The sequence below is a fragment of the Sinohyriopsis cumingii genome, unplaced genomic scaffold, assembly GCF_028554795.1.
Source record: "Sinohyriopsis cumingii isolate HCF-2022 unplaced genomic scaffold, ASM2855479v2 utg000379l, whole genome shotgun sequence".
In the NCBI taxonomy this organism is placed as follows: domain Eukaryota; kingdom Metazoa; phylum Mollusca; class Bivalvia; order Unionida; family Unionidae; genus Sinohyriopsis; species Sinohyriopsis cumingii.
In genome coordinates this window covers 104,825-176,913 of record NW_028315894.1, presented here as the reverse complement: position 1 = coordinate 176,913, position 72,089 = coordinate 104,825, and the positions used below count along the sequence as shown (strand labels likewise).

At 35.9% G+C, this 72,089-nt stretch overlaps 1 protein-coding gene across 3 annotated transcripts; it reads left to right on the top strand.

Annotated features, from left to right (window-relative positions):
- The first annotated feature begins 14,898 nt into the window (after positions 1-14,898).
- LOC149774194 (uncharacterized) lies at positions 14,899-68,395 on the top strand. Of its 3 annotated transcripts, XM_089945682.1 has the most exons (9): positions 14,899-14,955; positions 30,270-30,395; positions 39,811-39,884; positions 42,270-42,593; positions 43,010-43,083; positions 44,096-44,210; positions 51,766-51,927; positions 58,209-58,319; positions 62,541-68,395. In XM_089945682.1, exons 3-8 carry the CDS (start codon positions 39,812-39,814, stop codon positions 58,295-58,297), a joined length of 837 nt encoding a protein of 278 aa, XP_089801808.1. In that variant the 5' UTR covers positions 14,899-14,955; positions 30,270-30,395; position 39,811; the 3' UTR covers positions 58,298-58,319; positions 62,541-68,395. The 3 variants fall into 3 exon arrangements, with proteins under 3 accessions (XP_089801808.1, XP_089801809.1, XP_089801807.1); XM_089945683.1 differs by lacking the exon at positions 14,899-14,955 and having other exon boundaries at positions 30,222-30,395; XM_089945681.1 differs by lacking the exons at positions 14,899-14,955; positions 30,270-30,395 and adding an exon at positions 38,899-38,990.
- Positions 68,396-72,089: the final 3,694 nt, after the last annotated feature.

Below are 72,089 nucleotides of genomic sequence, written 5' to 3'. Positions count from 1 at the left end.
GAGAAGCTTTGGACAGGACAGATAACATGTCTCATGTTTGTCTAAACGTGGTGGTAGTCCTTTTCTTTTCTTTCCTTGGGGTTTTCTGGAGGATGACATCTTTGCTTGTGGGTTCCGGGACATTCACCAAACAGACACTAACGTCGATGACTTAACACACACCCTTTTATCTTTTTTTTTTTGGGACTATCGCTTTGTCATAAAGGTGACAATGTTTTTCCCAAAATCGCCAAGGAATCCTCCCCTTTGTTGACGCCTCTTTTTCTTGGAACGACTGTGTCTTTTCTTAGGGTAACGTCGATGCTTGGCTAAGCGCTTTGTCGGATGACGCGTCTGCCTTTGTCTCTTTCTTTTGTGGCTTCTTGGAGGTGACATCTTTTACAAGTTTACTGATACCCTGACTTGGTCACAGGTCTTTTTATACTGGAACGCGTCGCCACTGATTGTCTTTACGTCGTATCAGTTTGAGGACAGGCATGACACGTCGTGCAGGGGTACGCAACGGACTAAATCGAGCCAGTTCTTGCTTGGACAAATCCAGTAAACTTTGTAACATACCCGATCTTTCATGGACTTTGATTTTGGGAGAAGGTACTTTGTGAGCAGCAGCCACTGCCGCTAAATTGGAGGGTCCTGCCACTGGGGAAGTTCTTTTGGGGGTCATCAACGGAGAAGTTCTTGGTGTGATCAACGTCTCCAAGTACTCTTCAGTTCCTGGTGACATCAACGGAGAAGTGGACAAACGTGAGGCTGCCGGAGACGCAGTCACCGCTGTGGCAGGTCGTGGTTTGCGAGTGTAAGGTTGCGTCCTGGCTGAAGTGCCTCTCTTGCGACTAGTTTTCTTCTGTGGACTTTTCTTTTTCTGAGGACTTTTTCTCTGTTTCGTTTTCTGGGGGTTCTTTTTCTTTTTCCGGGGTGGTGTCTGGTAAGAGGAGGGTCCTGCCACTGGAGAAGTTATTCTTCTTGGGGACCTGGTCTTTTTCTTTTTCTTCTTGGGGCTTCGTTGAACTTTTGTCTTGGGGATAACTTTGGGGGCATTAGGATCCCATCTTAAGAGTGAGCGAATGATGACCCCTCCTAGAGTACCGCTCCCTCCAGGTTTCAAAATGATTTGTTTTTTGGTTTGAGTGTCGATGCGGGGATCGGCCAGTTGGACCAAAGCAACTTTGTTTCGATCGAAAAAGCGTTGGGTTTGATGAGGAATCTGAATGATTCCTTGGAGTATTTGACGTGCTGTCACCGTGAACCATCGTAAGACTTCTTTGAGACTAGCTTCTAAGACACGAGTTCGTGTTTGTGGATTTTTTTCTCGACTGATGCCATACAAGGCACGAATCAATTTGACGGGAAGATGCGACTGAAGGGACGTCATGTTCACACTGTGTGAGACAGACGAAAAAGGGTCTGAGGTTTTTATAGATTTTTTTATGGGGAGTGAAATGAAGTCGAGGACGGAGACGTGTACAGGACAGGCCCTCCGTCTTGGCACCAGTGGTGAAACAAGTGGGTACGAAATCGCAAATCCTCGGGGGTCGTAGGTTTCAAATCGACGAGTAAATAGGCGTGTGGCGTTTGAGTGGCATCGTCGTACGCCTGAGTCAGCCAAGGCGTTCCTAACTGTTTGGCTAAGACTTGCACTTGCGATTTATCTCGAGGGCTTTTAAACAAGACCACGTAATGCGCATTGAGATTGATGGTGCGATGGGCTTTACTTTGTTGAAACAAATTTTGGGTGATGTAAACGACACTGGCATTACGGTGATGCCCTTTGCGCGTAAACCACAATTTAATTTCTTCTTCGTCTTCTCCTAACATGTCGTCGAAAATGACCAAATGGGTTTGACGGGAGTCAGAGACGATGCAGTCGTCTTCTTTAGGAATGCCTTCCACAAACACGATGGAATCGCCTTGACTTTCTCGCAAGAGGCTGTACGCCGATTGCCACTCTTTGTAACACCACACGATCCGTTGAGGGGGTCGATCGATCAAATGATGTTTATGTTCGATCAAACGTTTGACGAATTCGGTTTTGCCAGAACCGTTAGGTCCAGCAATGAGCATGTTAAAGGGATGGCGAAGATACAAAGCCTCCCAACTGGCACGATCTAAGTGTTCGTCGATGACTTTGACAGTAGAGGAAGAGGGAGCAGAGACAGCAGAGGTAGCCATGGTGTGAGAAATGTCACTTGTGACACGAAAACAAACAAGACAAGAGTTTATATACTTTTTCAGAACACGTTTATTGAATGTTTTTTTTTTCAAACATGAATACGAAAGACAAAAATACATAAAAGCCAAAGGCTTAAGTACAAGGATAAAAGGCACATGATAACGATGAACGTGGAATAAACACAAGTGTCTGTACAACATGTTTTGGGTAATGTTCTAACCAGTTCTATAGTAGGGGGTAAGGTCACACAAGTGTCCTCCCGAAAGGGTCTTTCAGGTCTGTCCACGACAGTCCTGTCCTGGGTGACGGGTTCTTCTGGCACCGTCACTAACACGGGTTGAAAAGTAACTTTTTTCCTTGAACAACTCTCGTGCATACTGGGCCACTTCTTGGGTCCAAGCCTCAAAACCCCATTCTTTCCAGGCACGGACATCTGTCCAATGGGGATGTAAGTCACAAGCTACACACACATCGTCATACACGTCTTGGGTAGCTAAAAGTTGACGAATCTTTTTTTCCTGTTGAGGTCGAGAAGTATCCAGATGAAAACGCAAGGCTTTGAGCAAAAGGAGTTTTTCGTGACCATTTAAGGCCATTGAGGTGGTAAGTACTGATCGTAAAGAGTCCACAAAGAATCGGCTGGTAAACGAAATCCCAAAAAACAAGTCACTAAGACACACACCACTTGTCGTCCCAAATTGAATGGATACAGTTCTTGTAATAATTGATGGTAATGATCCACGGTTTGAATATGGTCATTGAGTTCCTTCCACGGAATCTGTTGGATGACATGTGACATAAACCGTGGCATGGCAGCCTGTTTTTATATTCTCTTTTTTTTTTTGATGCAATACACGTACTTTCTAGCCAGAGATCTTCGTTCTCCAGTAGGGAATCTAAATCTTGCATACTGTAACCGAAACGTCAGAGTTCGTTTAGAAGTTTCCTCTTCCGCTAAGTAGATTCCACGTAACAAATGTTGGTAATCCTTTACCTTGTCTTCCTCAATGTATTGCTGTAGGTGAATCTCGAAGTAACCATAATTATGAACATGTCGATCATTAGCGACCTCAAAGTGTTGAACAATGTCTGACCATTGAAAGAATTTCTGACGAATCAGTTCTCTTATACCATTCAGGTACCAGTGGTTAAAGATCTGGTGACGTAACGGATGCAATTGTTCTTTACGTTTCACTTGTATTTTCACCAGCTCTCGGTAAATCCTTTCTCTCAACTCCACAGGCAAGCCCAAAATGTTCTCTTGTAAAGTATCCATAAGTATATACACTGTTTTTGGAATCGTTGGGTGGTGACCAATAGCCTCGTTTAACTTTGTGCCTAATGTAATATCCACTCATAATCAGTCTTCTTGTACTTTGGAACAGAGCATAATTTAAAACCGGACGAATCACTTTGAGTTTGCGTTTCACTTGTATTTTGATCAGTTCTCGGTAAATGCGTTCTCTCAACTCCACAGGCAAAGCACGAATGTTCTCTAGCAAAGTATCCATGAATAGGTCATACTAAATCCTCTTTGGTCTGACACAAGAAATGTACTGTTTGCACAAACATGGTTTTACTTCAGTGTCGAATTTAAATCGTTGAGTCACTAATCTACACATTACAATTCGTTCAGAAGTTTCCTCTTACACCAAGTTGACATTGTGTTCAAGATGTTGGTAATTCGTTAACTCTTCATCTGGAATTCGATGCAGTACGTTTACAATGATGTAGGTAGAATCGTCCATACCAAACCAATCCTTTTTAAAACTAGACGATCGTTCATCAATGTCTGTCCGATGGAACACTTTCAATTGAATCAATCCTTGTAGAGCCTTCAGGTACCAGTGGTTCAAACACCGGTGACGTAACGGATGCAATTGTTCTTTACGTTGCACTTGTATTTTGACCAGCTCTCGATAAATGCGTTCTCTCAACTCCACAGGCAAAGCACGAATGTTCTCTTGTAAAGTATCCATGAACAGATTATTATGGTAAGAAGTTACTTCAATGTCTCGGTCCCACTAAAGGTAAGTAATGACAATTCGGTGACCATCGAGCATGTTCAACGTAGGCCGAATCTTGCGGTTCCCAGTGGTGAAGTGACACACCGCAACTGAAGCACTTGACTTTATCTCCTTCGCCCAAGTAGAAAAATCCGGCTCTGGCTAATTCTTCAGGGGTCGGTCCTCCCAGATACTTTGGCCATTTTCCTTTGAACGATTGAAGACGATTTTCAAAGTCGCAGTATTCCGACAAACGCACAGGGAACGAATATTCGTCTTTCACAGGTTCGTTACGATGAGGGTTGAGTGACATGGGCAGGAGTTTGCTCAGGGCTGGATGACATCCGTAGGGGGGTAGACGTGAAGGTGAACATTCCCCTTTAAAACGAAACCCAGTAAAATGTCCAAGAGGACGAGCGGCATCACTTTCGCATCCCACAGGTTTGACACGCACAGCATCACTTTCCATGATAGGGGTAGGGACACTAAAGTTCCCATGATGCTTTACGGCATCGCTCAGGTCACAAGGTACAGCATCGTATACATCGCAAGGCTCACAATCGCACTCGTCTGCAAACTCCGTTACGCAATTACAATGGTAACCACATGGACAATCGCAGTTTCCTTCCGGACATTTTCCGTCGCAATGTCTGGGTCTTATCCATTCAGTATTAGTCACACTAGAGGAGGATACAACTTTTTTACAATCCCCAAACTGGAACGATGTCTCTTTCACAGTATTCATCTTGTTCGCTCGGTCTTGGTAGTCACAATGAACTATCGATCTTGCCTAGGGTTCCTTTTTTATATACAGACCAATACCGACGTGACCGTACGGTAAGGTGAAATGATTGGGAAGTCGAACTCGCTTCTGGTACACGATTTGATAGACTTTTTCCAAGGGTCGACTGACGATGTGGTGAGTGGGTAAACGTACAATTTTGTTCGGTTGATAGGTGGTCACTTTAAAGTTTCCATCCTCTCCCGATTGCAAGGCTTCTTTCAATACCCCAAAGTTGACCACTCGACTGGTACGATAATTCAGAGTCAGTCCTTTCACTTTGCACGTCGTGTGCACTTCTCCTTGTTTGTCACGGTATTCGTAGCCGTAATTTTTGGGACCGCCACTGACGAAACTTAGAATCTTGTCGTCGGGATGCTCGTCTGTCCAGGCTCCTAAACGGTCTCCTTCGATGTCAGGGTGATGTTGAATCGGGTGATGGATGTAAATGCAACTGTCCGTGTCAAAGTACAGGACGCGTTCCCCTAACAGTTCTAAAGCTTCGTACAATTTTAAGCGAGCATGAGCTGTCACGTAAGCCGCAATGATGACATTTCCAAAAGGGTCGTCTTGTACAAAGTCCAGATCTTCTTCGTAATTGACCAAGATTAAATTCTCTCGAACGACGTCCACGTGTTTCATGTATTTGGTTTTGTCGTGAATCATCTGGAAGTAGCGGGAAGGTTCTGTCAAATATTCCGTCTTGGGTAAACACGGTCGTTGTGCCATTTTACCCCACAAGCAATTTAACATCACTTTGGCAAACGATCGCCTGCCTTCGTTTTTCTCGATGTGGTCTAAAGTGATGCCTTCTTGTTCGTAGTATTTCTCTTTGAATTTTATTTGGTCTTCGGGAGTGTGACACCAGGAAGGATAGCCGCTGACTTCTTGCTTCAGTTTCAAAAAGGCATCCACGTAGTCGGCGAAAATGCCTTTCTGACTGGGATCACCCTTGTGGTACTGTTGTGTCTTGGGAAAGTGACAAATTTCGTACACTTCTAACAGTTGGTATCCCATGTCCAAAGCTTTGAACAATTCTACGCTGACCCAGGTTCCCGTCAAGGCCCGTTCTTCCTGGCTGTGATGACAAGGCTGGTCTTGGTTGCACGTTTCGGCACAAGTACGGCACAAGGGAAACATCAGTTTGCCTTGACAATGGTGAGGTAAGACGGGATGGTAGAGGTTCGTGGGAGGCAAAACTTTACACTTGATCAAGCCTTCGTATTGTCGAATGTTTTTCAGGTCGATGTGTTCCGTTAACAATTGTGGGTGCCCTACAGGAAAGCGACAATATTTGCACACGTAGGGATACAGCGAACACACGTCCAAGTATTTGATTTCTTCTCCTTTCTCTTCGTCGGCTTGGTACAGCAAACAGGTGGCATTGGTCCTTCCTCCGTACAAACTATCCCTCGGGTTCAGCGGGTCCATGAACTGGTAACTTTCCACGAGGCGTTTAAACTCGGGATCGGTTTTCATACGGTGATCGTACTCGTGTTCCCACATTTCCACCACTTGGTATCCTTGCTGTTCTAACTTTAGGCGTCGCTGACAAGTGTCCTGGTACAAGTCTTCCATGGTTCGTTGCAAAAACTGATTTTTAGTGCCACGGTCAGGGTAACAAACAGGACATCCGTGAAATAAGCAACCGTTAAACTCGTACACGATCTTGGGGTTTTCTAAGTCCCAGCCATCGACCGAATACATTCCGATGGTCTTTTCGCCCCCTCCGTTGCGGGCATGCTGAATCCACTTGTCTTCCTTGTCGCACAAGTAATGTAACCAACGTAGGGCTTTGACCGAGTATTGACGTTTGACATAGTGGGTCGTTTGAGGACTGATGACAGCCACGGTGTTTTCAGGCATGAATCGTTGTCGATACACTAGGGAACACGCTTTGGCAATGGTGCAAGCTTCTTTCAAAGGATCCACCCCTCCGTGTTCCATGAACAGTTCTCGAAATTTTCCACAGCAACGCCGTAAAATGTCCACGTCGGAACGACAATACTTTAGCATTTCTTCCTGAAAGTCGAAAGGGTCCGAGGCGTGAATCTGGTACCAAGCGTAGAAAGCTTCTCGTTGTTCGGTACGCATGTTGTCGGGGTCGTAATAGTGAGCCTCAGGCAAATGGGGTAGAACGGCGTGTTGATTGGCTTCGGTATTGAAAAAGTGTGGAAAGTACCCTTTAGCCATTTCTGTCATTCCAAACGTTTTAGGCATTCGACTCAAAGGCATGGCCAAGTAACTCATCGAATCTTTAAACTGCACTTGTCCCACTTGCATGAAAATGATTTTGGCTCCGTTCAAAGTCACTTTAGGACGCTCGGTGCCTTGTTCCGTATAGTATCTGAGAAGAAACTGTAAATCGTATCCGGAAAAATTGTGAGCCATCACTGTGGCATGACGATGACAATCTCCGTAACGTTCGATGTCCTCTTGGCTCCACGTCTTGTCGACGGGGTCTAAGGCCCATTGGGCAAAATCGGCTAACGTGTTTGGTCCCCGAAAGATTTTTTCACGTCCTCCAGGAATCTTGCTGCAGTGAGGGCAATGACTGAAAGATAGGTTCTTGAATGCACTTCTCGCACGCTCGATGAGCCACACAGACATTAGGGATGTGAATGCCAGTCTCTTGCATGCATTCGAAATCGAAAAAGATGAAATTGCCTTTCTTCTTGTGACCGTCCTCTTTCCCTGGTGGGGGTTGGTATTTTTGCACGTAACATTCGTGTTCCAAGTCCACGATGTGGTGACAAATGTGACATTTTTTCTTTCCTGAACATACGTGTGCCTTGGTATTGTTGGTACGTATGACTTGTTCACACGTAGAGCACAATCTCAGGAGTTGACAAGCGCATTTCTTCTGTGAACCTTGCGTCTTCAGATGTTGTTGGTAACAGGTAGGGCTGACAAACGTGCGCAGACAAGTTGAACAAGGCACTGGTTCTTCGCTCAGACAGGGTGAAGAGGCCAAACATCCTGGGCATTTCGATCCACAATGCTTGTGTTGCTCTCGATTGTTATAACCATAATCACATTTCTCACAATAATAACCGTATCCTAGGAATCCAGTGATACTGGTAATGGTATCGAAATGGCCATCGTGATAATAGACATGAATGTATTTTCCGTCCTTAAATTCTTGGCCTCGAAACAACAGAGGCCCGCGCATTTCTTGAGGGTGCACTTTCAAGGTGTAGCGTGGAGCTAGGGCATCTTGCAATTTTTGCATCTCAGGAATGCCACAGGGTGTGTCTTTGGACAGACCAGCTTGTTGTAACAGGAGTTCTGCTTCGTTTCGTTGTTTGGCTCGGTCGGATTGTTGAATAGTTTTCCAGGTTCTTTTCCATTCTACCGTGTCGTTCTTGTTGGCATAGGTTCGTCCCACCACGATGGCACGGGCTAAACACATCTGGTCATGAGGGTTGTTAATTCGGACGAGACTTGTTCTGGTGTTGCGAAGGTCGTCCACCAATAACATCTTTTTGCGTCCTGTCCCTTGAGGAGGAGAGACGTGGGTCATGTCCAGTGTGGCTTTTCCATCGGTGATGTCAAACTTGTCATTAGATTGTTGTACGTGTTGAATCTTGTCCATGACTTTGGAAGCGGTCAATTCTGCAAGGGTGCTAAACTCGATCCAAACAGGGGATTTCAAACCGTCGTGTTGCATGGAAAGTCTCAAGCGATCGTCTTCTTTGGGTTGACATTGTTGCTTGAGTGCAGTGAGCAAAGAATCCCACACCTCAGTGATGAACACTTCTGCTTTCTCTAACGGCACTTCAGCCTTGAAATCTTTAAACTTCACTGTGTATTTGTAAGCCGTGGTTCTAAATTTTCTAGAGGAGCGCTTTTCCGTCTCTCGAATGGAATAGTACTTTTCAGGGTTGACTAAGGGTGGTGAACTTGATTTAGAGGGTTCAGATTCTGGTTCACTCATGTCCTTTTCAAAATCACTGGCATGAATTTGTGCCAAGATTTCAGCCCTTGTACGAGGCGATAGATCACGTTTCTGCCTCTTACTTTCTTCTTCTTCTTCTTTCTTCTCGAATGAATTAGATCGTTTCATCTTGAAAGCAAAAAGTCAAATGACTCAAGTTCAAACACCATGAGCTACTTTATAGTCATAGCAGACCAGCGTATATAAAAGGGTGTGTGTCTTGTCCTTTCACTATTCATTTCACTCTCAAGCCGAGCACAACGATGGAAGAGACTAACCAGATGGAACGTTTCGTCAGAGCTTTGCGAGGGGTCATTAGAAAATTCTCTTCAGACCAGCCTACGGACTGCTCTCCTTCCTTTAGAGATAAAAGTCAAGATACTTGCTATATCTGTCAGAAGAAAGGGCATTGGTCTTCAGAGTGTCCAGACCGTCAAAAAAGAACAAAAACAGGGACTAAAAAAGACAAAAGTCAAGATACCTGTTATTATTGTAAAGAAAAAGGACATTGGTCTCCAGATTGCCCAAAAAAGAAACAAGAGGAGTCAGAAGAAAAGAGGGATTCTTCAGAAGAAGAGAGGGATTCTTCGGAAGAAGAGAGGGATTCTTCAGAGGAAGAAGAGGAAGAAAAAAGACAATTCTATTTACAAGAGGCAAAGAAACAGGAGAAGAAGAAAAGAAGAAGGGAAGAAAATGAGGAAAAGACGGTGAAGAAATTCTAAAAACAGAGAGACTAAACAAGGAGAAAGAAGAAGTCAATGAACTTTTTATTAAAGTGTTGTGTTGTGAATTGTGAATTGGATTGTAAAACAAAATGGATAAAAGAATAAATTAATGATATAAGGTAAGAGTCTTTGAGTTTTGATTTTAAAATAAGAACATACACTCACGCAATCATACACAGACACGTACTATAAGGGTAAAATGGGTGGGTTTTTTTTTTTTTATTTATTGGCAAATTGAAATTGTATTTCTTTTCGAGAAATGTGGGTGGCCCTGAAAAGGGCCTTTTTCTCTTTATGGTGTAGGGGTGAGTTTAAGCAATCAACTTTAACTGCCTTATGCCTTTGCCACGGCCAAGACCTACTTCTGAACTGCGTAATGTTGATGATGATTGGGTTGAAATCACTAAGGGTGGTACGGTAGGCTTAGTCACAGGGTTGACGTGTTTAGCTCGGGAAGGTCGTATTCTCTTCGGTCGTGATAAAGAAGTCTGATACATTTGTTTCAGACTTCTTAACTCCGCTAAAATGTCCAACAGTACCGTGACCGTTTGATTTTCACCCTCTTGTTTCTTTGCTGCTACTTCTTCTTGCTGTTGTTGCTGTTGGTTTTTTCTTACCTCTTCTTATTCTTGCTGCTGTAGGAGAAAAGCTTGTTCCGCTTCCTTTTGTCGTTGTATAAATTTCTCCAATTCTTCTTTCTGTCTCTGTCTAAAATTCTCCACTTGCGGTAATGAAGAAGGTAACGAAGGTTCCGGAACAAATTCTTGCGAGGAGAGAAAATCCACAAAATCCCAATTCACCTCTTCTGAAAGTAAGTCCGGGTTCCCTTGGGCGGTCTCCCCTGTTGGTGCACCCCATTGGATCGTTTTCTGAGTTTCCGTCATGTTGAATCACTGTCGCATAGATTGACTACACACAAGCGCTAGCGAATCTATATAGACCACGTGACGTCACAGACTGCTCTCTTCGGATTGGATGTGGGCTGACTGAATTTTGTAACGCGTGTTTGGATTGGTGAATGAACTCAATCCGTTTCAATCCTACCTCTGCCTATAAATAAGCGCAGTTCAGTGCATTGATTCACCTGTTCTCGTCGCTTCAAGATGTGGACCGATGTGCAATCTTCTACGCTTGTGTCTTCCATGATGTTCAGGACGGACATGCTCATGTATGTCCGATCCAAGTGGACCGTTGTCCACAGGACAAACACCAGCCTGTGGATACGTAGGATCTACGTTGAAAGACAAGGATGCCTGAAAAGAGTGCTAATTTACGGGCCAACAGTGAGACGCAGCCTAAGGACAAGAAGAAGACCAATGCGGTGCCCTTTATGTTAATGAATACATTAACATAAACCCAAAGGCCCTTTTCAGGGCCCCCATATTTCTCGAAAAGAGATAGCCTTTCCATTGCCTACCCCTTTTTTTAAATTTAAATTTAAATTTTTAAATTTAAAAAAATTTTTAAAAAAAAAAAAAAAATCCCATATTCCATTCCCCTTGACGCTAGATTGTCCCACGATTTATTCCCATGTTAAATTCCCCTTGACGCTAGATTGTCCCACGATTTTTCTCCATGTTAATTTTCCATTGACGCTAGATTGTCCCAAGGGGGTCTGTAATGCTAATTTCCATTGACGCTAGGGTATCCTCTTTCACTACTTTTAAAGGTGCAAGCAGAAGTTACCTCCCTTGTACCATGAATCTCCAACAGAGCTGAGATTTTGGGAATAATGAGACAAATTTAGGTACTATACTGAGTTTAATGTATAATAATTAATTGCATATGCAAAAGAACAACACAGTAATAACAAATGTGATTCGCTGCAAAATACACTACCCCCAATTTTTGTTCGAGTGTGCAAGGGACAGTTATATGCACAAATTAAATGTCGCATGCATTTGCCTAATATAAAGACTGGTTATTAAAAAAATGTGAGGTCAGAAAGTTCCATAATTTCGATAGGTAAAATAAAGTGAAATATACAAATATCATTAACTTGACTTGACAAGACATATGAAGTTCATAGAATAAAATGTTTATGAACCCCAACCCCAAATTTATACATGAATTCTACATGTCTTAAGGCCAATTCTGACAGCAGGTGGTGCGCATAGTACGAATCCAGGCCATTTCCCCGGCTGATAATTCTGAAAAACACTGTGTACATACTGTCATAATGCAGTTCAAATTCGTGGTCATCCAAGCAGTCTTTGAGATATTTTACTTGCCTTGAACCCACACGTCTACTGCTGAGTTACTAGCGCTACTTCCTAGGTAACTGTTGTTATTTCAGTGCCTACATACTGTGCATTGACTGGGATGTAGACATGTCTCACATCAATTTCAAGAACAACATAGGCTTGAAACAGCTAATTTACAAATATATGCAAATTGTTAAGTATTACACAACAGAAGCTCAAAAACTCACATCGTAGTCTATATAAACTTGCCACGGGCCAATTTACAAAACTGTCCCATTCCACCTAATGTTGAGAATGCATGCCAGCTTTCAAGGTGTTTCATCAGAAGCACAGAAACTAGTGCCCACACAAGAACTATATATATATATTATGTTGATGTTGACATATGAAATGGTTAAGAGTGATTTTTAGGTGCTGTGTAAACCTTATGTTTTATGTGGATGAGCATCACATTTATGTTAATGGCCTTAAAACATCTGAGACGTTGGCTACTGTAAATAAAATTGTTCTAATCTCCTGAACAATGTCTGAGCTGTCTAGTGCTAAGGTATGGAATGTAGACATTTCTGGGGATTAGGACATGAGAGTAGGTCCAATGATATGACTGATGCCAGACTTCAGGGGTCACGCTACCAGGCGAAGTGGGCGACTAAGTCGCCAAAAAAATGTAAGCTTCGCCTTCTTCTGTTAGGAAAGAGAAAACGACTTCGCTCTGTGATTCTTTTAGAGGTATATTGACTGACCAAACGTTTTAAGATGACCCCTAGCCTTAGCCAGGTTAGTTCCAGTGTTGTGTTGTAGCAAAATGTGCATATATATATATATATATGCCTAGTTTTTCTATCAGTTACGCTGTCAAAAAAGCCTTACACATTCACAGGCATGTGTTTTGATAGCTGACTGATCATGAACCCTTTCCGGAGTAAGTTAGCTACTATCACTCTCCGATTTCCGCATGTTATCCTTTGACGATAAAAGCATACAAACTTGCAATCATATCAATGGACTATTAAAATGAAGCTATATAATGTGAGTGATTACATTGCGAAAACCCCTCCTTTTAAAATGTATGCACTCACGTCTGTGTTGATTCTGCTGGATAGAAGGATTTGGTTCATATACCGACTATAAAGAAGCCGTGTCTGCAATTTTATGCATTTTAGTGTGCTATGTAAGAACAGTTACGGTAATGTTTTATCCGCAACAAAGAAATGAGGATGAACAGTATGATCTGAAGACACGTGTGCATTTACTCACAAGTACACGGAACAGAGGTTGTTTCAGACATGTTTAGAAACCTTTGAAAGTACCAGTATTGTGAACGTGTAGAAAATATTATTAAAAAAATAAATAAAGGAATTTAAAAAATAGATTAAGGGTAGCTGATTTTTTACTAACTTGCCATTACAATAATGTAATCTGGTCAGTCAGTTAAAATTTGTTATGATGGAGTTTCTATTATTCCATTTTAGAGTTTTAAGGCCAGAATAATTCAGAAAATATTCAACTTGAAAATAAAGAATGGAATGAATCCGATTTTAAACCAGATATGAATATTGGGCAACAGAGGGCATATATAAAATAATAAAATAAGAGAACACACATTATCTCTCTGTCTCTCTCTCTCTCTCTCTCTCTGTCTCTGTCTGTCTGTCTGTCTGTCTCTCTCTCTCTCTCTCTCTATATATATATATAACTTAATTGTTTGTCTATGTTTTAACACAATTGTATGCCATTGCATCATATTGTAATGTAACCTTGTTTGCTGGATTTGACATTGTCCAGAATTTTAGTTCAGTTCTTTTTGATGTGATTATTTTTGTTTATATGTCTTTTTTATTTATTTTATATCTTAACAACTAATAGAAACACTGTATCTAGTTGCTGACCTGTTCCAAAATAAGTGCTAGTTTTGGTAAACAACTTTCAATTTTTCTATATCTTTTTCAGAGTGAGAATCATTGAGTCAAGGTCATACCTGGACTACGTGATATAAAGCACATGTCAGTTGGTAACACTCTTTTATTTTTTCCAGAAGGATGAACTTTTGACCCTCATCCGGGAATCTGTTTTGCGTCTTAAGTAGCCGCATAACTGATGTTGTGATTAAGACTTTCACTTGAATTCATAAGAAGTTCAAAACTGGAATAATATATTCTGTATCTCAACAAGAGACTGCTGACACATCAGTACAACGCTGACTATAACAGACGTCATCGCCTTCCATCTTGAATTCCATCGAGATTTGAACTGAGATTCACTTAGAACTTTGCATTGATAACACTTGTGTTTTTTTTTTTTTTAATTCTTGGATTACTTTTGAATTTAATTCGTCAAACCGTAAGTTCTTTTCTCTCATGTTTCACTTTGTATTCTAGGGAAATAAATTATTTGTTAAATTTTACAAAGATTTTTGTCTTCACTCTTTTCTGTTACTTATTTTAGAGCATATATTCAGAACAATATATATATATATATATATATATATATATATATATATATATATATATATATATATATGTTACTGCAGTTGTATGGGAAAATATGTATGAGTTTATTTGAATGATTTGTCGCTGAGAATGGACAACCAACTAGACCAACAAGTCTCCGTCAGAAAAAAAAAGAAGAAAAAAATGCGGAGACCTACTTGTTTGTCTAGACACCCAACATGACCATGCAAGTATATTTCGGCTATAAAAAAAAAAAAGTAATAAAAAAAATCGAACAAAGAAAAGTTCCGTTTCTCAAAATATTTATACCAGGTAACGTTTTACGTTTGATATGTGGCAGCTTTGCAGCAAACCAAACTTGAACATTGCACTGAGAGAGAGAGAGAGAGAGAGAGAGAGAGAGAGAGAGAGAGAGACTGTATCACACGCTTCTGTTTATCTTTTTTCTAGCGGGTAAGCAACGACATTGTTTGTTAATTTCCTGTTTAACTATCCGATTCCTAGTACTAATATTAGTACCCTTACTCGTACCTCAACCACAACAAATCAAGTTGAGGCTACGACATCGTAGCTATCCAATTCCGTGCTTGTATCGATATTAATACCTCAATTTTGATTGGCTCCACAAATTAGGCGGTGAATTTAAGTATGGAGATACCCGCTTCATGATGCAGCAATCTTAGTAAGTGTTAAACGTAAGAAAATCTTAAGTGATTTACAAAGATATCAGTAGGAACATTTCTTACGTCTAAGAAAAATGTTTAAGTAATCTGCTGTTTGGGTATGGGGCGTATATAATAGACACAGGTGCTTGACGCGGGCTTTGATGTAGAGAAGAAGAAAAAACCACAACAGTAATCTAAAAGAAAAAATCATACAGAGTGACAAAAATATCTTAGATTACCCCCATGACTATTTCTGACATAGGACCCTTTCTATCTCAACATCAAGCTCGCGTTGAGCACCCGTGTTTTTTTGTACGTAAGTTGTCGGTTATCTAAATCTTGTAAAATATGCTTGCTGCTAAGGAGACACTCGCGTCTTTCCGTAAACAATCGAGTCAATATCGGCATTTTCATAATACTGTATAATGTATATGCATATTTTTAGAGAAAGGGAGGTCACTAACATAAGGAAAACAAACAGTTTACTCGGATGCTACTCACTAGCTATTTTCGAAGAAATTTGTCATCACTTGGAAACTGTATGTACTGGTTACTTAATCCTAAGGATGGCTCCCTCAGCAATCAATCTTACTATATGCGCACCCAAACTAGCCGAACTTACACACTGGTGGGTTGATCAAGAAAACATTATGTAGCGACCATTTCCCAAGCATAACATCCCTCCAAATGTCAGTTCAGCACAACTCCCATGAAACTCCACCCAAGTGGAGATATGATAAAGCTGATTGGGATAACTTTAGAAACATACTAACCGCTATTAATACCAAAGAGCTTGAAGACCCAGATATAACAATATTCCATGTAATTAATGCTGTACTTAATGCAGCTACCCTAAATATTCTCCAAAAAACAAAGACGCAAACTAAGCAATCAGTACCATGGTGGGATGATCAATGTCAAAAAGCACATAGAGAAGAAAAAAACACTTGACAAATACAAGTGAACAAGAGATTCAATAGATTTCATCCAATATAAAGACAAAGAAAAACACCTTAAAGGGATCGTAAAACAAGCCAGAGAAAAAACGTGGCAACAATTCTGCTCCAAATTGAACCTCAAATCTAACTCTAAACAAGTATAGGACAAAATAAAATCTATCCGAGGGAAAGCTATTAATTTAACACCTAAGCTGACAAATGCTACAATCAACCATGACGAAGCGGACCTACTTGCTAACCATTTCTCGGCCATGAGCAGTAATACCAACCACACTAGGAACTTCCAAGAACACAGACAGAAAGCTGAAACCACACTTCCTAACCTCTTTAAACACCTAGGGTTCAAAAACTCAGATTTAAATTTTGAAATCACCTTATATGAATGGAAAATAGTGCTATAGTCTAAAAAAGAAACCTCACCTGTCAGGGAAAGATCAAATTGGATATATCGTAGACAAAAATCTTGCAAACAACATTACAACAACCATTATAAAACTGTTCAACCAAATTTGACAAAGTGGGAAAGTACCACTCAGCTGGAAACAAGCAATAGTCATCACAATCCCTAAACCAGGTAAAGACCCTAATAATATTAACTTGTATCGTCCCATCTCCCTCACTAATAACATATGTAAAATGATGGAAACAATCTTAGCCAACAGAATAAAACACCACGCTGAAAGTAATAAACTTCTTTCAGAAAACCAAGGTGGTTTCTGTAACAGGCGCTCCACCACAGATCAACTTTTAAGACTAGAAGCGGATATCAAACAAGCTTTCAACTCCAAAAGAAAATCAGACAGACAATCATAGCAGTCTTTCTTGACCTTGAAAAAGCGTTTGATCTTGTCCGGACTAAAGAATTGATTGCAAAACTCAACCACTTCGGAATTAATGCACGCATGTTTAACCCTATACCTCATGCAAGCGTCTTTGGATGCCTCTACACCATTTGCATGGAAGCCCTTTTGATGTCGGCTGTAAACATCAGCCATTTTAAGCCGGTTTTCGTATATCCACCTTTGGGGAAAAAACCCTATTAGATACTACATTAATTTCTGCGAATGACAATTACTCAGATCACGTAGTCACTGTTTATGCACTGGTCGATATCTGCTATTTTAAGTAACTGGGTTGTAATCTCCACTCTCTAAAATGGCGGTCGCTAATTTCATTCAGTACTTAACGAAGTTTTCATGATTAGAATCACAACTATGAAAGATTCAATAACCTAGGTAAAGTCTCTAATATTGATGTGGGCAGCAATTAGTTTTTATAAGTTATCAAATTCAGATGACTTAGTGATGTAGACACAGACGAAAAATTTGTAAATTTCGAGTATGAGAAATGGCAGCTACGGGTGTTCACGCGGCCTCACTGACATGATGGTGAACGAGTTCTCAAGATTTTAAAGCACTTAAAAAATTCTTCCGTGATAAATAATTACACAGCTATAACAATCAGACTTTACTCTTAAATTTGTCCACATATAATAGATGTGTACCAAAAATGTAAAATGGTTAAAATTTCTGTTAAACGTAACATACACTACATTGCTTAACAGTTCACAGGCAACCATATGTGTATGGAGTCAAATAGGTAACAGGTGTTCTATTTATAGCACGGGTGTTCTATTTATAGTGCGCTGCACTTTGTAACTAATGCTCTATGAGGTAAAGGGTTAACTGTTTCGAAACTTCCCAACAGGTTGCGTAATCATCACTAGAGTAGGAAACAACACCTCAGAAGAATACCCCTTTGAAAACGGTATCCCACAAGCGAGTGTACTCAGTCCTACGCTATTCAGCATCATGATTAATGACCTTGACCTCAACCTAGCAATAAAATGGGTTAACATTTCCCAATTTACTGATGACAGCAGCATCTGGAAGGCAGAATACCCTGCTAGTAATCAAATATTCAAAGAAATTCAGAAAAGCCTAGATAACATAGGGAGATGGGCAGATAAATGAGGTTTTATGATCTCACATGGAAAAACAGTAGCAGTAATCATCTCCCCTAAACGCAATAATGAGATAATTTACCCCAACTTCTATTTTCAAAACCAGTTAATCAAATATGCTAAGGTAGTAAAATTCCTAGGCATGTTCTTCGATAATCATCTAACTTGGAAACACCAGATTGAACAACTAATTCAAAATTGCAATGAAGATATTAATCTCTTATGAAATCTTAAAGGGACCACCTGGGGATCCAATCAAGAAACCTTATTAACCATCTAAAGATCACTTATACGGTCGAAGCTAGATTATGGATGCCAAGTTTACAACTCAGCGAAACAAACATTACTGAACAAACTGGATACCATCCAAAGGAAAGCATTATCTGTTTGTACTGGCACTCTAACATCGACATCATTCAAAAAACTTCTAGTTCTCACCGGTGAACTGCCATTAAATATTAGAAGACAGGAAATGCTCCTACGATACTCCAATCGATTACCAAATCACCCTGACTCACATCCTACAAAAGTAACCAGTAACAAATGCAACAAATTGTTTAGCCGCAAGCTAGTTTCTAACACACCAGGTGGCAAACAAATCCAAGAACTCAGGGGGGTGGGGGGGAAGCTGCCAACACTTGCTCTACAAGAAGAGTACACTCACTTCCCTGACCCCACCCCTTGGACAAACCCTAATTCTAGGATCAACACTAGAGTCACCAATTATGGAAACAAATTGGAACAAGAATCTAAACTCAAAACCATCGTAGCAATGGAAATACATGGCACCTACTCTGGCTTCGTAAAATTGTTCACTGACGGGTCCAAAACAACCAAACCTGCCCTCTCCCCCCACAGCAGCTGCAGTGGTTATTCCCGAATTCAACATACAAATGAGATCCAGATTGCCAGACCACTGCTCTACTTTCACCAGAGTTCTGGGCAATAATAGATTAAAATGGATTAAAGACCAAAATGTTCCAAAACCAGTTATCATCAGCGACTCACTTAGTGTAATAGAATCCATCAAATCTCACAGCACCAAATCAAGAGAGCAATTCTTGGCTAGAGCTTTCTATATGCTTAAAGAATTATCCACAGCGGATCAGATAGTTGAATTCGTGTGGATACCCTCGCATATAGGAATCCTTGGTAATGAGCTAGCCAACAAAGTCGCAAAAAAAACATGTCAGGGAACCCTACTCTGATATAGCATAACAGAAGCCCAAAGCATAATAAGAAACTATATTAACCAGAAATGGCAGGAGCACTGGAACTTCAATACTAAAGGCATGATACCAACTCCATTATAAAAGAAACCAAAAGGTCCATCAAACCACCCAAAGTAAACAGCCTGGACCAAAAAATTATCAATCGCATCGTAACCAGAAAAACTAAATTAGCAGAAAGTTTTGGCAAACATCTAGGACCCAAGCCTGCTAATATCAATTGCTATCACTGCAAAACCATTGAAGACCTGCCACATATATTCAATAGCTGCTCAAAATATCAGGTAGCTAGTATGGAATTTCAAAAAGCCCCCCCAACAAAAAAATTGGAACCATTACCACTTGCCCAGATTTCCTTAAAAATAACAACCCCAACATAAATCTGATCTACCAAAAAATGTAAAACACCCTACAAATATAAAATAAACAAACCAACCTTGTAAAAAAAATTTCCACTAGCAGATGGCTCAAAATAGCAACATGTAAAACAGACATAACCCACCCAAATACTCTCTAAAATAAGATTAATATACATCAACAGATGGGCGTTTTTGATATTTTCCTAGGGACCTGAATACTCAGCAGTGGTTCCCGTTTTCTGAAATCCCAAATATATCCTTAAAAATCAACAAAAATAATATTTAAAGAAAAAATCTCTGCTCTCTACCTAGCCCTAACATGCAAGTACATCCATTTAGACCAGCACCCCGGAATGAGAGGACTCCTGCCTGCAGATGGTCGCCTCTCTTCCTGGTCACTTCCTTCTTAGCATGCAACACGTGCATGAAACACCTAACATAAATAAAAGCAAAAATAAATGAATAGCGAGTGGCACTATGGTGTCAGAATCCTTATTCAATTCTGTCAAGAGGCCTACAAGAACTATCCAGTCCAGCAGCTAGTAGAAGCAGTTAACTACATTTTTAATTACACAGCTACCATTTACCCGAAATTACCTGAGAGGAAAAAGGACTGGAGAAATGTAAAGAAGCAGAAGAAAAACAAGGGAACTTTTGTTTAAAACGCCTTTCTGAGGGCTACTATTAATTTTTCTTATCCAGGGAACCATTTTGGCTTGGTATCCTGTTTTGTTAAAACTATTATGTACACTAACTTGATCCTCCAATCCGCCGCTTCAAAATTCAAACCTTTTGCGATCTAACAGCAACCAAACTTTTTATGTCATTCAGACATATTAGTTATTAAAAATTTGTACACTATGTACTAGAATTTTTTCGATTGTTAGGACGTAGGAAAATTTCACAACTTGTTTTGATTTGACCCAATTGCACTGGTGGCTAATACATAATTGGCATTTTGTATTGTCCATTAGTACAACTAGACTAAATTTGTCTAAGTATGGGTTGGCATTCTTGGGAGTGCACGACATCCATGGCTGGCTTGCCGAGTTCCTTGCCCTCTTTCCTTTCTCAGACATCGAATAACGGTGGAGATGTGAAACAATTTCCTACTGCCTAAAGCTAGTTTTCCCGATGTGACGTCATCGTTGTTGGGCTCATTCCCACTCATGAAAGCCCTTCATTCAGGTCGTTAGGGACATATAGTCCTACAACCTGACAGCTAAATTAGCACATAAACGCCTGTGTTATGTGGTATTAATTCCTTACCCCAAGAAAATTTAGCATCTCGCTGTGAGGGAATAAACCTGTCGCACATGCCCTTTTGGGTGCACGCTATGTAAATCCAAGTAATCAATCAATCAATACTGGCGAGAGAGAAATGCAAGGCCATTGCAATTCTGATTATTGCATGGCTCACTGTTGGTTGGGATTACCCCATGCTATTATCTAAGGGCGCATGGCATTGGACATTGTGGTGTAATGATTTAGAATGATTGGTTAATGGTGATAGGAAGCATTCCAAAATTGATACAAGAAATAAAATTGTGTGCTTTCTAAAGCTAAATCTTTGAAAGCATTATGAATCATCCGCATGGTGTTAGCCTTTCATTTGTTCTTTTTAGACTCTTTCTCCAACATCTATGTAGGCCATGTGTGTATGCCACATAGCTGCCAACCCTCACGAATTTGGTGTGAATTTTATGACTTTTTCAGCGATTCAGGGATTCACGACGTAAGCCAAAAATTCACGAATTTTCCAATCCTCAATTATTTTAAATCTTTAATAAAATAACCGATTTCCCGTTAAGCACTAGTCGTGATATTTGCAGTTGCCAAAACGGTCCGGTACTGCTGGTCATGATATTAGTAGATCTACAGCCGATTAATACAGTTGGCACGGTAGCAAGCATTTTAGCCTATTTTAATCTATATGTATAAGAGTAGTTTTACAAATGCTTTTGAGAGAAACTGGGGCCTAACCGGAAATTTGCTTCGCACATGCGTCAAAACACTGATTTGAGTTACCGTTCAGCATCGCATGTAAGATCTTTAAAATGTCTTCACCACCAAGGAAAAAGAAATGTATTACATTCAAAAGTGAAGTTTAATTTGGAATACATGAAAAATTGGCCATGCATTCTGCCATTAAACATTGATATTCATTCATGCTTTTTGCACTCTGTGTGTCATCGCAGAGACGATGTGAGGAAGAATGTCGGTTGCAAAAAACACGTAGAAGTTGGGAAAATTTAGAATTCGCAGATTTCAGCTCTGGAATAATTTAAACCATTGGCGGAAGACCTGAAGGCTACCAACGCTGAAGCATTATTTGTGAGTTTTCTTGTCGAACACAATCTACCTTTATCAGCTGGAGACCAAGCTAAACATTTGTTCTGACAAATGTTCCTGGACTCAAAAATCGCTTCCAAATTTTCCTGTGGAAGAACCAAAAATGCTGCAGCTCCTGTGCATTCCTCACAGCAACAGTGACAGCGAAAGAGTATTTTCTTTAGGGAGGAAAAATAAGACAGACTTTAGGGCCTCCTTAGCTGCAGAAAATTTGTCAACAAGTTTAGTCCCCAAGATCAACCAGCAGGCAAGAAGTCTGAACTGTTTAGAAAACAAATTTACGATCAAGCAGTTGAGGAAGTTCAAGTCTGCCACAGTGTCATGCCTTGATAAATAAATATTTCTGGATGTATGTAGTGTTTTATTTTTATTTTGCGAACTTGATATAGTGTAGTATTGACGGTTGGAGTGGTTAAAGTGGATGGAGTTATTGTCATGGTATTTTTCACGAATTCATGTCCAAATTCATGACTTTTTATCCCTATTTTCACTAATTGTGAGCCTGGAAGGTTGGCAGCTATGATGCTATTTTTGAGTGTATTCCTTTCCTTGAGTTAGGTAAGACACCATCTCATCTGTTTGAGTGAAATACTCAGAGTTGAGTGCTTTCCTCAGCATAGATTAGTGAATCATGATTTGAGGGCAAACTCTGGTATTTGCGAGAAACTCAGATTTGAGTGTGAGTTACAACCATTTATTGTAGAAGCTGTTGATTTCATATCTCACAAGCAGAAGCTTTCCAAAATCAGACTCTAGTAAACTGCCAGTCTTCAGCTACAAGTGAGACTTATATTGGTTCTCAGGTCTATGCCAGTTGAGGTTCTTTATCTCTTTGCCACTACAGTAGATAGATTGGTCTGAGTATGAATGCATGAAACGTACAATGACACTCTTTTACTTATTTCTGCCTTTCCTATAATTACTGTTATGACTCGTATCACTTCTGTCTTTACCTTTGCCAATGTACCACCCGTTGCTTTATAGTCAAGTGTGGCTGTCAACGTATTTATAGACAGAGTGTGATTTGAAGAGTTTTGTGAATACAGGGCCAAGATAACAATAAATATCTGGCAAAACATGCCTTGGTCTATAATTGTCATACTGAATCAAATCGGGTATTGTTTATGATTAAAGAAGATTGTATGTGATCTGTGATTTTGTGATGCCCAGCCACTTTCAGAGATGCAGCGACCCCTCCCTGTCAAAATTAAAGTCTTAAAGCCAGACCCTTTAAAGACCTTTATGCCTTTAAATGATATAAAATTTGTAACTTGTTTTTATTTTCTTAACATATTTAAGCAAATCTAACTTCATACTTTAAAAGCTACTGTTACCGGATTTTTTTGCCCTAAGCAGTTGTCTTGTCTGCCTAATAGGAAAACAGCAGTGTGTGTTTGTGATAGAGTGAATAAAACAAAGAGGGGCAGAGAGCAAGAGAGAAACATTGTTGAGCTTGAATTTCATAAACAAAATTTAGCTTGTTTTAGAAAGGAAACGGCAAAGCCAGACTTGAGTTATCTATATCCAAATTGTTATGTAATCACTTCACTATATTTACTGTCTTTTATTTCCTTAAAATTCATGAGTGTACTTGAAGGGCCTCAGGCTGGCATTTATAAGGACAACCCAGCAGAGTCCACCATTATGTAATTCGTAGGCAAGAAGGTAACATCTGGTACAATTTGTGTCAGCTACAACCTTCCAAACTTTATTATATTTCTTGTAACACTAAGAACAAAATCTGCCCCCCCCCCCCCCCATTAATTCATGCTTAAAGACCCCTCCTTGGTTAATGAAAAACCAAAAGTTGTAACAAAATTACATTGTACACGGTGGGAGATGATGTAGATCCATGTCATTAAATTGATGTCTCTATCTCAGGCACACACATATACACTTCATAAATTCACTCAACACAGAATTAAGCTACTAATGACTGTATCTAATTAATATGTTTTATAGTTCTTTCCACACAGTATTGCTAATTTTAGCCTATCTATAACCCAGTAAATTTTCAGGTTTTCGTCATTAAGCGTAACTAAAAGTACCTAATTCGTTTTAAATACTTCGTGTGAAACAAATTGTGGTCTTTTAGCTACATTTAAAGAAGCTGAGCTGAAAATATACAGAGTTACTGATAACAATTGCGATTCTGTGTAGAACATACTATCATCGAATAAGAACAGATAATTTTAAAATTGTTTTATTTATTTTATGAGACATTAATGCAAAGAAATAAAATTTAATGAACTATGAGGTATCTCTATTTGATTGACATCTATATAACAATGAGTACAGTAGTTTTATCTTCCAACATATTGTATCCACTTGCTTTTTGTCATCTTTTATCTGAATAAAACCAATACGATGAATAAATAGAAGCGAAAGTAGTACATATACTCATCATTGATCTTGAGGCGTATATGTTCCACTAGAAAAATAATCATTTCAATTTGCTGTTTTAAGCAGCATTTAAATTCCCCAAGGTATGCACATGATGGAATATTTTTGTGTTCACTTGGATGTCATGAAAGATGCGTTTTTATTTTTCTTCTTTTGATGTATACAGAGGCAGTTATAATTTACTACAACAATTGTTTGCTCAGGTTTATATAGATGCAGCAATGTTACTTAATTAATCACAATATTTGTAGCTCTGACGAATCACTATACTAATATGCAGTTTCTCTGGAAATAAGAATATGTCTAGTAACTTTAAGTTGGAATAGTTATTAATCTCAATATTGAGTCATAAACCAGTAGGAATAGTATATTAGTCTCTGTATAGAATCATTGTCAAAATGAAATTTAGTGTAATATCCAACTGGACCTAAACAGTAAATACTGTACAAATGTTGTGGATAATACCAACCAAGATTTATTTTAACCTACTTTTAAATGTTCTTCAGTAATACAAATGTACCTTTTATAGATACATGTACCACTTTTTGTGTTAGCTGAGTCATATTTATTTTATCTAAGTCTGCATGAAAGAATTTCTATTATTAGCAGTTATTAAAACATTTAATTATTCCAGTTTCTCAAGGATATGATAATCTGATTATACTATATTGACGCTGTTGCTGACGATGATCATTGTTTACTGTATGGACTTTGATTTCATTTTCCTTTGATGCTTTAAAAGGCAGTTGTGTCCAGGGTAGCCGATTGGACTCATTTGCTCACCTTTACTGATCACTGCCGTCTCATCTGTGTGGGTTTGAGTCTCAACCTCTGCCGATGCTGGGATTTGAGAAAGCTTGCAAATAGCTTTCCATGGATCTGGTTTTACCAGGGTTATCAGAGGTATCGGAAATGGTTAATCATGCGTATTTGGATGCAATTGTTTTTATTTGGGATGCAGGAAAGTCACTTGTGCAGGAGTCCTCTGTATGCACTCTTTTTTTTTAATGGTACAAATAAAGATGCATTTGTCTTTTGGTTCATTGGTTCGAAAAAAGGGTTTACCCTTGCTTCCTATGATGGATATAACTAAATTACGCAATGGAAAAATGAAACACAATGGAAATTATATACACATTAGAAATCAAAAAATTGTATAAGAAGAGTTTTTGTGTGACTATTTGAACTAAATATGAACTAACTTTAAATAATAATACAAATTTGCTTCAAGAAGTTTTCACTTATATATGACCAACATGCTATGCAGTGAATATCATTATATGTAATGGGGATTTCAGAAGTTAGTGGATTTTGTTTAGTGGTCTTTATCTCAAAATATGGATAAATGTTTATTTAAATTATATCGTATATGAAAAGGTGTGTGTATAGCGTGCAGATACATGCAATTGATATTTTTAAAACTTTTGATGATATTTTGGAAATAATACTGTAAAATACTGTAACACAATTATTCCTTGGCTAATCAACAACACATATATAATGAGAAACAAGTTAAAGCTAAACTGAATGTTAAAAGTAGCACTATATTAAGTCAGTTATGAACTTTTCATTCATGATTAAGTTCTGTAGCATGCATAACGCATAGAATATACATCTTATGATGAAATCTTTTTGACAATGTTAACCTTCCTTTAAAAAAAATCATTTAAGATCAAAATAAATAATTATTGTTATATATGTTGTTTCCAAGCTTTATTCTACCCAAAAATTCTGGAATGAACATTACTTCATGAGTGGTCATTTGCATTTTGCTTCTCGTGTGTCAGTGGTTCTTCTCTGGTTTTTCCAGGGTTTTTCCTTCACAGGTTATTGTAGCCTATCTTGTGTTGAAAAATGGCGTTAAACCCAACAGCAACAACAACAACCATTTGCATGTGATAATTTTGCACTTTCTCAAATGCTAACATTTGATACAATTATTAAAGTCAGTTTTAAGATTAATTATGTTTTCTATTTTGCAATACCAAAAGATAAGTATGCATCTGTTGGTTAAAAACTTCTTTTGATTTTCTTAAAAATTTTAAATATTAAAATAATTAACATTGTGTATTTCATTTCCATTCCACTCCATTTTTCCATTACATATTTTAATAAAACCACCTTCAATAGCGATGGTGCTATGGTATCGCAGTATTCAAATATTTTTTGCTATCTTTCTTCATAGCAGCATCTATAATGTGCTTATATTGTATTGAACATTTGGTCATGTCACACCCAGTGCTAAAGTTATGTGCCTTGTAACAACATGGCTGGTACGTTTCAATGGAAAAACAATGTTCATGGGACCAAATTGCCTTACAGAAAGAAACTTATTCCTCTAGAAGGGCGTTTACAATGTCACCTCCCTTCAACTTAAGTGGAAATCAAAATAAATTTACATTCTGTATTTCAATAATGTAGGATACCGTCCTATAATGCATGCAGGAATGGTCACTATTTTGGAGTGCATTGCAATTCTTATAGTATAGCTGTCACGTGTTAAGTACAGTACATGATTTTGTCTAGCAAATTATTATATATATATATATATATATATATATATATATATATATATATATATATATATATATATATATATATATATATATATATATATATACATATATATACCAGACTTGGGTTAAGTTACAAGTAACTGGTGTAATTATGACATCTTTTAGTAATGTCAAGAATAATTTTAGCTAAAAGTTTGTGTATTTGAACTTTTTATAAAATATTTCTTATAAATTATGTCAAATATAATCATTTTCATGTCAGTATATTTATGTTTACTTATAATGTATATTTTTGATATAACATGCATAAAATACTCGAACCGAAAATTGCCCTTTTTGTGCCTCATGTGAATAGTAGTTATATTTGTAGTTTACAAAAATAATTGTAACTGAATAGTCATAACTTTGAGTAATTGAGATTGTAATTGTAATTGACATCTACAAGCACAAAATAATTGTAACTGTAATTGACAAAAGCAATTGAACCCAAGTCTGCTTCTCTGATCATTTAATTTTCACTTTTGCACAAAGCTTCTCTGTTGCTTTTGTTCTTTTTCAACTTTGTATGTATCTGTTTTGGATTTTTGACATAGCTTTAACAGTTTTTTGTCATTTTGCTATCATGTCTGCAGTGTGGCAGTTTATATTGATGTCTAGCACTGACATTATGCCACAGACTAGGGGTTCTGTTACAACAATGTATGCTAGTCGTTACCAATAAAATTTGCATCTCTACCAGAAACATTGATGTTGTTGGTATTCATGTACATGTACTGACAAACTGTAAAACAAGTTTTCAGTTTTTAAAGTTAACTGATTCAGCATCATGGTCTGTAAGAAGCCTACTTTTCTTTTCATACAGTTGTAGTCCCATATCTCTGCTGACTTTGATCATTGTCAGCAACAACACAGCGCCAGATGGAGTCGACATGTTGCTTTGATCAGTTGCAATGGTTTGATATTTGGTTCAAGATGAAAAAATACAAATTAAAGCACTCCTTTTCCTGTTTCCTAGACCTTAATCCAAGCATTCTTTTTCTGCATCCTTTCGTTTGCATTGAAGAATCTTGAATATTGACATTTTTTTTTGTTATAGAGTTTATTTATTTTGTGTACCATTGGTGCTTTTATTTACTCTTGTTCAAAACAAATTAATGAACTACATGTTTGTTGGTGTACTGGCTTGGTTTGGAATTTGCCAGTTTCTCTTTATAGATGACTAACTCGTATGATCTAGCAATGGTGAAGTTGAAGGTTTTCTATCACAGAAAGCCCAAAAAATTAAATATTTTCTGTGGTATATGGAGTGTGTGTGTGATTTGGAATTTTTTGTAGCTTTAACAATTTTTCAGCCATATTACTGTAATGTCTGCAGTGTGACAGACATTTAGCATGATGTCCCACCCAGTCACATTATCCTGACACCAGGTCAACCAGTTCTAATATTAACCTCTTCATGCTGAGGGCCTAGCGAGGCAGCTACTCGTACCATTTTTATAGGTCTCTGGTATGACTTGTCTTCGGTTCAAACCTGCGACTTCCTACATACAAGGTGGACACTCTAGCCACTTGTCCACCGGAGCTGTCCTGTGGTATATGGAAACGACTCTATTTGCTTCACATGTGAACTCTGAACCAAAGTTGTTAAGTAAGTGTGGATCAAGTTGGTGACTGACAGTGACAATACTGGAATGGGATTACAGTATAGTTTGTTCCATACAGCATAACAATTTTTATCCTGTCTATAACTCTGTAAGATTTTAGGTTGGCATCTTTAAATGAAGCTAAAACAGCATAATTCATTTTAAGTAAATTGTGTGGAATGAATTATATACTTTTTTCTATATTTAATGATGCTGACCTGATTATTTACTGAGTGACAATGATCAATTCATGAAGCTGTATGGAACAAACTATAGTGTGGTGGTGTTGACTTGTGACTCTTTCCATTATAAAGGTTAGAAATTCATTTATTTCATTTTCTTACTCTAAAGTATTGTTTACAACATAATTTTCTCCACTCTATGCAAATGATTAACCATGCATTGATGAGATTGGTTGAATAACATTTGTACTGACTTTTTCAATCCTTTCATATATGAGGTACTTGAAGTATCGCAACTCTAGCAGGAACTTTGCACAGACATGTTTTATCATATCCCACCCTGTCGCATTATTCTGACACCAGGCTGTCCAGTCCCAACACTAAACTCGTGATGCCGAGTGCCAAGCGAGGCAGCTGCTAGTAGTACAGTACCTTTTTTAAAAGTCTTTGGTATGACTTAACGTGGGTTCGAACCCATGAAGTCCCAACTCTGAGTCGGACACTATAACCACCTAGGCCACCGGAGCAGTCCCTACTTTGATTGTTGTGTCATAATGTGTAATATGTTAAATACAATTCTGATTGGTGGTAATTTTTTGTTCAAGTCCAGGTAAAACAATAACCACTAGTTAGAACTAAGTGTAGTTTATTCACTGTGAGACTCTCCTGAAGATTGCATCAAAACATCCAGTAGATACAAAGAAACAGAAAACTTAGCACAGAAGTAGTTATTAAAAATGATCAAGTTTGGAATGTCTTCTTTAAGGTTGATATATATAATTAGCAACTGACTGTCAACAAGATAAGAATAAACATTGCATAGAACTGGCGGTGAAGCCTATTCCAAACTGCACACATTTTAGTCACCTTGTTAATTTCTAGAAGGCAAGTGGGTTTTGTCAATAATTTCCTTTCTTACTGACAAACACAAGTGCCAGTGGCCATGATAGTTGTATCTGCAGTAAGTAAATGTAAAATATGATGAGTTTGGTTGTATAAGAGGAGGAAGAAACATCTAAATTACTCAATACAGTAGTGGCAGGTAATGTATTATTGCTTTTAAAAACTTTGGGTTGAAGGGGTGGAGGTAGTTAAACTAACTTAAATAGATCATGATGCTTAGGTGTCACTATTGCAAAGATTTCCTTCTTTCAATGGTGTCCTGAGAATAATTTGGGTCCAAGTAAAAGAAGAATTATTTTAGGTATGGGTCTATGACATAAGAGCCTTAATGGGACTGTTCCTTCAGATATAGTGTTCTAAAACATTCCAGGATGGAGATTGCTTTTAGCATGGAGGTGGGAACTTGCATCCTGCTTTTAGCATGAAGGTGGGGACTTACATCCTCAGAAAGGGTAAGCAGTGCAGTAGTGCACAGGTAAGCCTTATATAATTAAAATTAGAGTACCTCACCTCCATAACATAGTGCATGTTCATTGTTGCTGATCACACAGCAGTCATAAACTGATATAATTTCTTGTTAACTGGTCTTTCAACTTGTCCACCAGATTTATTTTGTGCCATAAAATTTCCCTAGGGCTGATTGCTGCAGCCAAGATCAGTTACTCTGTCTTTAGCAACAGAAGCTAAACTCATCTGTCTTGTCTTTTATTGAAGTTGAAACATGCTAATTAGTTAAGAAAATGTTTCATCTCAAATTGTAATGCTTTACCAAGTACTGAAAGTGCGTCAGTTTCACTTGTTTCTTTTTTTTTTTTTTTTCAGGTCTCAATTTGCATGGAATAATATAAGGGATTAATTGGAGCATCTGCTTGAACCACATCCAACTACTCATTCTGATTAAAGATCACAAGGAATTGTAACAGACCTGCTGACCCTTACAATATGACTGTAAGTCTTGATGAAATGATATACAATGTAGTATGGATTTAATGGAATAGTGGCAGAAATACTTAAGTGTGATTTTTAATAGCTGGAATACATTACTTCCTACAGTTGAATTTGCCCTGCCATCCTTTTCCAGGACTCATAATTCCCATTCCAAGCCAGTTATTTATTACTTCAGTTGGTGTTGAAGGAATAGTCTTTAAAAAAGCATGGTCCAATTCTGACTTAGTCACAGCCAATGTGGAAAACCATCCTTTTTATCCTTGCACAACGTATAAAATTACACTGATACTATATTGCTTTTCAAAATTTAACACATTTTTGGTTTTATATTTATTTGGATATTTCACCTACACTTTTGTGTTGATTGAGTGTTTGTCTTGATTGTCGCTAGGATTTGAAATGACAGGGGTACTGAGACTAGGGCACGCTGAGCACTGTCTGACAATTGTTCAAGATCAGGGCACTTTGTGTGTGAAAGGCGGTCATATAGTAACCAAAACAAATTAAAAAAAATAAGTAACTTTGACTCAAAATCATTTATTTCTCAAGCTATTCACTATATGTAAATAAAAGCTAGGATTCTCCTTCATTATGGGTTATATATTTGGGGTCTGTTGCCATCTCATCTGTTCTGGTTTCCTCAGTAGGTTCTTTTTAAGAGAATCTAAAAAAAAATCAAATGGTAATTTTACTGTTCATGCTCCAAAAATATTAATCTCATTCAAAATTTCAAATTTGCGAATTATTATAATGATAATAATACAGCATGACCTTATGGTCCACACATTGTGTGATAATTGGAAAATTAATATCACAAAAGTTAAAACCATGAAACTTAAAGTCTAATTTCTTTCTCTCTATGTATAGAGTAAATAACACTTTTTTGTTAAAACATCATTCTTGTAATTGGCATGTAAATTTCAGTATAAAGGCAAATCGAGTATATGAAGCGCTTAGTACCGTATTTACCATATATGTTGGGACACCGTTTTTGTTGGGACACCATAAATTAATTTTAAAAGTAATTTTTGTGTGCACTGTATGTTCTGGGACACATCGTTTTTTTTTCGAGTCGTAAGTTGTGGGACACCATTTAAATATTCGAAAATTACATGTCGGAAATTGCACTCCAACTGAAATTTTATTTTAAAAAATATAAAACTGTATACTTGACATAAAACTCTCCAATCCACTGCAGCAGCATCTCATCAACACAACCCTTCTCCTGCACATGTACAATCTATTCTTTTGGTACATGAATATATATTTAGCTTTCTCATACCGTGAAGAAATGTTAGAGACAACACACCACCTGAAGCGGAAACTGCAAGGACAAAAGTCAGATATTTTCAAATCTGCACTAGTCTTGCTAATTCTCACACTTTTGACGCCCATCTTATAGTCAGTCCATCCAGGAATGCGATCAAAGTACACTAGAGTTTTATCCATGTTAATGATTATATTGTCGGCGAAATGATCTATTCATCACGTGATTTTATTTTGATACAACTCTTCTGGATGATGCTGGGTCATCGATGTTCGCGCACGAAGCATTATATTGCAAACTTTAAAAACTGTTCCATTGTTTCACTTTATTTTAAAAAATGTCGTGAATACTGGTGAAAAGAAACCCAAGTTAGCTTCCATATCTCGGTCGTCTTTGTTTATTCGAAGCTAAAAGATAAAAAAATCGGCACACATAAAAGAATCCAAGTCGGCTTCTGGGGTCAGCTTGCTTTGCAATAAAATAATCTTTGCATTGATATCCTTTAAAAAAAAATTTGGCTTCCCAGTCCAAACTTGGCTTCCGACGTCGGCTTGCTTTGTGATAAAAATAACCTTTGTCTTTGATGTCCTGTCGGTAAGTTCAAAGAAGAAGTTTACTGTTGGCTGCCAGCTGTGTTTATTTACCACTAGGGCCTCTATGTGCTTGGCATTTTTTGTAGTAATTATTACAAAGGTGCACTGATGTCTGCGGATAAATAGTAATGATACTTTTGTTACCCGCGCCGGCGAAAAGATTTTCACTTGCACTCGAGTGAATGTGTTTTTAAATAATGATTTTTTTTTGCAAGATACTGTCGTACAGTAGACCTGGATAAAAATTATTCTTGGCTATTTTGAACCTAACACCGTGCCATGCGTGAATGGCAGTTGTCTTGCTTTGCAATAAAATAACCTTTGTATTGATATCCTTTACCAAAAAAAAAAGTAACCAAAGTCGGCTTCTGAGATCGGCTTGCTTTGTAATAAAAATCAACTTTAGTCTTTGATGTCCTGTCGGTAGGTTCAAAGAAGGAGTTAACTGATTGCTTGCCAGTCGTGTTTATTCACCACCAGGGCTTCTATGTTCCATGTGTTTGGCATCTGTGGTTACAATTAATACAACGTATAACTGACGTCTGCGGGTAAATAGTAAGGATAATTCTGTAACCCAAGCTGGTGAAAAGATTGTCGATTACACTTAAGTGAATGTGTTTTCAAATGATCATTTTTATTTGCAACATACTGTCATACAGTAGACCTGGATATAATTCAATCTTGATTATTTTGCACCCAACACCATGTCATGCATGAATAGCATCTTCAAGATATCGGTTGACTATTTCCCTCTTGTTTGCGATTTTGTTGGCTCCAGTTTTCAGTCGGATAACATTTTCAAACTTTGGAGCACAACCACACACAATTGCTTCTCGGTGTTCATGTGAACAACGTGGTGTATGATATCAGACATAACTGATACACTCTACTGTATGGAATCCTACCCTTATGGATTTCGTGGAAATATTTTATTCTTAAATGCTCATGTGAAAAAAGGAATAAATGATAACAACACAGGTTAGTTTCTTTCTTTTTATTATCAATTCAACGTTTTATTTATCTATTGTATTGCAACATACAGTGGGGTGGGTTGGGGGGGAAGCACAAATGCAATACAATTTTATTTCGTTTCTTAAGTCTTGGGACATATGACCAAAGTGAAAAAATGTTTCACCATAAGTTCTGGGACAGGGAAAAAAATAATTATTTTATCGTGTCCCAACATATGCGGTAAATACGGTACATTTTATATACATATATATATATATATATGAATCATTATAATATATTCTGTTTAGAAAAGCCTATCTACCTAGCCTAATTTTATAGCAAGTGCAATAGGAAGCAGACATATTTGCAGGTGGTGGCGGACCTCATTTTGCACAAAATGTGTTGTTGCTGGCTTAACCTGGTGTGAGACCACTGACATTTAGTTTTTTTTCTGCTCCTAGGTCCATTCAGAACTGCTGCCCCCACACATAGCAATGGCAAAGATGTGTGAGGTGACAGGAATAGAAGGGTGTTATGTTTGCTACATTTTTTTCACTTTAGTGTTTTGGGGATTTTTTTAAAGTTAATTCCATCAGAATTTTGGCATCCTGTAATATTTGCTAGCGTAGGCTTGGGACTAGTCATCCTTGTGCAGAAATATGTCACTTTGTTGATCTTGGCTGAAAGTCATCACAAAAAATAAACGGAGGAGGAATGGTCCCTCTTCCTCCTCATTTTCAATGGATGACACCCTACATTCCCAGAAGGATATGGATCTCTTTCCAGACTGTCAGAAAACATTCTGCTTAATCTACAATTCATTTATCACTTAATGGTCAAGGATCCCTGATGTTAGTTACTATGCAGTCAGTGCTGATGAGGGGATCTATCCCTGGTTCCTCCCAAGCAGTGTGTGAAAATCGTCAAAAAACTTCCTGCAAGCCAACAGGACCAGCAACCTGAAAATACTGCTCCTATTCATAAATAACTGGTTCAACTTTATGTCATACAAAAACAAAATGTAGTCATTGACTCAATGGCAAGTTCTGTTAGACATGAGTATAAACCCTTAATAAGATTATTTATGCTGAATTTAATAAAACTGAATACGGCTGACATATGATATAAATGACATTTGTCAATTCTATTACATTTTATTAAATTCAGCATAACATGGCCACTATTAACTGACCAAGACTGGTGGACAATGTCCAGCTGATCCAGATCCATGCATACCGGTAGTTCTTCTAGGGGCTGGGTACCGTAATCTAACCAGGTATGAACAATCTGAACATAAATCGGGATCCTCATCTGTTGACTTTGATCACTGACAATATAAGAACTAGACCAAGCCCCCAAAGTTGAATCTGTTTTATAAAATGTACAGCTACTCATGAAATTAAGTCAGTGGAAAGATGAGTTCCATGAGTGAATCGCTACAACTGCAAATGGATCAAATGCATCCACATGAGCAGAATGCAGCTGAGCAGTTATAGTTGGTTCAGCTCAGTATCAGGAATGATATCTGTGTATGTAGCTCAGTGAATTTTTACCTTGGTGTCTTGAAGTGTAGATAAATTTACCTAATCAGTATCATCTATTTTTTTTGTTTTAAAAAAACCTAATTCCTATTTGTACTTATTGTATGGGTGTGAAATAATTTGTCTAATGAGTAGACAATGCTTGTTTACCAGTGGCACATGATGGCTCCCGCAACTTCTTTGTCCTGTATCACATATAAACTCTTCCATAACTCCGTAGGCAAAATGGTTTGTTACACAGACCACTCTTTTCCAAACTGAAGAGCCAGTTGACCCTTGACCCCAAAGTCTTCGGAGTCAAAGCTAAAATCTCTCGAGTCAATTCTTTTGGACAGTCATGAGCCCATAGTTGTGATTCCTCATTATTGGTGGAAACCAAGAATGTTTAAGATTTATTGTCTCATGCTGAATAATGAAAAATACCTGTTCAGTATTTTGTAAGAAATATACAATCTTATTTTTGTAAAAGTGTTTCTCTTTCTAACTATGTTATTGTTTGTATATTTTGTATATGAAACACAGGATTATTTTATACTTTAGTTCTTTATTATATTTTCAACATATTCTGTTATTAACTGCTCAAATCAATTTATATGCAAACATATATCCATACAACTATAAAGGTTATATATTATTCAAATATCAGTGATGTACATCACAGAATGGTCAGTTCACTTTTCCACTCCTTAAATTTTCTAACAAATTTTGGAGATTAACTCTTCTCAGAGCTGACAAATTTAAGAGAAATTCTGGTACTAGTAAATTCATCAGTGTATTCAATAATCAGAAAAGTATGATTCCTTTCACAAGCTACACTCCTTCTTTGTATATTGGAATAATGCAATTGTGGCTTTTACATTTATATAGTGATGCAAACTCTTGCGAGTCTCAGGGTCAGAAAATTCATCACCACCAGGTCATTCCCAAGATAGAGACAGAAAAGAAAATATACTTCTTTGTGCAATTGTGATTTTAAAGTTCAGATGTATGCACTGAATGTTATGTCCATTTTTTCCTTCTGAACATTCGAGGTTTTAAATGTTTTTGCCGATTTAAGCAAATTAATCGCCAATAAAACACAATCCCACACTTAAAAATGTCTTAGCAAGAAGCCATATATTCCCGTTTTGTCTAACTGATTATAATTTAAAGCACAATCAAACAAATGCCGATATTTTAACAGAAATGAATCAAGTGAAGTCATAAATAATTCAGAACTTTTAAACATCCCACTAAATGAAGCAACTTGCCAAGAAAACAATTTAAGTTGGTCTGCTTCCGTTGACAACCGGCTTCGCGAGCCGCCATAAAGATGTGCTCCAGTTCTGACCAGTTGATCTTAATTTGATGTCCAAACATGCCAATGCTGATATTTGATCAAAAGGCAGTCCATTATGTCCTACTTGTTTCCTCTTCCTCAATCATAAACATCAAACGTAATCTCAAAACAATCTAAACTTCTTAAGTCAATTGAATGTAAGCCAGACTTCAGTGAACTGCTAGCTCTGCCCAGTTCATGTATATCTTCCATTGGTGCAAAATTATTGGACATCATGATCTAAATTATCGACAAGCAGATGACAATCAGTGCCTCCTACAGTAAATTTGTTATGGGCAGCGTACTCTTGGTAAGAAACTAAGCTGGAAGTGAAACAAAGTTAATTAAGATTGATGTTCCAGCCCAAATCTACGTGCATCAAAAAGATGCACAAGTTAAAATTTCCATGCGTAAAAAATTGGTCATTTTTAAATTCCATGCATCGAAACCCGAAGGTACACGTCTATTGAAAACCCTGACTAGTGTTGCTCTGAACGTTCATACAAATGGTGTTGAAATCATTTTTGTGTGAAACAAATTCAGTAACTTTAGCTTCATTATGAGGGGCCTGTGTGAACATTCCCTGAGTTAGTCCCGGATATCATTTGTAATGTTGAGCTACGATAAACTATAACAGTATTCTCATGGTCATAGCATGTATATTGTTTCCATATTCCATGTGAATTCTGTAACCCAACTATTGTTTTCATTTGATAGTGTCATATTCCTTATGAACAGTTCTTTTTATCCTTGGTTGTATTTGGGTTTAGAGCCTCTGGTGGTATCCAGGCATCCAAATACCTTCACATGTTGACACTGGGAATCGGAGGTAGTATATAGTAGTTTGAAACTGTATGTTTTGCCTTTTTTTAACCTTTGAGTCTCTTGACACCCGTCCTCACCTCTATCCCCCCCATGACATAGCCCCCATGTGAATGACACATGTTTAGCAATTTTAATTTTTGTCCACAGTGGTGCAAACACCCATGTGATATGAGTGAGCTAGTCATAGGTAGTCTCATATGGACATATGGAGAGCCAAAGTGTTTTCAAAAAAGGGCAAAACTCCATCCTTTCATACTACTCGAGTAATACTACTCTATTGTGATTATAGAAATTAAATCCCACTGAGTATACTACTTTAGGTAAATATATGGTAGTGATGAATATGCACTCACTCAATGAATCTCCTGCATACATACATGCTTGTATTACTATATTTACAAAACTCTATTGATTAATTTTCACAGCAATACTGCATAATTTAGTGTAGCTTCTATAGCATGTCTGATTATTTTGTACTGACAAAAGAGGAAGATATAGTCAAGTTATAAATATTTCTGCTGTGGTGGTTTATATGTCAAGCAGCCAGGCCTTAACTCACAAAGTATACTGAAGGAATTTATGGAAGTTTGTAGTAGTTGAATAAACCTGCCAAGTGAATGGAGTGTCAAAAATGTGACCAATAGACTAAGATTGCTGAATCATTTGAATGCATAAACAGGTTCATTAATGAGGCACACAGATATTGTATGCATTCTCTGAAACAAACCAAGACCACATTAATAAATTGTTTAGTCTAGGAGTGCCCAGCAAAAAAGAAAATATACCAGTCTCAATCATACAATACAATTATTTGATGTTGCCACCACAATAAGAAATGGGCATTCATTTGGTTCTCCAAAGCTGTCCTTTAGCGGTGACTTCAATAGCGCATGCACCCTTCATCAAAGAAAGCCGACTACAATCTTTCAATAACAGCAAAGAACTTTTCTTCAAAGGAAATCAGTACCAAACTTAAATAAAAGTGATGGAATCTGATGGATTTTCGCATTTTCCAGCGTGACTGGAACACGTTAACTGTGCTGTGAAAGTTAACTTTTTGTAGGGAAAAGGTAACGTCGGCTTAAAATGCAAGCTAACTTTTACTGACATGGAACGTAATTTAGAGTAAATGTGCTTTGTCATTTGTTACGTGACTGTGCTATGTTTTTCCACTGAATTCAGACCAATATGACCTGTTACAAAATTAATTAATATTTTATAGGTGTGTGTGCATATTTTCGAAGGAATCACTTGGGCTTTATCAATGTGACTCATGGATGTTTATGACTGAAAAATGTTACCAAAGCCACACTGAAGAAATTTGAGCACTCAGAAATTAAAAGTTATTGAATTTGTAATATCATAGTGTTTGCATAGGTTTACTATACTAATTGTATGGAAAAATGGGAACCAGTCTGGAAAATGGTTGAAAATCAAATAGTGTATATATGGGTTTGGCTGGCCAGGATTGGTTGATAATGAAAGTTAGATTTTAATAAAAATAACATTTTGAGAGCTTATCCAAGTTGTAACTGAAAAAGTTAGACATTGTTTTATTGATGGAATTTTAGTCCTTTAAAAGAGTTAAGTTTAGAACAATCATTACTGAAATTAGCACCTGACTCTTTGGTCTTTGCTGCTGAAACCAAAAACCTGTGTAATGACAGTTTATAAGAGGTACCTATCTGACAAAATGTTTTTCTGTTGACAGATAAGATACATTAAAGACAGTCTCTTCCACTTTGTAGTTTGAACTAATCCAGGTCTTTGAGTATAAAGTCCTTGGGGGTTGCCACGAGAGGAGGGGGGGATTAAAGTTGTTGTAACTTATCCAGTGGTGAATGAATCATATTTCTTCTAAGGATGTTATCAATCTGCTAGCAAGGAAGTTGAAGATGGCAGCTGTTGCTGCATCCTGTTGGTTGAGAAAACTCGTGATAATGATACATGAACACATGAATAAGCATACAAGTACAGCTTATTGAAATCACTTATTAAAGCAGCTAATTAAAAGTGAAAGTGTAAAACTGGGATAGTTGTGACAAATAAACCACCATAGATGTAATCTGGTATCAGGGTCACTTGCTGTTTGAATGTTATGTAAGTATGCAGGAACAATTTTTTTTCCCCACTGACCATAGCAATTTACAAAAGCATTTTTTTTCCTACAGAAACTAGTAACATAATTGATAAATGTTATTAAATAGTTATTTATGTTAAGTTTTTTTCTAAAAGTATATTTTAAAACAGATCAAGTCAATTAACATAACAGATGGGGAAAAACCTGTTCATGCATTTAAATTAAACTTTTGTCCAGCAATAAGGACCTTTGACCAGGTGTTGGCATAGCACTCAAAGTGTCCCTGTTTGCAATATCAGTAGTGTATCTGAAATATTTGGTTTCGGTGTCAGCACTTATATTTTTATCGGCAAGCTCTTGAATGTTAGAACAGTGTGTTTCACATAGTTTAAGCTTACTCATCCCAAATTAGTTACAGGTTTTAGATTACACCTTATACAACAGTGTGTGTGATTTGGATTTTTAACATAGCTTAAGTGATTTTTCAGTCATATCGATACGATGTCTGCATTGTGGAAGTTTATAGTGATGTCTAGCACTGGAGCATTATGCCACAGACATTTAGCATCATGTCCCACCCAGTCACATTATCCCGACACCAGGCTGACCAGTCCTAACACTAATCTCTTAATGCTGAGTGCCTAGCAAGGCAGCTGTTAGTACCTTTTTTATAGTCTTTGGTATGACTTGGTCAGGGTTCCAACCCATGACCTCTGTATCTGAGGTGAACACTCTAACGACTAGGCCACCGGAGCAGTCTTTATACAACAGTTAACTGTTAACATGATGATAGCAAATCCAACTACTGTAAGCTACTGACCATTTATTTATTTTTTTCAGAATGAAGATGAGGAATTCAACTTGCCAGTGTCTTATGATTCTAACACTGACTTTTGACATCTATTTCACACAGGGTACATATGTAGTTTTGTCTAATTTGATATATAAATAGGTCAAACTATCCAGCTATATGAAGAGGAGAATGTGATTGGAAAGGGAGTGGTATGATAGAAAAATATGATCCAGGGAACATAAGACCAATTTCCGTTGCACTTATAATAACAAAAATTATATGAAAGGCAAGTATCTAAAGTGGTCTTTAATTTTTTTTAAAAGCTCAATCAGTATTTAGAAAATATCACTTGTGCCAGAGAAAATTCACTCAATGAACAAATTTTTGCTACAATAAATGAATAAAACATCTTAGATTGTTTTACATGACTAAAAGAAAGCTTTGCTTTTTGTTGGTTTTTTTTCATTTTGGTTTAATGGCACTTTTAATTAATTCTTGACTATATAATACAAAAGAAATGAAAGGTAAGTGCATTTCTCAATGACACTGAGGTACATCTAGCCAATCAGGACTGACCTGTGCCTGTATTAAACCCGCTATCCCTGGATGTTTAGTCTAATGCTTTACCAACTGAGCTACTGCTGTGTATCTCAAAGTAAACCTTTGATATAGTTGATTGTGCTGCAAAAGATTAACCATTAAAGTTTTGATAATTCTTATAACTAGTTTGGACAATACCTTAATCAAAGGATTCAACAAACAGCCATATGCAATATTTGCTCACAATCTCTAACTATTCATTCCTGGGTCACTCAATGCATGGTTTTAAACCCTTTCCTTTTTCATATTTATGTTAATGATCTTCCATTAAGTAATATATTTACAAATATAGATAATGTATTTACAAATATAGATTTATTTTGAAGATAATGGAACTTTATACATCTGGTTCTGATATTGAAGTTATCCCAAAAAGATTAAACTTGAACCTTATTAGAGTTCAGTTTTTGTTTTTATTAATTTAACATATTTCAGCACTTGCTATGCTATATATGGTAGCCAGAATATTTGGTGGAGAAAGAACCCAGGAAGAACCATTCTCCCGTGTCAATCTTCTCAGTACTCGTGCGACAATACTCGAATCCACCAAAACATGTGAAATGTCAGTGATCTATAGAGGCGTGCGCCTTAGACCACTCAGCCACCCAGAGCCCTTCGTTAGACTTTTGAGTTGGGCACAACCAAATAAGGGAAGTCAGAGTTATTTCTTCCAATAAGTTCTTGACAGCTGAAAAATGTCGAAGATGAAAAGCGTTTTAAGTGTATCCATAGATAATAATTCACAATGAGTTGATATGTCCCTTGAGACTATATTTGTAAAGTCATAGAAAATTACCCTATTCAGTAGAATCAAGAAATGTTTGCCTAAAGAAACTTGTGTTCTTTACTACAATGTATATATTCTTTTAACAGGAAATTCTTGTTCAAATTTATGGGGAACCTAAAATTGTATCCTTTCAAAAAGACAGCACCTGTTGATTATAGTAATCGTCAAAAACACTTTACAGGACTAAAATTGCTTACAGTATATGGAAAGATTGATATTCATAAAATAGTTCTTCTATATCAAGGTCTGCATGGAGCTCTACCATAGTATCTGCAAAATTTATTCAGGCCTAATTCAAAATTTTATTTGTTGAAATCAACATCAACAACCTTCATCTACTGAAACCAGGGTGGTCTGGTGATCCCAAAACTTGCAAATAAAAAAAAGTGAGTACATCTCTGCAGTTATCTGAAACTCATTTTGTAAGTTTGTTTATTATGAATGTGTTGCCAGTTTACATGTAATTTGAACTCAGCCGACGTGATGACTATTGGAGATATATTTCTCATGAGCTATACTGTTCTTCAGATAAAGAGCCACATAAATGAATGTTGCAGGTACACTAAATAGCATGTAAATTCATGTGTGCTTGTTATTGTACTTATTTAGTACTTATTTCTGTAAAAATTATTTTTATAGGAATTATGAATTGTTGTTTACATACTGTTTTTGGCCTATCAATAACATGGACTCGCTTGATGTCGAACCAAAATGGATTATCAGAGCTGTATCGACCCATAATTAGTCTTTATTGTTGTTTCAACATCAAGCATATGTATAATGTTACCTCAGTAAAAAAGAGATTTAGCTTAGTTTTATTTAGAGATGAAAGCAGTAGTTCATGGACACAGCTTTATGCTATGAAGAAATTTAATTTAGTACTAATAAATCCATCTTGTCTAAGTCAAATAGGAATGGTTTTTTAGGAAAGAAATTGTAATAAATCACATTTGTAATCACTCATTTTAATGTACTTTTTGCTCTGTATAGCTGAATGAAAAATAACATTTTTTATTTTATCCAGACATTTTAATGCCTTTAAAAAAAACATTTTCCCACAGAGGATATAACATTTAGCATCAATGTATAATGATAATTTTTTTATTATTTTAAATGCAGGAATAATATGGATTAGTAAACCATCAACAGTTAACAAGTGCATTGGACAGAATGCAAATTTGACTTGGGAATATGTGATAGAACCTAGTGAAGAAGTAAAACAACTCCAGTGGCTCTTTAATAGAACAGAATTAATTGCATATAGTTCTGCAACTCAGGGCTTCAATGTAGAGCTTAAATACAAAGGGAGAGTAGACAAAAGTGCTGAAGCTGGAATCTTGTTGAAGAATATCTCCACTACAGATATGGGAATCTACACCTTCTATCCTTTGATTGCATGGGAAAAGAGTCCAAACATGCAGACAGTTGAAATGAATGTCATAGGTATAGAAAATACCACGTTTCAGCATCCTTTCTCAGTCTGCCTCTTGCTGCTGTCCATCACTTTTATAAATTGTATAAAGAAAGGAATGTTGCACCTTTATTTTGTATTTAATGTGTTTAAAATAGGAGTTAAAATTTATAGTGCAACAGAACTACAGCAGCATGCATAAATGTTTCCACAACGTTTAAATAATTTAAAATGTATAGACTATGGCAAGCAACTTGCGTAAACTTGGAAGCATTTAATTGCTTTTATAGATTATATTAAATTTAGTCATGGCCTGCTAGAGTACAGATAATGTAGAAGGTAGGGATTAGTGAGATGTATGATTTTAGGCATAGCTGATAATACTGTCAGTATTATTACCTTAGTTCAAATGAAGTATTTTTATAATCTCAATTTTTCATTTCCAAAGAACCAACCTATGAGCAAGAGTGCTCATGTGAAGAACTGCAAATATCACCAAGCGGACAGATGCATAGCATAATGGTAAAATTATATTTTTATTCTTTATAAATGTTTTTTGTTGCATAACAATTTAATCATATATCTTTGATATGGCATATGATGCACATATTCAGTCCTGGCTGTATTACACCAGCATTGTCCTTATTCTTCACAACTGCAAGAAATATTTATTGTGTGCATATATATATATATATATATATATATATATATATATATATAGAATGTACCCTGTATCAGTTATATACCACAACATGTATACATTTTTCATTAAAACAAAATGAGGCTTGCCAAGTTTCCATCTAAGGAAAGATTTATATAGTGAGTGGTATATCATTGATACGGCATACATACTATACATATATTTGATTTATATCACATACAAATTCTCATATTTGTATTTTGAATGGAGTTACACTATGCTCCAGGTAACTGTATTGACCGAGTTAATGGACTCCTCACATCCCTGTGAGTGTGTCCGCTACAAAATGTAGTTCTTCGATTTTTCTTGTTCACAGTCACATATGCAAGTTGATAAGTTGATTGTTTTCTTCTTGAGTTTCTATTTTTTTCTTCAGATTTATTAAATCAATATAAGACACACTCATGATTTAAACATGAAATATGGTTTTTGTGAAGAAAGTAGTGCACTACAAACATGGTTAGCTTCTTGTACACTGATCCTGAACTGCAAGGCATTCATGTACTGGTGTGTAGAAATTAGCATGGAATAGAAACTAAGCAAAACGATGAACCAACAAGAGGTAATTAAAATATTTTAATATATTGACAGTTCATCTAAGTCATTATTCCACTTTCTAAAAATTATAAAGTTCTCTCTCTCTGTGGCGTCACTAGGGTTGGTGTCACCCAGAGCGGTAACTCATTAGATTTTTGATTACTTTGATGCTTTATGTTAAGATAATGCCATAATTATTTTCATTGATACAGCTTAATTTAATTCCTTCTTTGTTTTCAAATGCCTGTGTGTGAGATGTAATAGTGATCAATAAGTCTAATTTTATTGGTGTTTCAGCCCAGAGGTTGTCACTTTGAGATAAATTCATCATTTTGCTGTCCAAAGACGCCAGCAATTGAATACTGTACAAATGATCCCCAAATTCTCTGTGTTCCTATTAGGCAGCCTAAAGGTATGTTAAGAATTCTGAATGAAAATTAATTTTGTACTGTTGTCATGACAGTATTATGTGTTTGAATAACATTTCAGTTTGGAGACCGGTCCACATTCTTCTGTGAACAGAGGTGAGCTTATTTACTCCTACAAGTTATTCTTAAACCACTCTTGTATATTGGGTGGATTCGATGTTACAGGTATAGCCCTCACCTCTTTCCACATACATGCTATCAGTTGATTAATTGCCTTAGTTTTATTTGTTGTTGTTCTTGTTTGGGGTTTAATGCCATTTTTCAGCACCTGGTGTAATGAGCCCATGTGGGGTAATGTCATATTTAGACAGACATGACCTTTTTTCCACAATTCCCTTTGGGCAGTCAATTTGGAGAAAATGGGCACCAAAATATTAGTAAAAACAAACACAGTCCAGTAGGTGGGATAATGAAATTTTCCATGCTTGCAGCCAGTCAATAAAGAGTATACTGCACAATAATTTGATCAGCTTATGTGGATCAAAGATTAATTAAACCTAGTTGATAAGCAAAAAATGTTTTTTACATGACTGCAACATCATAGTACACCGCTCCCTCGATAACTCGCGCACAACAGGGTCTAAAAACATTGACCGCACTATAAGCGAGGGTGCGAGTTATCGAGGGACCTATAAAAAAAACTAATAAAGAGATGGAGATCGACAGAGAGAGGCGAGGGGGGGGGTGTTTGCATTGTTAAACACTCATTTTATAATCGTGCTGAAAATAACTGTGAATAAATATTTCTTTATAAAGGTGTTGTTCGTTTTTCTTTATAAATTACCTTTAATTTCTGGATAAAGTATCTTGAAAAGATCGTAAAAACAAACATTATTCCACGAGGCATCAGTACTCTTAACATCTGTATCGCTAAACACATTGTGTATTACGTCACTGCTTTTTGTGTTGATTTGGATACATTCTAGTTTTATTTTGTTCAAAATGAATCAAGATTTCTTTTATCAAAAAAGATAACATTCATATCGAAAAACAACAACGTCGAAACTTGTGTTGCTCTAAAAAAAAATCTGCTATCACTAGATAGATAGATAGATAGATAGATAGAGTAAAATGTAAAAAAATAAATTCACAAAGATAAACCATTACCAACCATGAATTTAATGGGTCTAAACGTCAGACATGTAAAAAAAAAATATTTAAATACAAATACGCGAGTGAGAATACGATAATATTTGCTGTGCAATTGTCTAATAGCAGTAGAACTTTCTCCTCTAAGCCCCTGGATCGCAGGTGGTTTCTGACGGCGGGGACAAACATCTTAGAAAACCACTCCGTAAATATTGTTGCAGTCATCCATGCATTTCCACTATTTCTATATACAAATGGAAGGCTGTTCATATTCATGTGATGAAAACAACGGGGAGACTTGTATTTGCCAACACATTATGGTTTCATTTTATGTGTGCCAGTTTTGTTAACACAAAACAAAAGTGTTAATCTCTCTTTTTTCAGCTTGAAACCCTCCTTTTTGTGTGTATTATCTCTGGTAGCTAGAGTTTTGTCTGGCATCATCCGATAGCATAGACCAGCCTCATCACAATTATAAACTTGGTCGTCTGTATATCCATTACGAGTCAGTATCTCTCGGAGCTGGTTGGGATAACTAGATGTGGCCGCCTGATTTGCTGAGCGTATCTCTCCTGACAACGAATTTTGTTTTATTCCATGTCGGCGCTGGAATCTCCAAAGCCATCCATGGCTTGCCATGAAATCTGAATCAGTATCCATAGTTTTGGCCATTTTCTCTGCCTGGGCCTTGAGAATTGTTCCCGAAATCGGAACACCTTGTTCACGTTGCTGTGTGAACCAGGTGTACACAGCATCATCTAATTATGTGTCGTTTGCAGTGTGTGCCCGTTTGCATTTAAATCCATCATCAGAATCAACTTCATGCAAATAATCCCAAAATTTCTGCTCATCCTTGAGCCAACCTCTGAGTGTCGACTCGGCAAGTTTAAGTTCACTACAAACCTTTGATCTTGATTCACCATTACGAACCCTCTCTATGACAGTAAGCTTTTCATTCACCGAGTACGCCTTTCGTTTGATACCCTTGCTCTCCATGATCACATTTACAAATGATTAGGATAAATTACTGATTAATATATACTTTAATGACAATAAGTACATACTATTTGAAACCATGTTCGATTGGTCCAATTAAATTGACTGATGTTGAGACACAATATTGACCACAAGAGTTTATGCATGTAGGATTTGCATTCCTTTAAACTTTTGTATTTTTGTACGTCTTTTACCTGATTTGATACAAAAGACCGACTTAACATGATAAAACAAAGCAGGTCTATTTTAATTGATTTTCACAATGCAACAAACACTTCCCCAAGTCGTTGATCAGAACGCAGCGGCACTTAATTAGGTTCTCACAGATGTGCTCGCAGGCATCGATGTGACAGTCAATTGACTCTTTTCATGTTTGAATAGAAGAGAACATGCAACGAATATACTGCTTATACTGCAACACAATGAAAAGATTAAAACACTAATTTCCCCTGACAAGACATATTTAATTAGTGTTCATTTCATTCAGTGTTGCCATCTGTTAGGATTTACTATAATTCATTGATCACTGTTTTGCCGTATACATATACAGTATTATTATTTACAGTGAACTGAGAAAATATTTTTTCCAATAAAATCTAACAAGATATGTGATTCCTTATCAAAACCTGAAAATTTCACGATGTTGATTCTAACTTTTCGGGCACTAACCGCCATTTTCGACAATAAAACGGGCGATATAGCAAGGTTTCATTCACCAGTTCTGATCACGATTTTCTTCATTTTTTAAAAATATTTTCTTTAAAATAAAAACGGGATCCACGCCGGACACCTCGTTATAAGCGGGTTCGCGAGTTATCAGGACGCGAGTTATGGAGGGACCGGTGTGTATATATATATATATATATATATATATATATATATATATATATATATATATATATATATATATATATATATATTAATGACACATGAGCACCATCCAGGCTATATAATCTAAAAATAAAAGATTTGATATCAGCCCAAATTGGGTCAGTGGTTTTTCCTGGGTTCCTCCTCCACCATTAATACTGGCCGCCATGCATAGCCTTTCGTGTGCTGAAAAATGGCATTAAACCCCACAACAGCAACAGAATAGACAAGAAAAAAGGGTAAAGTCTTTAAAAGAGAAAGCTACATTTTGTTTTTAAAAGCTGCATTCTTTTCAGCTTGAACATCATAATGAAATGCATCCCTCTGCAATAAATGTTGCCTCCATGAGTTGTAAGCTGAAAACACTTTGAAGTAAGAAAATCTTGCAAATAGTTTGTTTTGTAAAATGTGTCTTAAACATTGTCACAAGTGTAGGAAAATCTGATTAAAAATATCAACAGGAATTTTGAAGAAATTTGTATAAGATTGGAAATATTACTCATGTATTGGCTCATTATCAACCAAAGGTCCATGATGTTCCAGGTATTCATACAGGGATACTTCCAGCACGTGTCTGTTTAAGCAGTTTGCAATGAAACTTTCATGGAGGGTTATACATGCCATGTCACCCTTCTTTTTCTCAATTACCTCCACCTCTTCACAGCATAAGCACTCATTTGCCAAGTTCACCATTTGGCAATATCCATAATCACACCTGTAAGGAAAGAGCACAATATAATTTTGACCATTCATGAATGTTTAAAAATCACTTTCAACATTTTGTAAGCATTGAAAAGGAAAGATGGGGATTAGAAATAGCATGTTGATTCTGCACTGGAAATAAAGTTTAACAAAACAACATTAGTTCTCAGTATGTTGCCTTTCAAAGTTTAGAGTAAGCATTATCAAGTAAATGTGATATTATGAGTAGAATTGTATTTAATAGGTTAATATTCAGTGCAACTTATAATATCATTTGACCTGTGATTTTTGTGTTTATAGATTACAGAAGGAGTTAATCTTTGTTGTGTACTGACATTCGTTATCATAGTCATGTATTCTGCATGGGTTTTTGTACTTTATTTGAAAAAGAAAACATATACTTCACTGTGTGAAGGAGTAAATGTAGTTGGCCTGTCTGGATTTAAATCAACAAAAAGATAAATCTTTACCTAATGGACATTCCAAACTAATCCTGGCCAATTTGATTAAATTGAAAGTCAAATTTCAATATATTGACTTGTATTACTTTTTATTGGACAGACATTTACCTGCTCACACTGACATGGTGGAGAAGGTATTACAGCTTCAGCTGCATTGAATGCAACACATTTACCTTCCATAGTTTAATGAAATAAGTTTATCAAAACAGTTGATACTTGGTTTTCAGGTATTTAAGACTCAGAAATGTGTATTAACAGAAATTTCAATGTTTGAAATTGTTGGGATTGATTTGGGCAGTCTTTACTCAATAAGTATCTGACTTACATTTAGAAAACTTTTTCTAGCCAGTTTGAACTTTCATGGCGAACACACTCTCAATATCTTCTCTCGTTTCCTCTCCTTTTTCTTAAAAACTAATAATTAATATATATTATGATTCATTTCAGTTCAGGAAATAAAAAGTACTTACAGCTATATTCCGTCATATATTCAGAGATGTTGCCAGGCCATGGGATTGCATGTTTCTCACAACAAAATCATTAGTCACGCACCGTCTCAATTGTGGTTCCCACAATTTGTTATACCTAATCCTTGCCATCTCTTTCTTTTGTTCGATTTTGTTTTTATTAAAGATGAAAATTAAATTAACGTTTTTGTCAAATTAAGTCTTGGTCATCCATTTCACTGGAGATCTCATTCAAGCTATACTAAGGTAGATTTAGTGTCTGTTTGAGATTTGCTGCGGTTTTTGCAGAAGCTATCCATGGGTTCTGATTAAATTGTCTCCTAGAGGAGTATAAAAAAAAAACTGATCAATTGATCAATCATAACAGAATTGTATAGATTGTGACAAGCAGCGAGTTTTGTGAATTACAAGTTGGAAGATAATCAATTTCTTATGGTAGAATCATCTGCTACGGTTGATACTATAGAACAAGAAGAAAGCTCTCATGTTCCGGCATGAACTGAAGACATCACACAAACAGATGACACAGAAATAGTCAATACCTGTTCCACTGCATGTAGATACGGAGGCAGAGAAAAATGGAAAGAATAAAAAAAGATGGATGTTTTGTGTTCTTTGTTGAAAATAATAAAAAGATAATCCATTCACTAACGAAAATGGTTGCACAGGTTAATCTATATTCTTTAAAGACTGCAACCAAGGCTTAATACTGATTTGCAACAAATGTGATTGCAAAACATAAATATTCTAAGAGCACCATGATTGACTTGTGGGAAAATATGTTTGAATATCATGAAGGCCAGTTTCCTAATTTGTTTAAATTGGCCAAGATTGCAGTGCTTCTCCCATTACAAACAGTTTGTCAGAGGGGATTTCATTCAAAAAGCAGAATTCACACTGCTCTTAACATCAGAAACAGTAAATAAACTGATGAGTATTCATATACAGTACAGCTCCTGTGTATTTTTGAAACCCCACATATCGCGGTGGGGGACTTAATCCCCTCTGCTTTTGCTCCATGATGGAGCAATAAGTAAACATACTTACACATCACCACCGTGTATCAGCCAGCATGCCGATGGCATATCCACTGTGGAGCAGCTGATCGGCATTATTGATTGACATTTGAACATCCAGTCAATGATGACCACCCATGGAAACACTGATACATCAAGAGTGATTAACAATAAAATATGATCATTTCAGCAATCATTGATCTTTATTTCAAATATATATGGACAATAAAAGATAATTTTAAAGTCTTTTGTACATTTAGAAAATTGCTCGCTGACTTGATGAGACGCCCACTTTGTTGAGCTTCTCTCTAGCAGTGTAGATTTATCCAACTGTTTAAATATGAAAAGTAATCCTTAGTGGTGTGGACAGTTAAATTCCAGATAGCAGTAGCTTCTGTTTAAAGAAAAAACATGAACAACAAAACAGAAAACACTGAATTTGCACTTAAATATGAACCACATGTTTAGTCCTAAAGCAGTAACAGCCCAGTTTCAAAATTGAATATAAATGTACGCTATGAACTGGTTCAATTTTTGAATGCACATAAGGGACTGTCCATTTAATTTTATGGGGCTAATTTATTATTTCCAACTGATATTTTTCTATTCTTTCATTCATTACAAGATAAGTTTGTTTACAAAAAACAAGGAATAGCATCATGTTTTTTTAATTCCACAAGTCAGAATAAGACAAATTTTTCAAGATTTACCCCTCTGCCTTTTAGAAATTGAAATGGTCTTGCCCTAATAAAGACGTTACTTCAGCAGATTTTCAACCAAAATCAAAGCAGTGACCATTGTAAACACTTATAAAATGTTAACATGAGAAGATGTCAGTTTATGCTTGGGAAAGGTGTGTTTCTATCAAACTTATGACTTGACGCATTACACTTAATACATGTGATAATAGGATTGAGATTTTTTTTAAAGATTTGACATTTTTCCACATTATTATTCATTTCATCAAAACACTGAAGTCAGATAAATTATGAGCAGTTACCAAACATAAACTGTTAATGATGGAACCAATGCACCAAGTCAGATGGATTTGTGTTTGGTAACACACCTTCCCCTCGCTGAAAATGACATCATCTTCTCATGCTGAAATTTTATAACAGTGTTTACAACGGTCACTCTTTATTTCTGAAAAACATCCGCTGAAGCCAAGTCTTTGTTAGGGAGAGACCATTTAAGTTTCCAAAGGGTTATATTCATGCATTTGAAACAAATTTATCTTTTAATGAAATACTCCAATCGGAAAGAGCAATAAATTAAATGACCAGTCCCCATATGATATAAATGCAGTCAGTAACTGTATACATGTATATGCAGCCTCTTCATATACAGTAAACCATGCCCTTTTGATAGAGACTATGTCCAGTGAGTGGTAGTCATCCTCAATGACTGCAGAAAGGTGGTGTGCAGAGCCATTCTTCGCAAACCACTGCAGCAACTCCATCAGGGCGCATTGGGAGATGGTGGATGTTTTTTTCTTAATCCTCTCCTCTCACTCTCCACCCCCACCTTAATGGTTAGGGTTCCAAAATATACATGAGCAGTACTGTAGACTTTTCAGAGGCTTTGAAGAAGCAGATTGATATAAAGTCATTAAATGCATGTCTTGAATTAGGTATGCCTATACCTTATAATATTGTTGTTGTTCATCAGCTCCTACTGGCATTATCTCACCTGATTCCCCCTCCCTCCAAGGTAGTTGTGGGGGACCTTCTCTTAAGAAAATTCCGGACAAAATCTATGTATATTTCCTCAATGTATTATTTGATGAAATAAATTTATCAATAATTCTGAGAAAGTTACCAATTTGTCTTTTGAGTCTAATCTTTAGAGGTATTTATTATCTTACAAATTTAGATGCCACTTACTTCACACTTTAAATAAATAATATCCAGCTATTTCAGATTGTATTGTATTTTTCAGTTCCAACTGGAAACACAGAATTGGGCATTATACTCCATGATCTTCATGTGAACAAGACCATCATACTTTTTGTCCTCGTGATAAACTGTATGATGTTTATAGTGGCAATTTTATTTAATTTGATGCATGTACACAGTGGTCATTGTCGGAAGAGAGACAAAAGTAAGCAAAATATTTCATCTGTCATGTAGTGTGCAATATTAAATTGTTTATGTATCATTTGAAATAGTATCAGAATGCAGCATGTATGATGCGTACTTCACAAACACATCCACACACGCATCCTGGGTGATGCAGAAGCAAATAAACAAATAAAGATTGAAAAAGAAGAGCATCAATGATGATGTGAAAGAATCAATGATGACCGTAACTGATATGCTATTGAATTTACATTTTTTTTCCTATATGCAATGTTTCAGCAAGGATTCACCCTTGTGGGATTCCAGCAAAATAGACACCATGTTCCGCAAAAAAAAGTTTTTTTCCATGTGCTTAAAGTGGTGCAAACAAAATGGACATGACATATTTGTTGTCTTTAATTTTATACAGTTGCGCCAATCCTAATTTCTCAGCGATTCTTTAATGAAAATGAACAAATTCCATCAAGTAATCTTTTCCAATTGCATCTATGCTCAGCCTATTTTCCCCATTCACCGAAATATATATTAAACTATAGATCATACGGAAATAATTATGTGCTCGATATATCCCGTATTATTTCATGCTGAGAATTTGATCAGTTCCCTATCTGGATGGTATGCCAATGTTGCTCTGGATTCACTTAAAAGCTGACGCATTGCAAAGACCATTGACCATAATGTTTGATGGGATTATAATAATTTTCCTGTGCTGTGATTTATTTGGTCTTTCATGCAAATAACAGGTAAAATGGACCATGTAAATGATTTAACATTATTATGATCACACCACTGGACACTTTTTCAAATAAACAGGGCCCCGTCTCTTTTCAATCCTGGCTGAAACACTGATATATGAACCAGTACATAGACCTATTCACCTTTTTCTATATATATATATTTAAAGTAGTAAGCCATTCACAATGATATTTTCGATTGTGCAGTCACAAATGATGCCATCACCCTCACAAGTGTGTAACTTCACAAGATTTCACACACTCCTGTGACCTAGATAGGAATTATGGTGACCTCGTGTACATCAATGGATGAATGACCATATGTACAAGAGGTAAAATTTGTCCTCAACCTCATTGAAGGTGCTTTGATTACCTGTTATGAGGTCTGTGTGACCTATTTAGAGAAAGGGAATGCTGAAATTGTTTAGAATATAGGATAACATACTTGCAGGATAGATGAAAAACAGTATTTAAAAACAGACTCAAAATGAAAAGTGAAATACACATCCTATAGGAAAGGTTTGATTTGATTTTATGATTGATTATATATTCAGTTTCAACTTAGACCTGTTGTTGTCATGGGAAGTCATGCATAAATGTGACACTTGTGCTCATTTCAAAGTTTTAGTACATGTTCCTGGTGACGTAAATGAATAGGGTAAGGGATGAATCGATGGTGTTAAGGTCAAAGCTGTATTTTTATTGATTGTAAATCATTTGCTGAAAACACAGTCAGTTCATCTCTGCATGATCAAAGTTTATATATGTTTATGGTATTCTTAATAAATGTTCTCCAGCATGCCTTTGCTGATGAAACATGTAAATTTGCTGGCAGTGTTCAATATTATGAGTGAGTAATCCACTGTTGCAGAAATTTAACTTTGAGTTCTTGATTATGCTTTAGAAATAAAGTAATCATAAAAACAGTGAGATCAATGAATGTGTAGACAAAAGTGTATGATATATATTTTATATCCTTTATTATGCATTTATTAAGTACTATAATTGTTTTTAAAAACTGAAAATCAGATATCTCAAGTTGGTATCTGGCCCTGTTTGAATTTAATATTGTTAGACGATAAGGTTTTTTTGTAGTTTGTTAAAATGTAATGCAGTAGTATGTCTTTTAATTGCCTTGATTGCAAACCATAGATGAAATCAGAGTATTGATTTTTCCAGTTAGCACCAGATTCAAATTCATTGGCATATAGGATGATTTCTTGGAAACTAGATTACAGTCACTAATTTTTATAGGCACATTTATATAAGACATCTCACTGCAACCAGAATGTCAAATTGTTTATCATAAGCCTTCATCCTAAAGTGTTTAAACACTTGCTTGAGAAGTTTTCTTTAAGGATGAATAAAATCATGTGAAACATGCAACATAAAAGTAGTTGTTTCCACTCACATCATTTACTTTGTGCAGACTCAGAATTTTAATCACATTGTTGGTATTTTGTCTTGTATTATTAAAGCATAAATAAATTTGCTGTTTATGAAACTGTTGATTATATTGATAAAGCTTTTTAAAAAATTCCCAAGCTATGACCACTGTTCAGATCAAGTTATAAAGGCCTCCTGCAGTTAGACTCAGTGTATCCCCAAGGGTGCAAGTTTGAGAGTCAAAAACCCCTTTGTTGTCAAAACTGGCAGTCAGTCTGAGTAAAAAACCAACTTTGGTACCAAAACTGGGGGTCAAATTAAAAATGTGGGGGTCTATGATTCACAAATGGGGCTAAACAGAAACACTGAGACTTAACATGACTGTCGACATGGACAATATACTATCAATCAACCCACCTGACTCTGCAATGTCTGACTTTTCTGGGTTCAGTATTAATGGCACAGGTACTAACATGGAAATAGCTTCCATAAAATAGAACAAAGAATGCATCCAAAGTCAAGTCAATTATTGACAAACGACAAAGGCACTTGTAAGGGCAGATAATTCTTTGAGACATAATGTTGTGGATGGTCTGTTAATTACCAACATTGGCTTAGTCCATACTTTGCTGAATAAATTGAATCCTATAAATACCTATAAAATTTTGTGCATTAATGGTTCTTAAAATTGATAACACATGCAATATGCAGACTTTTGCAGATTAAAACTTGTGACATGGAAATTATGATAGAATTCCAGTCAGGATTTGAGCTTGGTGAAGAAAATATTAATTGCTGCGCCTGGGACGTTTTGTTTAAAATCCAGCACACCCAGTGGAGTTGCCTCAAATATAGATCAGAAGAAACCTGTTTGATACAGATTGTACTGGAGCTGTTTGAGTTATACAGCACTAGAGATAATCATTATAGTTTAAGAAATTGAGTTTCCTCAGACCCTTCCCACCCCATTTTTGATATTTGCACATTTAGGTTTGGATGCCAGGTCAGAGTCAGTTATGTATAGAAAAATTGAAATTTACAGTGGAATGGTCACATACTGTAGCCACTTACCAGTGGGGCTAGCAAGCTTAAATGAATTCCATCTTTTCAACAGGCAATTGATTCTGACGCTACACCCCAACATAAGTTTCCAGATATCAAAACTGGGGTGAATAGGGCTTGAGGAAGCTGCAATAAACAGTTTAGATGCCGCTAACATATGCCCCCAGGAAACTTGTTTTTATCCCATAATCATCAAAAGATGCAAACAAAAGCTGACTGTCTTTCGATCTCATTGAGTATGAGCAACAGCTTAATCTGACAATTGTTTAATGAACACCTATTTTCATGCCCAATTATACCAAATGCCCTACAAAAAAGCTCATCCGTGTGTTTCACCATTAAATATAAGGTGTCTGTTAGTAATTTTGTTTAGGAGCCCATTTCTACTAATAATTAGATAACAATGTTTGCATGTGTAGGAGAGCGAAAGAGAGAGATAAATGAGTGCATTATCACGGTTGTAGTTATCTAAACTAAATACGTCCATCTTGATAGGATACTGCTACTGCCAATAAAAGTTCATGTGAAGTTTGAGAGCTGAACTTGACTTCAGAGGTCACCTGTCTAAAAAAGCCTCTTTTGCCTTTTTCCATGGGTATCTGCTGTAGACAGGTTTGACTATACAGAGTAGACAGACAGAGAGAGAAATATAACATAGTCAAAGTTTAAATGAAATGGAGCCCTAATATTAACCCATACCAGCGGACAAATACCTGACCCTAGCATACAGCCAAACTAGGCGAACCACAGGAAAAAGTTCCAACAAAAGTCAGCGTTGACATACTGTTTGAAGTTCAGCTTCTTCCCATGTAGAGTAGAGACTTGGAACAAATTACCATCACTAATTGCAGATGCTCCTAACTTAGTTTCTCACAAGCAGGGGCTTTCTAAAATCACATTCTAATGAACTAGTTTGGTACAAGTAAGACCTAGTGATTGTCAGGGCTATGCCAGTTGAGGTTCTTTATCTCATCACTGCTATGGTAGCTTGATTGGTCTGAGTATGAAGGGACAAAAACGTACACTGACACTCTCTTACTTCTGTCTTTCCTATCATTGCTCTTCTGTCTGCCCTATAGCTACCATCTTTACCTTATCTTTGACCATGCACCACCTGTTGATTAATGTATAGCCAAGTGTGTCTCCGTCAGCATATTTATAGATAGATATATTAAACAAAAAGCATATGCTGCTGGCAAAAACTGTGACATTAGAGCTGCAGTTATGCCCATAGTCAAATTTGATTGACTTGTAAAAACATAAATGTTGCAACTTAATTGTAAAAGAGTGTAACCTAGACTGTGAAATCAGCACACCTCTATGTCCATCTTGTTTTTGCTATGATGGCTCAAGAAATAGATGCATTATGGGACTTTGTTCTAATGAGATGATTATGTATATGGTGCAAAATATGTTCTTTGGCCAATCCTATGGGGCAAATACTCCAATTTGCAATGCTTGATTTTCTCTTAGACTTTGCTTTGGATCATTGGTGTAGTATCTCATCCTCTCTGAAGTAAACGTTTGAAGATAACTGCCAGTTTCCTGTCATATCATACTTGTGACTTATATAATGGACAGACAAATTTGATGTTCAAGTTTCTTAAGATGTCTGGAGAATAACATTACAATTATTACAAGAATCTATTACAACTGCATCATGAATAAAAGCTGCATCACTAGCTACATCAATATGTTTAAATGTACTGTATAAAATGGATCTATATATCATGTATTTATAATCCATTATGTAACAGCTTTCAATATTACATTAGGATTTTTCAAATATTTTGGTGTGAGATATTTTCTTATGATTTAAAAAACAAAAATGGTGACCATTTCCAATCAGCAAAAAATACAATGATAAATGATTTCAGGTTCCATGAAATTAGTACTAAAGTTTTCTGGATTTGATATAGTGTGAAAATGTATCATTTTACGAAATATCACTGTTATGGCAATTCATTCACAGAAAGAAATGAAACCAACACATTTTGTAAAACTTAACAAATAATTTAATGTTCAAAGTTATAAAATGAAAATTTAAGAGGAACTTGCAATTTTTATGAATTAAATCCAAATAATCCTAAAAAGTTCTACGCAAGTGCAAAATAATTGAAATTTCCAAATGAATTCCAGATCCTTGAATGTTCTTGTCTAACAAAATTCCTCATGTACCAAAATGACATTGTCCAGATCTCCTTTGAATAAATTCACAATTGTCCCAGAATAATATTTTAGGCCAGTGTGCACTTTGTAATTCCAGTGAATAATCCAAACAAATATCTCCTCTCAAATTATATCCAAATGCAGCATTAAACACATCTACAAAATGATTTTAACGCAAGAAAATGTTAAATAAGAATCTGAAATGGGAATGAAATAATTGCTTAGTTCTCTTCTTATAGTTAGATACCAAATGAGGCCATCAGTGGCCATATTTGTTATATGCTGGCAAGTTTTTAACTTTTGGCACATAGATTGCATGGGAGCTACAAGTGCGTGTTTTTACAATCCTTAATAATAATATTTTTAATAAAACTTAATGAGTTTAGGGTTATTTCCTATTGGGTCAGTTAGGTAGGTTCTTGTACAATGTGGGATACTGCAAAATGTCATGTAGTGAGTAGAAGAAAATCGCATTTTAGGCCCATATGTATGAACATAGATGTTTCCTGATAAGGTCACTAGCATACGATCTTCTTCCCATTTTACCTAGGCAGTGGGTGACCTGGCAGTTTCTCTATCTGACCATCAAAATTGACCATTTTGAACAAGGTACACTGAGGCAAAATCATCTTATAAATGATGCATATAGATACTAACAGAAAACCTGATTTTAATTCTATTTATGTATGTTTTATAATAGTATCTTGAGATTCAGTGAATGTATTCCAACTTCCAAACATCATATACAATCGGTAAGGCGTCCAGCATGACAAAATTATGGCTGCTGATGACATCAGTTTGGATTTATCTATTGTTCTTAAAATTCTGCAGTACAGTCTCTCTTTAGTCTCATTTGCTTTTGTTTGGTTTTGTTTTGTTATTTGTAGAGTTAAAAAAAAGAACTGACAAGGTTTATGTATTGGATATTAATCAGGACATACATTCATTGCAGGTCAAGACACCCAGCAAGAGAGGTTAAGCCCTGAAATGATGGAGTTGAACATACCTGTGAGGACTAGTGCTGGAGAAGTAAAAGAGTAGGATGTTTTAACATCATGAATTAGTAAGAAAAATATCACATTCATGGAAAGATAATTTTTAGCTGGAATACTCTCTTAAAATGGGCATTTGTTCGTAAATGAAAAATGTTTTCACTCATTTATTCATTAAAAAACAAAATAATGTTTTTGTTTTCTACCTATGAACTGCTAGGTGCTTTACTAACCCCTCATCTTGTCTGCTAAAAGCATCAAAATCAACATTTCATAGGCATGATGCACGTTGTGCAAGGCTGGTGGGTTTACCGCAAAATTTTTCTTATGTTCCCCAAATTTTGATTCTAGGCACACTTTTTGTCAGCAAAAACGATTGAAAAATATGCCCATAACATTGCTATAGTGACTGACCATCAATGTCTGGTACGCTAAATGTGATAAATCCTGGAGGATGACAATGAATATCCATTTCAAAGCAATATATATGGCAATGAAACAGTCAAGACTTGTGGTAGGTGACTGAATTGCATTGTAAAACCCTTGGTGTCCATTCTTTGTAACTTATTTTCAAGGTTCAGGTCACACCTATGGCAAGGAAGACTTCATTCTTTCAGAGGATGAATTAATGATAAAAGACACATTTGTTAGAAATACACACTTACATACTAGCATTTAAGCCCACTCGCATATAAGCCAACTCTCCCCCCCCAAAAAAAAAACTGAACAGGTATAAACACTAAAATGTGTATGACCCGCTGACCAACAACTCTGAGACGTATCAAGTTGCACAAGGTAAGTTCTAAATGCATTTATTTAGGCAAAGTTATATTTTTTAAAAATTACATGTATACTTATCTTGAGGTTAGCATGCATGGTTATTAAAAAGAGATGGTATAAACTTGTTTGAAAAGTAATTTATTTAAGTTTCTGTTTTCTTATTGTTTCTGCCTAATTTTGATTTGTGTATAATTTTATCGAATGATGACAAGAATTTTGCATTGTGAGCTGCTGTAATACTACCTCTCACTTTTGACTCGATAATTGTTTGTTTATGCATTATTGCATAGGAAATTATACATCAGTGCACCAATAATTATGTTTTTACTTTGATTTGAAATTGTAAATACCTAACTTATTAAAATGTAATCCCAGGATGACAACAAACAAAAACAATACTGTTCTATGCTAATACCGTAAAAGCTGAGTTATAGTTTGATGTAAGCGACCATGCCTGTAAACATTCACGCCGGAGGAAAAAACCTCCAGATTTTTGAGGTCGCTCCATGCCTACCTTCTTTTTATATAATATCTTCCGATTTATCTGAGAACTCCCGATTATTACATTATGTCTTCGATTTTCATTTCTTCTAAACAAGAAAAGTCCCAATTTCTGTTGTATCACCTGTGAGTTATTGTTGTGACTAAATAATTACTTTTCTAAAAAGAATTCGCTTTTTCACTAAATAGAATGTTAAGTTTAAACATTATTCACATAAATTAATGATTTTCTTTTGCCTCTACAATAATAAAAAAAACAAAAAATAAACCAGAACAAAAAAGTAAACTATGGCAATAAAATTGTCCACAATTAATTTCGGTCCCAAGAATGATCACTACGAATGCTGTAACTTCATATCCTATAGCGCTATTCCCACGAAAGAAACTTAAACGAGTGAACACCTGGCATTTTTATACTGTATAGACCAGTGATAATTACCATCATTAAAAATAATAAAAGAAGGAATGAAAATATATACCGTGCAGCAAATGTGTCTTCAGAAAACTAATTCAGAATGCATGTTTTATAATAATCATTACTAAATGCTTTACGAGTTTACACTAAGGGAATATAGTTGGATATACAAAGAAGGGAAAATAGTTGCTACATGTACAGTACCATGAGGCTAGCTATTTTGGTATGCCTTTGCCCCCATTTTACAAAACTATGGTAATAGTGCTAATTTTAAGGAAAAAAAGGCAACTACACATCAATGTACTTGTACAGTTACCGGTCAAAATTCCCTGTTATCACAAGCCAGTTTCAAGGTTTTAATGATTAACTGGCCTGAATTTCTGTCGCAAAGCATAGGAAATGCCCAAACATCAAGCTTTCCATTGTTTGGAAAGTTATGATGTTTGTTCAGCTAAAACAAAACTAAAATTGATTGATGTTGATCTTTGTTGAACTATATGAGATTTTTAGCCTTTATTATTACCACTCTTTCACGAACATGTAAATTAAGATGGTTATGTGGACTGTACAATTAAACGTGCATATCTTTTTAAAAATATTACCTCAGTTTGTATTATCGCTTATATCATTGAAAATGAGTAACTCATGAGCACGTGATTCAACGTAAATGAAACAGCTATTAAAGACTAGCTAAAATGTTAGCTGGGTCGAAACAATGAATAAAGCAAAATCTGCATTTAATATGTTTGGGAATAAGTAAGGATTTAAGTGACGCTATGCATGCTTTGCACTGTATAAGTACTGTTCATTATAGTTCAGCATGGTCTCCCTGGTAAACTCAACCGCCCTGCGAATTATGAAGTCTGTATTTGCCTTATATTAACTTCGTGTTGGAGAAATCAGAAATTAAGCACATGCAAAATAATAACAAAATCAATCATAGTACTGTGTAACAATTTAATAATTGTCGGGTCACCCAATTTTTTTTTTTTTTTTAAATTATTGCTTTATGTCCCAAGATTTACAGCCATTATAGTAGTCAACTAGTCAGTAGTCAAGTTTAGACATTGGCCCGCGGATAAGCCGACCCCTCCTCCCCGTTCCAGGCCTTTATTTTTTCCTAAATTATTCAACTTATGCGTGAATATATACGGTAGCTAACTTCAAGTTTGCCAAATTTTTATACATATTGTTTTTACGAGTTGCTTGACAACATGGTAAAATGTTGATATCAATCATCCAGGGGAAGTATGACAAAGTTATGGTGGAAAAACTACTAAAAGCAAGTAAAATTATCTCCCTTTTTCTAGCAGTTCTAGTGCATTAAATGCTACAATTTCCCCTTGTCCCTGGAAATAATGTATCCCCAAATTTGGAGCATGAGGGAAATGGTGTCCCCTACATTTGGGATCCTAGGTGCAACACCATTTGGGTAAGTAAATGTGCGGGGCTATGGAGGCACAAAAAGAATCTTCTTTTCAAAATAGGTGTGAATTTTATTTTAATTTTATTTTTGTCTTTAGTCTTTACACATTCTTTATTAATGATTTTCTTTTGTAAAGTAATTATTTCTAATTATTATCAATAATTATTATAGGTATACATTTTTTGGAAAGGTCTCTTTCTTCAGTGTTGGAAAATTTTCAACTATCTATCTTGCTTTTGCTTTTAACATAATACATTTGATTATTTCTTCTCAGTAACTTTTTCAATCTAAAATTTGAAGTGATGGTTTCATAATATTTTTTAAAGTGGTTGCTCATTAAGATTCTGAAGTCTTTTGCTACTATGGATTTGCTGATTACAACTGGTTTCATGATTCTGTCTTGATAAACAAAATATGTTTTGTTAGGTGGCACTTTCTTTTTTAAGACTTTTCCCTAAACAAATGATAATTAGTGGCAAAATAATCAGTGTTTTAATTTTCATATGAATAAAGTTTAGTATTTTTTTTTTAATTTTTGTAAATGAATAATAGGATTTTCCTCCACAAATCATACATCAATCTATGAACATTGATTTTTATTTTTTATTTCAGTGTTACATGCGATTGTAGAGCTTGTTTTGATAAAATGACTTGCTAGGGCATATTTTTTTTATAAGCTTATGATTTACCCATGCCAGTAATGGACTGTTCTTAAAGCAGATGTTCAGTTTAAATATTTTTATAGATCACCTATTTGCCTATTTAGCCAAGTTTTATTTATTTTGTGTCTTCTTTTAACGACATCATGCATAAACCTGTTTGTCATTTTGTTCCTTGTTAATTTATTGTACATATTAGGTAAAATATAATATGATTAACATAACTCCACCTTCTGTTTTAATTGTTATTCATATTCATTTTCTGCATATATTTTAATTGTCATAATATGAAAAAATATTTAGCATAGAATAAAGGCATGGAATTTTTTTCATGAAGACGTCTGATGAGCATGAGTGGAAACTGACCAGTATAAAATAAAAGTATTGGCAGGGTGTCATCAGCACGATTGGAGACTGACTGGCATCTGTTTCTTGTTTGATAAAGGAAAAATATTAAATGCACTATTGCCTAACTGTTCATCAGTTATAAGGCTTTCTTTTTATATTGCAGATAATAGTTCCCAGACACCTTGGAAACTAGCTGAAGAATGTGGGAAGAACAATATCTGCATGTTGAGTATTATTTGTCTAGTATCTCGAAACATTTTATCCAGACTACCTTCATCCTTGAGCCCTAAAAGCAAGATTCCAGTCCAGCAGGCAGTTTCCGATGAGACTGAGTCCATTATTAATGCGTGTGTGTGTGATCTGGATTTTTAATGTAGCTTTAACAATTTTTCAGTCATATCACTATGATATCTGCAGTGTGGCAGTATAGTGATGTCTAGCACTGGGACATCATGCCGCAGACATGTAGCATGATGTCCCATCCAGTCACATTATCAGACCTGCCAACTCTTACAATTTTGCTGTAAGTCTTACAAAATTTACCCTTAAAATACGGACTTACGGCATACAAGCAAAATTTACGAAAAAATGATCATTGCCAAAAATTCCGAAAAATTTGTTCATCTGTGTTTGAATTGGATCCAGGTTTCATATTAGAAGTAGTGAAATTGGTCAGGGAACCAGACTGAATATACAGCAGCACATCAGGTACTTGAATCTGCACATATTTGTTCATACGAAGCAACTACATAAGCAAACTGTTGATCATAGATTTTTTTTAAATTGCGTCCAGCAAACGATCCATCTATAAGACAAAAGGGGAAATAAACCTCTTGAAAAGTGTTAATAATTAGCACAGAAAAATAAAATGGAGTATTCTGATTCTTGTGAATAAAAGCTGGAAGGGACACATTCATGTTTATTAGACATCATATGCGAATTTGAGTATGACACATGGCAGGAAATATGATTGTTGTTGTCATGTGAAATGGAAAAATGAATTTCCAATAATGATGACTTAGTGATGTAGATGCAGACAAAGAACTTGTAAATTTCGAGTATGAGAAATGGCAGCTACAGTTGGTCACGTGGCTTCACTGACTTGATGGTGAACGAATTCTCTCAAGATTTTAAAGCACATAAAAGAATTCTTCCATGAAAAATAATTACACAGCTATAACGATTGGACTTTACTCTTAAATTTTTCCATACATAATACATGTGTACCAAAAATGTAAAATGGCTAAAATTGCTGTTAGATGTAATATACACTGCACTGCTTAACAGTTAACAGGCAGGCCTATGTGTATGGAGTTGAATAGGTAACAGGTTTTCTATTTATGGTGCACTGCACAGGGTAACTTTGCTACATGTGTATCGAAGAGCTAAACAGCCATACACTCTTTTTAGAGTCTGTGTAAGACACTTTGACAACAAAAAGGGCAAAGTTTGAGTGCTCTTCTTTCATTACCAGAATTAACAGTAGATTCCACTGGGGAAAACATTTTTTTATTTGCTTGATAATGTTTGAATAAACATTTCTGAGAGATTGTTAAGTATTGTTAACAAAAATAAAACTGAATTCAAATCCAGGCTCAGTAACCCAGCACTTAATGCTCTACTAGTGTGCAAAACATTCATAGTCTCAGCTGGTACAAAGTGTTTTTAAATTCAATACGAGATCTATTGCTTTTTAAAGTTCAAAGTGTTATATAAGAAAACTTGAAGCAGTAATTGATGTTAAAAGTCCTGAGGGATAAAAAAATCATTTTGTACACATGCTTATTGAATTTTTATCATGTTATATGTGAATTACTTTTTTTCTGCTCGGATTACTCTTTTTGTCCACTTGGATTACACTTTTTCTTCGCCATTACTCTGGGTGATTTTAACTTTTGAGTTGTGTTAAAATTCGGCATCATTACTTCATTGTGACAATTTTCAGTCATTGCTTCTTTCTCCTATACTTTTTAGAAAGACTGGTCCCTTTGTTGGTTGATGGTGACTTAGCTGGGTCCAATCCTCAACCTGGAGAGGTTGGTTCTTATTCCTTCTCAGAACTTTATGTATGCAGTGATGAATTTCCTCACCAGTCAAGTGGTGAGTTCAGGTTCCTCCATACAAGATTTCTCAGATTTTCTGCCTCAGAGTGGGTATTTAGGCTAAGACATCATTGTCTGCTGACCTTTTCTTCTTTTTCTTGGGAACTTTAAATGCAGCTGCAGAAATAATTCTCATAGAGAGGCTTCATTTGCATCCTTTGCAGTTTGTGCTTCTAGCAAACTGGGACAGCACAAGGATTTGTCTGCTCAGATTCCCCATGGTCCCATTTTTCAAGTTGGTGGGTAGACCAAGATCAGTTTCTTACTGGAATCCCAATTCACACCCAGGAATCCCACTCCTTTATGCACACAGATGCACCAGATTTGGGATGGCGTACTTAGCTAAACCTTCAAGGACTGTGTTCTCTGGAAAATAAACCCTTTATATCAAGAATCTAGAAAACACAGGCAATGTTTTAGATCTGTAGGGATATGTCAGCCTCATAAGACATTGCACTATAACCACCCCAGCCAGCATGTCAGCCACAGCATATCTCAGATGTCAGTAAGGTATTCGTGTTCCTTCTCTTTGCAATTGAAGTCTAGAACCTCATTTCTTGTCATTTTCAGAGGAATTACTCATTGTCTACTACATTGTGGGCAGGAGCCATTTGGTCCTTACGAGATTGTAGCTGAGTTCAACTGTGGGAGAGACTAATAGTGGACTAGTTTACTGAAACTGAACAATAAGATTTCTCATTATGTCTCTGTTATGTCATCCATTTGCCATTGATCTTTAGTGCACTAGAGTAAAGACATTTACTCTTTGGGTTTGCTTCTAATATCACTCGTGTCCATGCCTTGTACCAGCTACACAAAACTGCAGCAAGTATTTGGACAGTTTCATTTCCAGTTTATTTTGCGATCATAATCCTCTATGTGACTGGTCAATCCAGATATGTTAGTATTCTTCAGGGAATACTTCACTGTTAAAGCTGTTTTGCATTTCCTTTCTTGTCTGTTACCAAGGGGTGAAGGGGATGATTTATAATATTAGTACTATTGTTCTTTGCATAAGAGATTGGAATAGCATTTTTTCAAGTTACATGGTACCTCATCTTTCACCAATATTGTGTTCAGTTCATTTTATGATTGTTTCACGTCATATTTCCTCAAAAATCTCATTACATATATTTATATTTACATAATACCACATGTGTTCATGCCATGTACCAGCTACATACAACTGCAGCATGTACTGGGGCAGTTTAATTTCCAGTTTATTTTGTGATCATCATCTCTTGTAACTGGTCAATCCAGATATGTTAGTATTCTTCTGGGAATACATGTGAAAGCTGTTTTGCATTTCTTTTCTTGTCTGTTTCGTAGGAGTGAAGGGGATGATTTATAATATATGTATTCTTGTTCTTGAATAAGAGATTGGATTAGCCTTTTAACATTTTATAAAGTTACATGGTACTTCACCATTCACAAAAATTGCGTTTATTTCATTTTTTGATTGTTTCATGCCATCTTTGCTCAAAAATCTCATTACATATATTTTCCTATACAATCAGCTTACCAGTATTAAATACTATTGTTAGATTATTTATTTCTACAATTGCCAAATTTGTAAAGGTAGAACAAAGTTTCACCTTAAATTTAGACATGTTAAACTTTTTTGCAAGTTCATGTGGCTTCCCAATACCAATATGGCTGGATTCCCTGTTTATATTAAATAATGTAATGCAGTGTGTATTAATTTAAGCTTAAGATTGCATTTTAGGAGATGCTGCCAGGGTGTGTGAATGCATGATTCATACAAAATTGGTACAAACTCGTGCACTTGGAAAGTAGTGATAAGCAAGAACTCTCGCAAATTTAATTTACTGTCACACATATAAAAATATTAACTGACATCTCTTTTCAGGTAAGCAGGTGTTTACACATCAGGGTTATTCGGCTTGATATCAGTGGTTGCTAAACTTAATATTTAGCCCTGCAACAAGCATTCTGCAGTAATTTGAACATTGCATCAAGAAAGTTTTACAAGTGTACATGTAAAATACAGGCTACCTCAAACACCAAAATAGTTCATTCCCAGTGGTTCATCTTCAGATGACGATTATGTTCAACAAATACTGACTGATGATTATGATAACCAAAATGATTTTTAAAGTTACGAACTTCATCTCATATGAGCTGGGAAAGTGTTATTAAAGGTATCAGTGAGAGTTTTTGAACCCTTTGATGCTGAATACGAGTCAGATGTACATGCTAGATGGAAAAAAAAAAACAGCTAGCATGCAGGTTAACCCCTCTTTAGGTGGCATTTCAAAATTAAAGGTAGAAATGGCAGAATGCCATGGCTGATTAAAATACAATTTAAACAGTATTGTTTTACGGGGTTTTTTTCCACAATTTAGCAATACAGGATCTTGTGCTACAAAACTATATCGACCTATACAGGTTAAGATAAACTGAACAAATAAGAATCTAAAATGAAATTAAAAGGTCAAGATAATTATTTGATCAAAATATCTCTGTCACTGGCATTGATGTACTTAAAAGCCAGATAGAACATTATGAAGTAATAGCAAAGCACTGATTTAAGAAAGTGAAACATGGGCAAAACTTATGTTAGTAAAAAAAACAATATGTTTTGAGCAGAAGTATCCAAAAGACAACACCTGTGGCCTGTGGAAAATTGTACATAACAACCATAAATGACAGTTTAACAACTTGTTCAAGCTGGCTAAGCTAGTTATGTGTGTACCACTTCAGACAGCATACTGTGAAAGGGAGATCTTGGCAAAGAACAAAATTCATACACTGATTAGGCTCAGAAACAATCAACAGCTTAATGCTTATACAACTAGAAGTGACATCTTTAAAATATTTTGATGTCAATAGAGCTCTGACCGAGTAAAGCATTAAGAAAGATTGAAAGATATACAAGTGTTGAATAAATATTAATGAAATTATGGCTGTTTCCTCCTCTGACCTTATTTTTGTGAAAAGGGGAGTGGATCTCCCCTGTTTAGATAAAATCTTGGCAGCATCTCTGCAGTTTTAACTTGGTAGTTAAGCAAGTTTGTAAATATATGATTGATAGTAGAATAGATTCTTTGTGATCATGTATAGTTTTCAACATTAAAAAAATTTATATGATAGAAATAATATGCAATATTCAAAAAATACTGAATGAACTTTTGCAGAATTATTTAAATTATACTAATGGAAAGAACATCTAAACACAAGATAGTCATTCTAATTATATATGACTTGTAATTTTTAAACCAAAGGAAGGGAAGCCTTTTCATGTTTATTTCACTTTACTGTAAAGCTGATTTGTTATTGTGTTTTAAGAATACTGTATTGTTTAAACTATTTTGCATTTACTCTTGTCTATTACTACTTGGGGTGATGAGAGATGTATACTATTAATATTATGCCTTGATCAAGAGATCTGAATAAGTTTTAAAATTTTATAAAGGATGTTGTACCTAATGTTCCAGCAATATTCCGCTGAAATTATTTTATGACTTTTTTTATATCAACTTTTAAAAAAATGTGATTATACTGCTGCTTAGATTATTTATACCACTAACAATTATGTAAACGTTGAACATTTTTTTATAACATTTAACATTTAATATTTTTTTTGGTAATTTCATGTAGCTCAAAATTTTCAATATGACTGTATTTCCTGTATATGTGGAATGAAATGCAACTATGCAAAAATATTTCATGTCACAATGAGAATGAATGAATATAGTGAAATATAGTGAAAATCAATATAAGCCACGACATCGTAGCTAATCTTATAGAGTGCAGGAAGTGTAGTTTCAAACTCCTATACTAACATAGCTGCCAAGTATCTTGTTTTTCCTGTATTTTTGACTTGAATATGAGTGTACATTTTTGTGTTACAAATTGGGGGGAGGTGAAAATGTAATTAAAAAATTCCATGCAATTTTCTGGTTAAAACAAATACCTGATTCCATTCTTAGATTATATGTGTTGCATGTATATAGGGATATAGAGCTCCAAAATATCATTGGTTTATTCAAAACTGGGGCTACCATACCAGCCTTTAACCACCATATTTGATTTTGCAAAGCATTTGCGACTATAACTGTATATCATCTTCATAATATCCAACTTCTAGTCATGTTGATGAGGAAAGCAAAAGGTTCAGAATTCAGAAGACAGCAACAAGCCACTGACTAAGCTGCATAGGGTTTGGAACTAAAATTTGTTGCACGTTCCAAATACTTAACTTTTAATTACGTTTTCCAGCTTTACAATAGCAGTTTATATTTTGTTACACCTTACTGAAAACTTGTCAAACTTACGGAAAAAAATCAACTGCCTTACTGAAACAGACTCCTTAGGGTTGGTAGGTCTAATGACAATCCATGCAAAGGCTAGAAATCTCTATGTACACATTAAGGGAAAGCTTTAAGTAAGTTTTAACCTCAATGTAGTAAAGATGTATGGCCTAAGGGTGTGATTGAAAGGCGGGGTGAGACAAATTCCAACTTATGTAAAGATCTACTTATGTTAGGGTTTACGGAACGTTGATGTAAGTTGGGGAGTGCCTGTATTAAGTATATAGATAATTGAAATAATCCATTATGACTATGTTTGTGAATAAAATTAAGCCATTTAAATAATGAAATGTATTTGCTTCATTTACAAAGTCATATTTTTTTAAATACTAATAATTTGTTTTGAGATAAAGTTAAAGGATTTCAAGGCAACTGAAAACAAAACAAGCGTATTGTTTGCCTTATGTACTCTCTTTATATTGTAATAAAACAGCCAGTTTTGAACATGACTCAATTTCAGATATCAATGCTACAATAATCATGGTACTGCCAATTAAATGATTAAAGAATAGCTATTTATCTCATAATTCACTGCAAAAGCTTTTTCTATATAAAAGCTGCAAGTATTATTTTGTTTCAGTCACAATTGTATTGTTTGGTGTGGCCGAGTGGTCTAACGTGCTCTCTGTTACGGATCACTGCCATCTCACCTCTGTCTGCGTTGGTTCGAGTCTAGGATTTGGCCAATGTGGGTATGCGAGAAAGCTTGCCAGTAGCTTCTTGTGGGGTTGGTGGTTCTTCCTGGGGTTTTTTTCGGGTTCTTTCTCCACCATTAATGCTAGCTGCCATGCATAGCCTATCGTGTACTGAAAATGGCGTTAAACCCCACAACAACAAGAAGTATTGTTTGGTGTCCACTAATGTCATTTGTTGTGATTATTAAGTGTCAGACTTAACATGGTCTGAACAGTTTTCTAACCCATATCTCCTCCATATGATAATGTCTGCCTTTGCTTAGTGCTATCATTTCTTCTACGCCAAATACTACTGTAAAATCACCTTTGCATGAAATAAAATGTAAACTCGGGAGCTCTAGCTACTCTCCTGCACCAACGTAAACTTTGGTCTGCATGCATTGTTGAAACTCTTGCAATATGTTTGAAACATATTTGTCTTCAAGCATTGGGAGAAAAAGTGGGCATTTTGGCATTTTAACTTGACCACATAAATAATAAGAGCTTCCCTTAAAGCAGCATTTCTGCATACATTTTTAAGAATTTTACACTGCATTTGTTTTAGCTGTTTGAAAATCTCCACAATTCTTGAAATTAAGTGTTTTAGATCTAAAAGTGCTGAAAATTGCATTTCAAGATGGTCAGACTTCAAAGTACTTAACGTGTTCTTGTCTAACAATACAGCTTAAAGACACGTAATATGGTCATGTGGCAAATCAAAATGGGCAATCTAAGGTACAAACAGCATGAGAATGCATATTGAGTAATTCTGAAAAACAGTGGTTTTAACCATCCTTTGTGTGATGTGATACCTGAAAAAAAATGAATAGGGAATATAAACTAAAACAAATTCATGAAGTATGATGCCTTGCAGAATGCAGTACATGCTGTGCACAACAAATAAACGCTGAGTAAAGCAACTGAACTTGAGTATAACGGTAACATTTTTCTGAAACAAGCTATTAATGACATTATAAACAGTTTCTGGTCATGCAGAGAACATGTGCTCAACTACATGGCAAAAGGATGAGCATCTATGTACAATTTCACGATGTTAATTTCCAGTAGCAATCTCTTTTGTCATTATATCGAATGCATATCCATTCCACAGAGCAGAACAGAACATATAACCGCCTCTTATTTGGTATACAACTAGACTAGCATAGCATGCATTATAGATCTGGAGACATATATGAGACCAAAAAAATTGTGATTAGAATATAAGCTTCCAAGGATTTGCTACAAAAACAAACTAAATGATTTCTGTGTCTCTACTATTTATATTTGATATCTAAGAAAGTTTGATAATGACTTAATAACTACAGACTATATTAAAGAACATTTAACTATAGACAAAATACAAATTCTGCATCAGAATAGATAGAACTATTAAATAAAGTACATGTATTTACAAAATGTTTAACTAAAAGGCAAAACGAATTACAGCAGAAGCTGGAAGATAAAGCTTTTTAAAAAGACCATGGAGGAAGTATGGAAACTTAGTTTGAGAATATGAAGCTAATAAATTATTAGTAGAGTTGTTAAAGACTGGGGGCAATATTATATTGTCTGACTACAACAAATGCTGGAACTTGGTCGCAGTTTAATATGTAAGTGAGTTGTAATTAAACTGGTTGTGAGTTAAATTTATTGTGTTGTTACTGGAATATTCAGAGGTTGAGGAACTTTTGAGTCAGTTGCTGTATGAATCGTGTCAGTGCTTTCCGTAAAATACTTATATTATCAGCCAAGCGCTCTGACAATGAAATTCGTCAAGTAGATCAGTTATACAGTAGTTAGCCCCATATGTACGTTTAACTCCTTGTGAAGAAGATGCAAATACCAGTCTAGTGAGACATTTTACCAAGAGGTTTTCTGCAACAAGTGATGTCAGTAAGGATTAAAAACAATAATGAAGAGTACCATTCCAGTCTTCCTTTTCATATGTAATGTTAATGATCAGGTATTGTCAAAACTGCTAATTATTTGACAGTTTGAACCGGAAACAGAAGATTAAACATTATCGTCAATGGTTAGCAACTTAGGCCATCAATGTCACAACCAACTTTTCTCTGCGGCAAATTTCATTGTCAAAATTTATAAGCATAAATATTTATGCAGCTAGAGAAATGTTCAATTCAGATCTCCAGGTTCTCTGTGTACTTGCCAATGCAGACATAGATTACACAGTCCACAGTCTGATTACATTGGCAGTAGACAAGAGGGCATCATTTTATCTTTTAAAAAAATCGGTCTAATTTTTAATTATAAAGTACGTAATTATAAAGGGTTTTTATCACAATTTAAGACAACTCTTTGTTAAAATAAATGTTCTTAATATCAACATATACAGAAATCAGAGTGACTAAAATGTTTACTGTGTAAAATTAAACGTGTTACATGAGCAATATGCACGAATTTTAGAACCTATATTTGTTTTATTGATACATCCTGTTGAATAGTGCATGGTTATATATGTAATTCAGATTTCAAAATAAAACTTGAGAAATGCCCGCTTTCACACTCTAAATGTTGATTTTGTTCATTAAAGGGTCATAAGTGAACACTGAAAAATTTATTTCATTTAAGAAATATATGGAAA

Bases quoted from the DNA above. Each gene is read 5' to 3' on its own strand.
- LOC149774194 (XM_089945682.1), top strand. From the start codon at position 39,812: ATGAAGATGAGGAATTCAACTTGCCAGTGTCTTATGATTCTAACACTG. The intron at 39,885-42,269 runs GTACATATGTAG...TTTTAAATGCAG, and splicing joins TGACATCTATTTCACACAGG to GAATAATATGGATTAGTAAA. The intron at 51,928-58,208 runs GTAAGCAAAATA...CATTCATTGCAG, and splicing joins TTGTCGGAAGAGAGACAAAA to GTCAAGACACCCAGCAAGAG.